At 37.3% G+C, this 72,089-nt stretch overlaps 6 protein-coding genes and 1 long non-coding RNA gene across 7 annotated transcripts in view; 5 read left to right on the plus strand and 2 right to left on the minus strand.

Moving 5' to 3' along the window:
- The window catches only part of LOC113323546, a 2,640-nt gene extending 1,356 nt beyond the window's left edge, over window positions 1-1,284 (minus strand). Inside the window, exons 1-2 of the long non-coding RNA XR_003347686.1 lie at window positions 997-1,284; window positions 1-827 (exon numbers count right to left, since the gene is read on the minus strand). The exon at window positions 1-827 is cut by the window's left edge and continues 1,356 nt beyond it. This is a non-coding gene — a long non-coding RNA (uncharacterized LOC113323546). The remainder of the gene's footprint in view (window positions 828-996) is intronic.
- A 2,303-nt stretch (window positions 1,285-3,587) lies between these two features.
- Window positions 3,588-5,085, plus strand: LOC113324165. Its single transcript, XM_026572493.1, has 4 exons — window positions 3,588-3,782; window positions 3,861-4,118; window positions 4,221-4,547; window positions 4,618-5,085. The coding sequence occupies exons 1-4, from the start codon at window positions 3,588-3,590 to the stop codon at window positions 4,957-4,959; spliced, it is 1,122 nt and encodes a 373-aa protein (XP_026428278.1). The 3' UTR covers window positions 4,960-5,085.
- A 481-nt stretch (window positions 5,086-5,566) lies between these two features.
- Window positions 5,567-6,736, plus strand: LOC113324166. Its single transcript, XM_026572494.1, has 2 exons — window positions 5,567-5,963; window positions 6,069-6,736. The coding sequence occupies exons 1-2, from the start codon at window positions 5,567-5,569 to the stop codon at window positions 6,734-6,736; spliced, it is 1,065 nt and encodes a 354-aa protein (XP_026428279.1).
- Window positions 6,737-6,779: 43 nt separating this feature from the next.
- LOC113320403 lies at window positions 6,780-8,672 on the minus strand. The gene is made up of 3 exons (XM_026568318.1): window positions 8,648-8,672; window positions 7,619-7,915; window positions 6,780-7,539 (listed from the first exon to the last, which is right to left on the minus strand). The coding sequence occupies exons 2-3, from the start codon at window positions 7,901-7,903 to the stop codon at window positions 6,907-6,909; spliced, it is 918 nt and encodes a 305-aa protein (XP_026424103.1). The 5' UTR covers window positions 7,904-7,915; window positions 8,648-8,672; the 3' UTR covers window positions 6,780-6,906.
- Window positions 8,673-22,068: 13,396 nt separating this feature from the next.
- Window positions 22,069-23,650, plus strand: LOC113321022 (peroxidase P7-like). Its single transcript, XM_026568902.1, has 3 exons — window positions 22,069-22,334; window positions 22,583-22,777; window positions 22,880-23,650. The coding sequence occupies exons 1-3, from the start codon at window positions 22,119-22,121 to the stop codon at window positions 23,426-23,428; spliced, it is 960 nt and encodes a 319-aa protein (XP_026424687.1). The 5' UTR covers window positions 22,069-22,118; the 3' UTR covers window positions 23,429-23,650.
- A 1,318-nt stretch (window positions 23,651-24,968) lies between these two features.
- On the plus strand, window positions 24,969-26,423 carry LOC113321023 (cationic peroxidase 1-like). The gene is made up of 3 exons (XM_026568903.1): window positions 24,969-25,281; window positions 25,401-25,595; window positions 25,700-26,423. The coding sequence occupies exons 1-3, from the start codon at window positions 25,066-25,068 to the stop codon at window positions 26,246-26,248; spliced, it is 960 nt and encodes a 319-aa protein (XP_026424688.1). The 5' UTR covers window positions 24,969-25,065; the 3' UTR covers window positions 26,249-26,423.
- A 34,678-nt stretch (window positions 26,424-61,101) lies between these two features.
- The window catches only part of LOC113320663 (cationic peroxidase 1-like), a 13,799-nt gene continuing 2,811 nt past the window's right edge, over window positions 61,102-72,089 (plus strand). Inside the window, exons 1-3 of the mRNA XM_026568556.1 lie at window positions 61,102-61,383; window positions 61,522-61,716; window positions 61,826-61,908. Of these exons, the coding sequence (XP_026424341.1) occupies window positions 61,168-61,383; window positions 61,522-61,716; window positions 61,826-61,908 (494 nt within the window). The 5' untranslated portion in view covers window positions 61,102-61,167. The remainder of the gene's footprint in view (window positions 61,384-61,521; window positions 61,717-61,825; window positions 61,909-72,089) is intronic.

Consider the following 72,089-nt stretch of genomic DNA (forward strand, 5'->3'; position numbering starts at 1 on the left):
ACTCCTACAACAACATCATTCCATCACTGCAATGAATTGCAGGTTCAATATTATCTCATCTCAGCACGCAGATCTGTGCTCATCTCCATACAATCACCTACATATTCCTAAAGCAGCAACCCACAATATCCACTACTTCAACTCCATCACTACCTATTCTTCCGCAATTCAAGCACACAACCAGTGAAGCCAAACCAATTTCTTCTTCTCTGAAATCCCATCTCAATTGTTGCTCTTGGATTCTTCTCTATTCAACCACAAACTCTAAATTTATCTCAATTCCAGCTTCAGATCCATGCTTCAGTTGTTTCAGTTCTAACATCTACCATCAACCCTGAGTCTGCAACCCCCCCATCTACACAGTTCATCATAACCAGTTTGCACCACACAACCATCATCAGCACTTCCCTGTTCATCTCACAACCAACACAAATAAACATCATCCAAAATCTCCGACTCCACCTTAATCTTCAATTGCCTGCACCAATTACCAGATCACATAACCTAGGAATACATCAATTAGTTCCTTCAGTCACAGCAAAATCTGTAGCTCCATGAATTTCATCTCTACACAACCATTGAAAATTCAAACACCACCAGATTTAAGAACCTGTACAGCACCACCATCTTCTCTGTAATCTTCATCTGCATTACCATAGAATCCAAACAAAACCCATCAAGACCATCTTCAATTCCCAACTCAAAATCGAATCTAAGACCAATCCTTTTTCTGATTCTCCTCATAAACACTAACAAAATCATTCCTGTCTTGATTCAAGACTCAGCACCCCAGAAATCTCTTACAGCTGCTTCATGTCAAGCAAACCCTAATTCAACACACAGACAAATCTCTTTCAAATCCTCACTAAAGCTTAAAACCAACTAGTAATCCCTCTTTATCATCTTTATCACTGAAAACCCATCTTGTATTCTTCAGTAACATGATTAATTTGACATAAATTCAAAAGATAAACCACAAACCCTAAATTGTGTTACCTGATTTACGTTTCCCTGAGTTCGAGTTCATTATATGAATCAATAACACCATCACGATCTATTCCCTAAACTTCCGCCACCCCTTTCTCTCGATCTTATACTCTCAAAATCACTCTCAGAATCACAGGAGCAAAGAACAGGGGTGAAGAAGAATAAGAAGAAACAGAAGAGAAGAGGAAGAGTGTCGGCTAACTTTCTCTTACTCAATCAACCCAGAATCATCTAACAAATATAACTATCCTATCGATTCAATTGAATCGCAAAATTTTTCGCTTCTGAAGCAGAGGAGAAGGAAGAGAGAGTGTCGGTGAAAACGATGTGTCTCACCGTATTTAGGATAACCGTTGGGTTTATGGTAATTTTACCCGGTTTTTGACTAGGTAAACGACATGTGACTCAATTATGCGAGCCCAAGGTGTGAAAGTAAACGGTAAGAGCAACCACAGTCATGAAACGGACCAAATACCAAAAGCCAGACTAAAAACCAAAAAATTTTGGTATTTTGGGTGACCCAAGCGCAGTGGGATAACACCAAATTTGGTGAAGCGTAACTTACACTAACGCCCGATGCCAGACGTAACTTATACTCACGTCTGTTGATGAAGCGGATTTTTATTATGCGTTTGAATGAAACGGAGGTATAATGCCCGCTTGATTGAGGCGCAAGTATAACTAACGCCGGATATGGGACGGCGATGGAAAGTGCGTCTACTGGGACGGAGATGAAAAGTGCGTATCACTCGTACGGAGATATAAAGTGCGTATGTTTCGGGCGTTAATGGATTATGCGTATGTTTCGGGCGTTAATGGATTATGCGTCTGGGTGAGACGTTTATAGAAGAAGCGTCTGAGTGGAACGTTTGTAATACCTGCGTCTATGTGGGACGTTTGTAATACGTTCGTGTGAGAGGGACGGTTGTAATACGAGCGTCTGAGTGGGACGTCTGTAATACATGCGTCTGAATCAAGCGTTTGTAATACGTGCGTCTGAGTGAGGCGTGCACGGAAAATCCGTCTGGATATAGACGTCATTATCTCTTCTTCTCCTCCTCCTTTTACATAAACAGTTTTTACAGAAGAAAAAAAAAAGACGAAAACAGACGAAAAATCTAGGGCAAAACCTAAATCGAATGTGACGGAAATTTGATTGGGTGCGGGGGAAACGAGTTCTTGCGAAAGAAACGAGTAATCTTATTCGTTAATTGGGTGCGGGGAATTTGATTGAAGATTAAAGGTATGATTTGTTTTTGGGTAATTTGTTTTTGGTTGGATTGAAGATTAAAGGTATGATTAATTAGGCTGTTTTGGGTGGAATGAGTGGATTGCATGTTGATTTCATTAAGCATAACCGTGTTTGTTTGATTTCATTAACCATATAACATGAGGTTACTGTTACTGTTCTTTGTTTGATTATGTTTGATTATGTATAGAATTTTGAGTGATAGAATATGAATAATTTGTTTGTTTGATTATGTATGAATAATTTTACTGATAGAATACAAAGGGGAGATAAAATGTTGTTGTTGATCTTCACTGATAGAATAATTTTACTGATAGACTAAGTTCACTGAAATCCATTAAACATGAATTGTTGTTGCTCACAAAGGGGAGATACAAAATGTTAAACAGTTGTATTATAAAGACGGTGTCTAGATTTTTTCTGTAAATTTTTTTGATCTTCTATACTGTAAGTAAATAAATATAATCTTGGGGTTTATTTACTGTAAATTTTTTGGATTTTCTATACTGTAAATTTTGATCTTCTATAATATAGAAAGAACTTTTATGGATGCTTGTAAACTCAGAAAAAACAATTACTAACTTGTATTTATATCGTGCTCAGATGTTGAGCAGAATAACGTCGAGATTTGCACAAGGAAAAAAGATGAATAATAAGAAACGCAAAGGTAAGGTAATGGAGCCTGAAATAGACCCTAATGTTGGAGATTTGGAAGTTCCAGATACGGGTTCGATGAAGATAGCGAAGATGAAACAACACCGTCCGTGGTATCCCTAGATAACTACAATTGCCTGGAAGATAGTGACAAACACGCTTCTACAGATATTACATATTCAAGCGATCCAATTAGTACCAACATCGTGGTTCACTCTTTTCGGTCATTGTTTATTATAAGGAGATAACAAACATAGTCCAAAAATTAAATTACATTATCGACAAGGCAGGTGGGGACGTTTATTAGCCATGGAAATAGGAGAAGCCATCACACCCAGGATTGATTATCTTGTTGAACGTTGGTGGGATACAACGCATACTTTTCACTTCCTTTGGGTGAAATGGGATTCACGCGCTTGATTGGGTAGTGTTGCAGGATTGAGTATTGGAATTGGGGATGATGTTCGATTATAACCCAGTCAAGTACAAATTTGATTATGTCCGTGAGCATGTTTTTCCAGAAATAGAAGAACCCTTAGATTATGAAGATCCCCATCTCTGGAAAAAAACGCCCCCCGGCACAGTGGATTTCAGATGCAATCACAATTAAATTTTTGACTACGTATTTCAAAGAAGATATCTTGGTTGCAGCTAATTTGGATGACAAACTAGCAGAAAAAGTGGCGAGGGCCTTTTTATGTATGTTTTGGGAAATTTTTTCTTTTCCAATGCAAAGAACTACATTGATGCGGCTTGGTTAGCTGCTTTTGAGGATCTAAATGCAGTTGATATGTATGACTGGGGTGGTCCTGCTTTTGCAAAATTGTATGTGGCACTCAACGCATCTGGTAGGGGACAGAAGTCATTATCTGGGCCGTTCCAAATATTAGAGGTAAATTATTATTTATTTTTATTTCATTTAAATGTATTTTTTGGCAGTTGATTTATTTGGTTGGTTATGATGGAGTAGTTTTGGGGATATGAATATCTGGGCATATGTAGACCGTGCGACCCAACTAGTGAAGAAAAATGGCCAAGAACTTCCCGGTGGAAAGCGAAGAAAAAGACTATCGATATTGTTCACTGTAGGAATGCGCTTAATCAGTTGACTGCAGACATCGTGACATGGAGACCGTGGGAATCCGCCATTGGTGTTCTTGACTCTGATGTTGGTCGCAGGGCTGTGGAGCTTTCAAACAAAAGGGTTATATTTACTTGGATTGGCAAGGTCAGTTAGTACTTTGTTTTTATATGAACATTATTACTTCAAAGTTATCATTTTATCCTCAGTTGAAGAACTTATTTTCTCTGATTACTGGTAATTTGACAGAATATGTGGTACCTAGGAGAACGATCTTGGAGGCAAAATCATCCTTTTGGAATTCCTAGAAATCCACCATTTAAAATTGGCGAGGTCAGTCATGAGAAAGCAAAACTTGTGAAAGAAGCTGGATGGGTAGATGCAAATATGTTTGTGAAAGCTGTTTCATATAATATGTATCTGCGATATTGGCGACATGTAACTAACTTCCATCAATTCGTGACCAAAGTCGATTGGGTAGTTGAATTACACGGGGTTGATGGTGACCGTGTTAAACACCTTATTCAACGACCTGCTCAGCATGTACCTATTCCACCACCACAACAATTATCATACGTAAGTACATCCCGTCATATATTAAAATATATGGTAATCTCATTTCTTAATTATTTTTTTTAAACGACAGCCTGAAGCTTATAATCTAGTTCAAGAACATGCCGATTTTAATCGTGCGTTTCGCGAGTTTGTATTATATGAAACGGAAGACAGGATGATACGTTTAAAGGCAAAAGATGAAGTAATACGAGGCCTTGCAGCTCGTAACAATTACCTGGAGGATCAGATGCAATTCCGTATGCAACAAACGCCGCGTCCCCCTATTGGATTCGGCAGTTTTTCTGAAACTATCCCACCAGCGGTGTGGGCTCCAGTGAGTCAAGCATCAACAATGTCGTCTGTTAACCCCCATCCGAGAATGACGTTTATCCCACCACGGCAAACACCATCGCATACTCCTACTGATGAATAAGTAACTTTTTAGCCTCCACTTTGGATATGTACTTTTTAGCCTCCACTTTGGATATGTACTTTTTAGCCTCCACTTTGGATACTCCTACAAAGTGCGTATGTTATCTCTATATAGGGTTACTTTTTAGCCTCCATTTTCAGACTCCATTTTCATTCTGACATGTTGATTTCTTTTCAGCCTCGTTTCGGTACTTGTAGTTTAATTAGTGTTATTTCTTTTTAAGCCTTCATTTTCAATCGGTCAGTGTCGCTTCTTTTTAGCTATAGTCTTAGTCTTTGCAGTGTCAATTCTTTTCACTCGCATTTTCAATCTGCAATGCCATAAGTGTCTATCATGTGTCTATAAAACCAATACTACATATCTCGGTGAATACAAACCAACACTGCAAATATTCTTCTTCTTCGAACTCTCCCAATCACTTCTCAAACTATACATTCCAATGGAATACTGTGACAATAACGCTGAATCTTCTTCTTCTTCGGACTCCGAATTTTCTTCTACTTCTTCTTCTGCGATCTCTGATAACAGCTTTTACTCATCAGATGAAGATGCGGTTGCATTGAGCCGAAATAATCTAGCAGTTAGTTTGGGAACTGCCATTACAAGTATGACATGGTCTCATACTCGTATAAAAATACCAAGAAATCGTGAAGCCGGAGATATACTTCTCTGGAATGACTACTTTTCTGACAACCCCACCTACCCAGCTAACATATTTCGTAGGAGATTCAGAATGCGGCGAGAATTGTTCAACCGAATATTGGCAGATGTGGTGTCTAGAAATCCTTATTTTGCTCAAAAAAGAGATGCTTGTGGCATTCTTGGATTATCCCCTCATCAGAAAGTAACTGCAGCAATCCGAATGTTAGCTTATGGATGTGCAGCAGATGCAATAGATGAGTATTTACGCATTGGAGAAACCACCGTTTTAGAAGCAACCCGTCGGTTTTGCAAGACGATTGTGGTATTATATGGGAAAGAATATTTACGCTCACCAACTGCGGGTGATGTTGAACTGTTGCTGAAAGAAAACAAAGACAGGGGATTTCCTGGGATGCTGGGGAGCGTGGATTGTATGCATTGGAAATGGGATAGATGTCCGTCAGCAGAATCAGGAGTATACACCGCGTATAAAGGGAGTGAAAGTATTGTGCTAGAGGCAGTGGTGTCACATGATCTCTGGTTTTGGCATGCGTTTTTTGGTATGCCCGGCTCCTGCAATGATATTAATGTAATGAATCGTTCTTATATTTTTCGAAAACTTATCAACGGGAAAACACCACCGGTGAACTTTGAAGTAAACGGGCATGCATATGATATGGGATATTATCTCGGTGATGGCATTTATCCACAGATTGCTACTATTGTGATGGCCATTAAACAACCAGATACACCGAAAAAATATAAATTTTCATCAATGCAAGAGGGAGCACGGAAAGATGTAGAGCGTGGATTTGGTGTACTGCAACAACAATTTGCCATTGTCAAACAACCTGCACGAATGTGGAACCCGGATGTGCTTGCCTATATAATGAAAACGGTTATTATTTTACATAATATGATAGTGGAGGATGAGCGTCTTCCCGGTGATTGGCCACATGAATATGACTCACGTAGCAGGTCGGCACCGGTGAATATATCGAGGGTAGGTACTGAGGAACTTTCCAGAATGAGAGCTGCACATCGGCGTCATGCTATACACAATAAAGAAACACATTTTCGCTTGCGTCAAGATTTAATCGAACACATATGGTCAAATTTTGGAGATAATTATTAAGTTGGGATGGAAATATGTTGTATCGTATTTCTTCATCGGAAAATATGTTGTAACGTTGCTTACTAATGTACTATTTATCATATAAAAATTAAAATTCACTAAAATTGACTAAAACTCACTAATTTTTTTATTAATGATAAATATTAAGGTTCAACTAATTCGGTCATGCTTTAAGATTGGTTTCTTTTGCGTTGTAGTATTTCCATCTTTCGAAGTTCGAAGTACTCTCTTGTTACAGTGTCCAATGTAGAGACATCCTTCAACATTATGGCCAAGTCATCGTCCGCTTCTTTCTTTAAATCGAGTTTTTCTTGCCTAGCTTGTTTCGCCGCAAACTTTGCCGCAGACTTAGCTTGTATCGCCGCAAACTTTGCCGCAGACTTAGCTTGTATTGCTTCAAACTCAGCTTTTCTCTGTCCCATCTTCATTAGTGATTGTGCTTTGTAATGTTCATTGAAACTTTGCTGCTCCTTAATTATATCCTCTAGCATTTCCTCCTGGGCATTGGATTTTGCTCTCCCTGTTTTCTTTAGTTGTTTCGATGCTTTCTTCCCCAACTGACGCTTACGTGTGTTCTCTATATCTCCAATATCTAGATCATCACTGGACTCGCCTGGAATTGTTTCCTCAATATCAGCGTTTTCCTCACCACTCTGAGAATCTTCCATTTCTTGGCCTGAATCAAACACAAACGTCGACCGTCCTGAATATTTGATACTATCTTTTAGAATTTCGTAGCACTCTTCGTGCTTAAATTTTTGGTTACCATTACTTTCTTTGAATCGCTTTCTTATCTCTTCAACCTGTTATTATTTTCAATACTCATCAGTTCCAATTACATGTATATAATTATTAAGGGTGCAAAAATTGACGATTACTTACCCTCGAGACTTCATTCCATCCGCTATGATATTCACCATCAACTTCCAACACTTTTGCAGAATAAAGTGAAACCTGTCTACTGATTCCCTGAAATCGACTCTGGATAGAAGTCCAAGTACGTTTTGGTTTACAAGGCAGGGCTTCTTCCAACTTATCTTTGATCCGACTCCATAATACTCTTTCTGGTTGATCGGTTCCGGTAGCAGAATCTTGAGATATGGCTAAATGGATTCTACATATCATTGTATCTTCTTCTGTTGTAAAATTGGGACCTCGTGGTGCCATATTTCTATATTTCTTGAAATAGAAATTATAAATGATAAGATTATGCAGAAATAAGTTTGTCAAATGCTATATATAGATATACGAAAGAGCCGTTGCAATCTATCAAACGGTCGGAAAATCAGAAAACCAAAATCAGAATTCCAAAATATAACCGTTGGCGCACGTAATACATGCGCCTGGTAACGGACGCTCGTAACACATGCGCTCCGAACAAACGCTCATAATACGAGCGTCCGTCCCAGACGCTCGTAAAACATGCGCCCACTCCAGACGGTCCTAATATATGCGCCCATCCCAGACGCTTCTAAAACATGCGCCCACTCCATACGGTCGTAATATATGCGCCTCACTCATACGCCCATAAAACATGCGTCTCACTCATACGCCCATAAAACATGCGTCTCACACAGACGTTAATAGTACGTCCGTCTCCTGCATACGGTCATAATAACTGCGTCCAAACCAGGCGTTTTTAATAACTGCGTCTGCTATGGGGCGTAGGTTTTATCTACGTATGGCCCGGCGGTGTTTATAATAACGCCTAACTCAAACGCTCTATATACATCCGCCCCATTATCATACGTTATTTATAAGTACGCCCGATGTGGAGCGTCCACTATACTTCCGTCTGAAATCATACGCCCACTATACTTCCGTCCCACTATAATCATTTTAGTCTCGGTTGGCGACCACATTTGGTCGCAAACCCTAATTAACTGGACTAAATATGGTTTTATTCAGTACCACTGCGGCTGAATTTGGGACCAAATTTGGGTATAGTCCCCAAATTTGGTCATGACTGTGGTTGCTCTAAGGGCACTTTAACAATTTTGAAAAAAACGGGAGCATTTATTTTATGGATATAAAAAAACGGGGGTACTTTATCAAAATTCTTTTATCTAAATTTGGGATTAATTTGGGATAAAAGGAGTATATCTTTTGTTGGAGAAAATGAGTTATTTAACAAATGGATTTTTGGTCTTGGTGTGGTTTGATCTCATGATGTAAGGGCGATACTCACTCATTTTTGAGTGAATGAAATGGAACCTTTAGTCCCACATATTGGAAAACTAAAGAGGTGCTCCATTATATAACCATGTGGTCATGGATATGTTGTAAAACAATGTGGTGGAGCGGGTTGGGCGAAAAATACATGTTTCGACTCATGCCCATGCGCGTACACCATGTACCAAGTTCCTCTTCTACTCGTATTTATTTTTGGCGAATTTTTCTTTAGGAAATTAATTCCAAAAATATTTTCTTAAGAGTTTTATTTGTGGGAAATTCCTTTTACGAGTTTTACTTGGTTTTGAAGAAAAACCAAAACCTAACTTGATTTGCAAGTATCTCATCTTATAAATATGACTCGAAATTTTGTTTTCAAAACACACAAGCAGCGACTATCTCTAGGTCTACTTTTCTTCTTCTTCTTGTTTTTTGTGCGGCGTTTTACTTCCATCCCTGTTGCTGAGTTTAAGAATGGGTAACTTGCGTTGTGCTAACTCAAGTTATATCGGGCAGTCTTATCCTGGACACATATTTGCACGTTGGGGTTTAGCATTACTTCAGAATATACCCGTGAATTAATGTGTTAAGGACAGTTTGTTGAACCTGTGATTCTGCCCTCATCAATTTGTTCGTGGTAGAGTTGTTTGATACATCTGACGCTTCTTCTATTGTTGCAAGATTCCAACATCTTTTACCCAGTAAAAATAACAAATATGTCACTTCGGACTTTAAGTCCATCTTGGCTAACGAAAAGCAACATAAAACCAACCTATATATGTTGCATATTGAACTTCATACAGCTGACAACTTCACAATCAGAATGTTCGTAATGGAACGATTAGTATACGTAAGTAGCAACGGATCAAAAAAAAAATGTAAATTTACTAATCGAGGGCGTATTATATTGGAATTTTAATTTGATTGGGGTTGGTTGTATGATTATGCATTGCAACGAAGAATTTCAACCTTAAACAATGTGTTCGATTAACTAGCAAACAAAATTAATAGGATACTGTAGTAGTTAAATCAAGAGCTTTGTCAGCCAATAGTATTTTACTTCACTTTTTATTTCCAAGTAGCCAACCAAGTAGGTAGGTTGATCATATCCGGGACAGGGCTTCAACAACAAGTTCTAACCAATAGCAGCCAAATCATTTATTTTACAAATGAAACAAGAAAATTAATTCATAGAACAAGGAAGAAAAACAAATAAACACATGGACTAAAAACAAGTTGCTTCTTTGTTTGATAAATCACCAAAGTTTAGTAGAAGGCTGCCAAATCATTATAACTCAATCAGCCACCTAAAATAAATTAGGTAGAACAAGAGGAGTATAATCAAAAGTAACAAGTTGCTTGATTGTGATATATTATTCTTTTTGCTGAAATTTCCTTAGGGATGTTATCTTTGTTTATGCAGTTGAATCCAAAAAAGAGCAGGTAATGTATTGGAATTAGCAGTTTGTTGTCTCGAACCTAGTTAGTAAGTTCGTGAATGATTCGCGAATCATTCGTGAATTTTTCCGTATCACGAATTTTACCGTCTTATTCACGTACGTTTGCAACTCCGAACCCAAGTCGCGTATTATGTGGCATTCCCGGATTATTCGCGAATCGTTCACGAATTTTACGTATCCCGAATGATACGTCCGTTTAATTCGCCATTAATTCTTTAGCTTTTACTTTTTAAAGACTCCACTTTTTGGGCTTTACTGCCTCCCGAACATACACGACCGAATATTAGACGTGTTGTAATTTTTATGAAACAAAAACGACTGAAAAGATTTGAAGGTGAAGGTGAGAGAGATCTCAAACTCACTAACCAAGCATCTAAACCACCATACGACGTCCTTTTGGATAACTAATGTTGTATATATTATTAATATCATCATATTGAGTTTATTTTTTCCTTAAATAACTCACACATATGCATAAAAATTGGTCTATGACCTTATAAATACAAATTATTTGTTATATATAGATACCGAATTTTCAGAGCCGAACTCACATTTATAAATCGAATTATACACGTACCTATGCCGTTCCGAATTAATGACGAATCACGTCCCGTTGACCGATTTTGGACCGAATCTGGATTTTATAAAACCGTATAATACTCGTACGTTTGCAGTTTCGTACGTTTGTCGAATCCCGAATTGCTAACTAGGGTCTTGAAAAGGGTTAGCTCGAGGATAAGAGCGAATTGGTCCTTTTCATTTTTGGCTCATTGTTTTATTATGGTGATCATGTGCGTGATCAGCTTCTTAAATTTTGGAATCAACTATACATCTTATCCATGATTGAACATAAAAGTAATTGACCATGGAGACGGTAATTTGAAAGTAATGTTATTATAATGAGATTTTAAGCTCCGTGCCTTTTTTTTTAATCCTATTATTAGGACTTAAAAAAAGAGGGGATTTTGGGGCTTATAGGGTCATGAAATAACTATTCATAGAGTCCCTTATCATGATATTTTTGTAATACTCATCCTATCCATTATATGATTAGTACTAATTATATTAATTAAGCTAACTAATCAATATTAGTGAATGAATTAGACTAGTCAAATGATTAATTTTTTGGAAATCAAAACTTGATTTTGATTTTGAAGAAGGAAAAATGCTGATTTTAGTGAAAAGTTTTCAAAAAATTTGAAGTAAAATGATGAAACCCTTCGTCACAAACTCGGGATAACCTTATAATCAACTTCCAACATCAATTTATCGATTCAAATCCGTTAAAAATCAGAGTAAAAATCTGAAATTTTTACTCGTTACGGTTGGGAAATTGTATCGAACCAGCCGTAATAACAAAGTTACGGATAGGATCTGAAGAATTCCAAGCCGTAAACACAAACTACGGCTGGGAACTTCTGGCCGTTATTCTTCCCAGAATCTCCTGAGTATGTATTACGGCTGGGATAACATACTTTTCCCGTCCCTAACTGAATATGTAAGCTGAGAAATTTTGATTTTCAACATGAATACATACCACGATTGAAAATTAGTAATATTTTCATTAAATAGACCACAATAAAATCCATTACATACTTAATAGATCCCATTACAAAGTTGGTTTTAATAACATCCCTTTTTATGTATTAAGAAGTCTTTGATGATGGCGAATTGAGCTTCCAAGTTGAAATTATAACCTTTCCATTTTCTCCATTCCTTATTAACTTGAGTTGCGACTTATCTATCAGTCTCACCTTTAAGTCGAAGTTGGTTGCACATACGACGTAAAGCCATATATTCTTCCATTTTTTTGCGTATATCTGAAAATCGATGATACAATTCAGCCCCATCGCGGTTGTTAGTGTTACCTGTTTCACTACAAAAATTATCAACAATATTACTCCAATACGATTGACTTGTTAAACCACGTTTCTTTCGTTCTTCTCACTTCTTTGGATAGCATAGTACAAAGTTTTTGCAAAGAGATAAGTCTTCTTCCAAAGTGAAGTTGAGTTTATCCTTTGAGTACATTGCATTGAGTTTTTAGGAGTTATGGTGGATATTATTGATGTAGAAGGTGTGATTTTTATTTGGAATGGGTGGTTATATGGAGGTAGAGTTATATCAAGTTTAAATAAGTGGTTGAACAACTAGAATCTTCTATAGATCAGTCTTCAAACGGATCTATTTTTCACCATTCAAAAAACTAGCCGATATGATGTGGTATTCAAAATTATAGGAACTTACGGCTAGGAAAACGCAAGGTAGAACCAGTCATAATTCTGTATAAACCTGCAGGGTTTGTGGTTTGTCAGATTTACGGCTAGGTATTTCGAGCCGTAAATAATAGTTGTTAATTTTTTTCAGAATTATGGCCTGGATATATAGCCGCAACAAGGAGCCATTTTTTTGGGGGGTTTTCAGAGTGACATACGGCTAGGAAATCCCCACTGTAAATGCATTTACGGCCAGGAACTTCAAATGTCGACCAAGCCGTAAACCATAGTCGCAAATTTATGTCAGAATTACGGTTAGGTGTTCTAACCGCAAAAAAGATATACGTCCCGGAAATGTAGCCGTAACCAAGACTCATTTATTTTTTGAGTCTCCAGTGCAATACACGGCTAGGTATTTCCTGACCGTAACAGGGCTACGGTTCCTTTTCCTAACCGTTTTCCGATAACGGCCGGGACTTTCCAACCGAAATTCTGTGCAGGTTTATTTTACAAGAATTATATACACTTTCGGCTAGGTTATGTGAAGGATCGACCTAGCCGAAAGTTCACAAAAAATTAGTAAATCTTGATTTTTTTCCTCAGTTTTCTTAGATTAGACAAATGGAAAGACTAACATTCATTCATAAATGCAAATTTATAGCAAACAAAAAAATAGTAAATAGACAAAGCCTTAGATAATAAAAGATCCATGAAGTAATATAATAAAAAGCGAGTAAATAGTCATTTCACTTTCACTTGATCCCTCCTCCGAAGAGTGCAAAAACTCATCCAAATTGTCCTCTTGCTCAGGTTCCACAACTTATTCTATAACTCTAGATTTTTTACCTCGACCGCTGCCATCTTGAATTGAAGTATTTTTACCTCCACCACGTCCACCTCGAGCACTGTTCCAGCACGGCTAACTTTTGCACTTGTTCCAGCACGGCTAACTTTTGCACCTTGACATTTTCACCTCGACCGGATTTTCCTTGCTTATTGAACTTGGTCACGAGGGGGGGGGGGGGGGGGGGGGGGGGGGGGGGGGGGAGTTTCTGAGTCGTCGCTAGAAGAAGGAGACCTCGCGCTTTTAGCTCTCCTTCATCGGTCCTCTTCATAAGCATAAAAACCTCCTTTCTCAGGGATAATTATGCCTCTAACTCGATTCCGCAGTAATCTTAGTTCAGGTACCGATAAGTCCTCACCCAATTTAATCATACGGGTGATGTCATTGGCCACCCAATTAACTCGTTCGACCTATTTTTTTCATACCAAACACACATAATCAATTATTCATAAATAATTAAAAAACAACATATACAAACATATTTAGTAGTATACGTACCATCATCTTCTCCCAATCATCTTCTCAATTCACTGATGCCTTTAAAATCTCTTTCCCTGCATTCTTGAAATGTCTCTGCGCCTCCAGATCCAAATTTTCCACATAAGGATGAGCCCACTCTTGATACAATTCCATGTAATTCGCATCCGCTTGGGAAGTCCCATGAGAAGCTTCAAGCAGTCTTCTACTCATTTGGTTTACTTCTTGGAAACGAGCATTCCAATGCTCGATCGATGGTGCATTTTCATAGTTCAATTTGACACCTTTGTCCTTAAATTGGGAGTTGGCTATGCTCAGTTTAAAAGGAGTTTCTTCAGGTACAATTTTACGGACAATACCGATTTGGCGGAGCATTCTACGAGGATCTAAAATGACGAACCCAGTTGCATGAAACAAAGGTCCCGTATAGGTCACCACATCAGAAAATACTCTATCACCAACTTCATCGTCTCCATCCTCGTCAATCTTCAAATATGGATCAAAAGCCACATCTTCGATTGTCAAAGCATCCATGTTTTCCTCATTTCGACCATTTCCGTCTCCTTAGCCTTGTGTTGGGTCCCTCCAAAGGGGTATCTTCCTCCTGTAGGTTTCCCTAGAGGCCATTTTGTATCCCGAGTAGGACTCAAGCTTTTAAAATGGTCGTAAGCCCATGACTACGTCAAAAAAAAAAATAATATTGTAAATAAGACAAACCAATATATAAAAGTAAAATAAATAAACATTTGTTATATTGAAACAAAATGATACATGGATAAGAGAAACACATCCCGTAATTTGTGTTTCGTTCCATGTAGAAGCTTTGCAAAGACAGTCCAACACATCATCAAGGAGGGTGGTGGCCCATGAGTACCTAGGTACCTAATTTGTTTCCGGATCGAGACTGAGAGTCTTCAACCACTAAAAATAACAAGCATTTACCTTATTTCCTGAGAAATCTGGGAAAAAGACGGTCCCAAGAGTATGCAAAAAGTAAGCTATAAACGTATGTCTAGCTCTTTCGGCGTCTATTACCACCAATCCACTATTAGTCTTGCGGTCAGAATCCCCAAACTTATCCTTCAGACGAACCAAATTAATCTTCCTTTCCATATTAACTGTTTCACTAAGTTTGCCCGGTGCACTAAATTTCTTTTTAGCTCTAGGAGCGGCTCCATACCCTATCTCAAACTCTTCTTCCGCTTCATCTTTTCCCCACCCAAGACAGTCCTTCGCCAAGACACAAAGTTCATCAAAAGGCATAGAATTGTTGAAACTCTCAAACACAACCTTTCCTTCCAAAGTAAGACCAGTGATTTGTTTTGCGTCATCCGAATTGATAGTCATCTCGCCGAACGGAAGATGAAAAGTCCTAGTTTCGGGCCAAAATCTTTCTTTAAAACCACAAACTGTCATAACATCATATGTCTTCTGCAACGCCTCGATTCCATACCATAACCCCGAAGATTTTACCAAAGCTATCACATATGGATGCTCATTGTCCAACGGCCAAAACCTTCCTTATCGGTGCTTTAGTTTAGGGACCGCTTTATCCGAGAACTACAAAAAAAATTGGTTGTTATAATTAATAATCCATAACCAAGGGAATATAACATATATGTAATTTGATTTATTACCTTTGTGCCACAAACCCTAGCAGCCCATGAAGACGTGTATCCAATCAAGACGGAACGATCTCTTGCCTCACCCCAAGGTCTCCCATTGCTCTTGGGAGGTAAAGGCACCATAGCATCAGTTACTTGTATTGTCGTTTCTTTTGGTGGATACTTATTCTTTCCCTCATTCTTGTCCTCCTCAACTACAAATTTACCTTTATCAATAACAGCACCACTAGAAGTTCCAACTTTAGTTCCTCGAGTAACAACAAGTACACATTCATTTCCTCCAGCAACTCCAACTTCAGTTCCTCCAGTAACTCCAAATCCATCTCCTCCACCTTCATTTTCTATAGAAGTCACAACTCCACTTGCACTCCTTGCTTTTGAACCCAATGGTTTTGCATGACGAGGTTGCGGAGTCGGGTCACTACGAGGTGTTACTTCTTGTGATCTTTTCTTCTTCTTTTCGTTTCCTCTTTTCAAAGAAAAACAAGGACAAAAATCAATAGTAGATAAGCAAAACGGCTGGAAAATTTTGATACAACCAAACCGTGACAACCAAAACGGCTAGGAAAATTGGATAATCCAAGACGCAACAAATATTACAGATGGAAAAATTAGTAATCGATCTAGTCGTAATACATAAACGTCTAGGAAATTCCAAACCGTAATATATAAATGGCTAGGAAACTAAATAAGCGATCCAGCCGAAAAACAAATAACGGATAGGAAAACCTATACGTGTAAATACAGCTGGTTTGATATTCAGCACAGTACTATAAAAGGCTAGGAAATTCCAAGCCGTAAACTATAAACGGCTAGGAAACTAAATGTCACGGTCAGGAAACAAAGTTACGGACAGAAAGACCGAGACGTAAATATTACCGCTGAAAAAAATTCGAACACAGGACAATATACGACTAGGAATAACCTAGCCGTATACAACTTGTTGCGGATAGGATTTCTCCATCTCGTACGCATCGACTATATTACGGCTGGGATTTCTAAGATATCCCAACCGTAACTCCTACAAATAGCTGGGAGTTCTAAGATATCCCAACCGTGTAACATATAAACGGCTGGGAAAATAATCAATCCTAACCGTGACACCTATTGACGGCTGGGAATACAAGAACTCCCAGCCGTAAGCATTTTCAGAAACTGTTTTTTCAGACGTAAAATTTTCGAAACCAACAGAATAATCAACAAAACGCTTAGATAAAGAGTGGGTTATGAAATTCATACTTTATTGCTGTCATATCAGGACTCCCGGCAGCTGGTTCATCTCCTTCATTCACTTCTTCTTGATCTCCAGTTTCTACTTCATTTGATGAAATTGGTTTCTCAGCTTCAGCAGGAGGTTGATTCGGCGAAGATTGACCTAGATTTTCCTTAGGTTTCATGGTTTTATAGAATGAGTTTAATTGACGAAGATTTTTTTTTGGAATAGACGATTAATCGTCTCAAACGAATGGAAGAAGAAGAAGAAAAAAAAAGGAAGAAGAAGAAGAAAGAAAAAAGTGAGTGGAGGGATAGTATTTTTTTTTTTTTTTTTTATGATTTTTAGTTTTTATTTTTATTTTATGATTTTTCAGTTTTTTTTTTATTAGATTAATCAGTTAATGGAAGAGTAGAAGGGTAATCAGCTAAAATGATTGAGGGTATTTTTGAACTTTTATTTAAGTCTAATCTCCGCCTATAACATTTGGGTTCCACTTAGTAACTTAAGCCCAAAATCCCATCCCTTTAAGCCCAATAATAGGATTTTTTTTTTCTTAACAAAATTTTAAACTTTACGTTAGGCTCAGCAAAAAAAACCAAAACAACTTTATTCTCTGATTATTATTGGGGATCAAGAAAATACTAACAAAGCGTAGTAAGTAGTAGTGTGGTACTACAAGTTAAGACCATGGTTCAATTGCTAAATCCCAAGGCTGTTCGCACGGTTTTAACCTTTTTGAGAACCCCAACTTTTGTGATCATTTCAATAAATTTTTCAAAAGACCCTGCAAACAATCTGTCATACAGAGTATGTGTTTGGAATGACTTGACACTAATATGTTTATCTCTTTCCTGACTCAATTGTCTCGTCTAATTAAATTTGACTCGTAACATATGATTACAAAATTATTAAAATAATTAAATTTTTGATAATTTTTGAAATCCAGTCAGTTATGTGCTCAAAAAATTAGAACCAAAATGATATTTCCTGGCTAAATTGGGGCGTGTAGCAGTTAATTTGGGTCTATAGATAGATGACAAAAAAGTCATTAGAAATAACCTTCACACCACCCCTTATCAAAATAATTACTCAAGTACCTATTTTATCCATGATTAATTAGTATTAATTAATCGTATTAGGGGTTAATTATGTTTTGGATGTGAGATTAACTAATGTTGGAGAGTTCTTCAAAACATCAACCATTTAGATTTTTTTTGCATAAACAACACTCAGAATCGGTTTACGTTCATGCACTTGTAAACCGATTCTGGATTGGTGTTTCCAAATTAACAGAGCACATCTATAATCGGTTCACGTTGCCATATGTATAATCTGATTATAGTAATCATGGTTTTACTTGACATATATAAACCGATTGTTGTCTTTCATAAGATTTTTTTTTCATTCGTTTCATTATTGTAGGATGCATTTAGCACATGCATCAAGTCTTTAAACCCCTAGGTGACCCTAGTGGACGAATTATAGTCTCGTGAGGGCTTACATAGAGGTCTACCCACAAAATCTATACAAAATTTTTTAAAGCCATCAATCTTCATCCGAAGACGATACACGATCCATGAAGTCCGGCTCATCCTCCGGGATTTTTTCTATCAAGAAGTGATAGCTTGCATCGAATGCGAATGCTTCCCCCTTTTTCTCCAAGTTGCACGCTTTCACGACTTCGTGCTACAAAAACACAAAAACAAACTTACATTTGTTAGTGGTGTTTCATTGGAAGATAAAACAACATGGGTTACGTAAAGTAAACCACAAAAATACTTACAAACTGTTCAATGGACAAGTTGAAGGTGCGAGTGTTAAAAATCCGAGGTTGGATAGCTAAATAAGCAAGTATCGCATTTTCGATGAGTAGGTGCCTATCGTGGACTTGTTGAACACTTCTTCCATTAGGATTTCTAAATTCTTGGCTAAATTTGTTGTGTACCCTAGCCCAAAAGATTACGGAATCCACCCTTAGGAGGACTGACGTTTAACTCGGGTTTCCGCGTACCATGCTTTGGTGATTGCCAAATCTTCGTTTGAATCAAATGATGACATTTCTTGTATGTGGAGGTATGAAATGAGTATTTGTGGAGTATATGGCGTCAGGGGGAATAAAATGATCAATTTTGGGGGAAATGAGGTCCAAGGGTGAGGTCTCTATTTATATAGAAAGTCCCTAACGACTATTTCTTTTTGAAAAACGTGAAATAATTTGGCATAATCGGTCTTCTAGAAGGTATATATAATCCGATTGTGTTTTAATGCCACCAGGAACCGGTCTTTTGTGTGACCAACATGAACCGATAAAGACATGTAAAAAAATGAATTTTCACCGAAACTAAACGGTTTATATATATTCATATGTGACCGATTCTAGCTTGAAAAACATACAGGAAAAATAGCTTGCATAATCGGTTTATTTTGACATATCGAGTAGCCCGATTGTTGGCATGCCAGGATAGAATTATTGAGCAACAACACATAATTATAATTAAAACTTCAAGTGCATTAAGTTCAACACAGAGATCATCCAAAATACAAATCTTAAAAGAGTGTTAAGAACTTAAAACAACCACTGTCCAAAATACAAACCTAAACTTTTAATATCTAAAGCTTAAACGTAAAAACTTAAAGCGCGGGAGTACCAGCATCATCAGCAGCAGCACCATCGGGAGCATTTGCAGCACCACCATCAGCAGGAGCACCAGTACAAGCATCACCAGCATCAACACCATCAGGAGCAGCAGCTTGTGCTTGAGCCATTTGTTCCCACATACCTTCCATTTCTGCATGGAGCTCCCTCTCAGCTGAAATCATATTTCTCCTCATCCTAGTGAACCTCATGACCTCATAAATCTCCTCCAGTGTAAGCTTATCAATCAATGCGAGGGCTTGTTCAAGATGGGTCTCACACCCATACGCAAACTTATAGAGGCTTATTTCTGGGACTCGTTGTGGTTTTCCTAAGAATGTCCTCCAATGTGAGTTCTCGAGAGTAAAACACTAGGTGTCTGAAGTCCATATCTATATAAAACAAAAAAAACAAAAAAAAACAACTAGTTAATAATCGGTACATAATTAAACATATGTAATCCGATTCTGACTAAAAAAACATACAGGAGTGTGAAACATTAGTAATCGGTTTATGTGGAACATATATAAAATCCGATTATGAAAAGGAATCTGAAGTGTCAAACATAATCGGTAAATTATCAGGAACATAAAACCCGATTATGGGATCGCGTAATTAAAAGAAAAAATGTATCCAGAATCGGATTATTCTAAAGCACTTATAAACCGATTCTGGTGATGTATTTTCATACTCCCTCCGTTCCCCTTTAGATGAGTGTTTAGGGTTATGTTTTTGTTCCACATTACTTGATAGTTTTCATATTTTCCCCACAAAACTACCAACAATACCCTACATTTTTCTTGGAACCATAATTTTATTTTTAAATACACTAATAACAATTAATGTTTGAAGACTTTTCTCAAGGGCATGAATAGAATTTTTTTTATATCTCTCTCCATTTCTTAATCTGCGTGAAAACTCCTAAAACATCATCTAATTTGGAACGGAGGGGGTATTTCGTTTCTAACCCTAAAATCGATTGATGTTAATCATCATATAAACCGCTTACTTTGCATGCTCTTCATGGAGGAAACCAAAACCCAGAATCGGTTTATTCGATATGTCAACATAAACCGATTCTGGATGAAATCAGAGATTTTGATTTTCGAAAATTGAAGATTTAAACATGTAAATCAATCAAGAAATGCAAATCATAGAATGGGTTGATGGAGATTTACCTTTTTCTTTGTTGGATCGAAGATCTTGGAGGAGAGGATCAAAAAAAAAAAAATTGATTAGAGTTTTGAGAATTTGGAGAGATTATGATGAAAATAGAACTTTTTCTAGGTTTAGGTTTTTATGTTTACTGAAAATGGTAAGGATTAGTATTTATATGAGATTGTTTTAGAAATTAATGTGGGGGTAAATTAGTATTTTTTAGAAGTTTGGGTACCCAGAGTAATTTGGTGGTGTGACAATGAAAATTTGATAGGCCCCAATTAAGTGGTATAAGCCCCCAATTTAGCCAGGAAATGATACCTCTGACTCAAATATATATGTATATGAACGAAGTCAAACCTTGAATCAGATATCAGAAAAATGAAAATGATCTAAAATCTATCTGGGTCCGAGTCAGACGTCTTAATGAAATTTAAATAAACAAGGTTTTAGTATCATTTAAAATATGTTTAATCTTTTTTATTTGCTAAGAAACAAAGGATACCATTACATCGTTGAAAGTACAGGTGCTGTGACAGGAAAGTCGGGACTGTACCCAACCATTCCCCTACACTCTAAAGTTGTTAGAGTGCTTAGCTGCAATGTCAACAGGATTGTTGAAATATGTTTAATCATTTGTATAGGTTGGTAGTCTTGATGGATGTCTGTTCTGTGCTTGTCTTAAGTCATGAACTCTATAGTTGATTTTCGTTCCTGTTTTTGGGCCCAGGAGGCTTCTGCTCTTCTAAATCCTTTATCAATTATTTCAATTTTTCGAAAAGAGTACCTATAATATTAGAACTAAATTCCCTCAAAATGGATTAACTATAACATTTTTATGCGGAATCTAGTCCCGACTCCCGAGCCTTAGAATAGGCGAATTAACTCTTCATGACTCAAGATCACACCACATATTACTGGGTCTTGTGTACACTATCATATACTAGTTCCAATGGCAGTAATAATGTTTGCATTTCCTTTTCCTAGTTCTTTTTTTATATCATATCCTAGTTATATTTGTTAATTCACCAATTGTGATGTTGTTGAACTCTCTGTACTAGTTTGACTAATTTTGGTCGGGATTGCTTCCTCTTCAACTTCGAGGAAATAGTTAGAGATAGATATGATAGTAATTATGATTTGCTCTTCATCGATTGGATGAGTGCAAAAATAAAATGGGGCTCTAATTCTATATTGCGAGTGGTATTTAAAATATATCCACAACATATACCGTGTGTTCTCATAGAGACGTTTCCAATTATATAAGTTGTTACTCTGTGCAATATACTGGTTGGCATAACTACCGTATAATTGCCATTGATCAAACCATGATCTTTGCTTAGGTGCATTTCACATTAAGATACCTCACTATCTTCCAAGTACACAAGTATCTTTCAGTTTTCTATTGCTGGGGTTTGTGGCGAAATTTGACTTCAAACCTACCAAACGATATTAGACTTGTGAACCCCTAACATTATTACCCTATAAATACCAAAACTACTATTGCTAAGATGCAATATACAGAGAGCAAACATTGCTCAACTAGTATATACAACTTTGATAATTTAGCAGAGTGAGTATGGCAAGTAGTAATGGCTTCGCTTACATTTTTCTCGCAATGGTTGTAGTATCATTAGCAGCAACTTCTTCAGATGCCCTCTCAACCACTTTTTACAATAGAGTGTGTCCAAATGCCCTCTCAACCATTAAGCAAGTGGTAACTGCTGCTGTGAATAGTGACCGTCGTATGGGTGCTTCCTTGCTTCGTCTTCATTTCCACGATTGTTTCGTGAACGTAAGATTTATTAGCCATTTAATTTCCCATGCAAAGTTAACTTTTATTTAACTTGATAGTGAAAGAATTTACAAGTGGCAAAAATGGTACAGGTTTGAAAGCGAGATCGTAAGATATCCAAAAAGATTACCAATAGTAATGTTACAATAATTCAAACATATCCCAGTTAACAATACACTGATTTTACCTAAGAGAAATGTAAATTGTTACCAACTAATCTGATTTTGCTATTGGTTTCATTTATATAGGGCTGCGATGGATCAGTTCTTCTTGATAGCACATCAACTATAAGTGGGGAGAAGGGTGCAGGTGGGAATTTCAACTCATTAAGAGGATTTGATGTAGTGGACAGGATCAAGGCAGCGGTGGACAGAGCCTGTGGTCGCCCAGTTGTATCTTGTGCTGACATCTTGGCCGTTGCAGCTCGAGACTCCGTTGTCCAAGTAAGAAAAAATTTCATCCAAGCTATTTTGGCACCTCATTAGAAAAGGTCAAAAGGACTGAACATTAATTCTAATATTGCTTCTACGCACATGCTTTTGTAGTTAGGAGGAAGACCATGGAATGTAGAACTAGGCCGAAGAGATGGAACCACAGCAAGTCTATCTGCCGCCAACAATGCCTTACCAGGCCCTGGCTTGAGCCTCCAAGCTCTCAAAGCTAACTTCCGAAACGTTGGGTTAAATGAACAAGATTTAGTTGTGCTATCAGGTGGACATACGATTGGGGTTTCAAAATGTAGTAACTTCAAAAGCCGAATTTACACTGAAACCAACATCGACCCCAATTTCGCCAGGAATTTAAGAGCAACATGTCCTCGTACTGGTGGTGACAACAGACTTGGTCCATTAGATACCTCAGCTACAAGATTTGATACACAATACTTTAAGGATTTGGTGAACAGAAGAGGATTACTTCATTCCGATCAGGTTTTATTCAACGGTGGATCAACTGATGCATTGGTGAGGAGATACAGTACTAACTCTGCAGCTTTTGCAGCTGATTTTGGAAAGTCTATGATTAAAATGGGAAAAATTAGAGTACTGGAAGGAAGGTCAGGACAAATTCGCAGGAACTGTAGGAGGACAAACTAAAATGTCACAGTGTCAGTGTGTTTCTTTTTATTGTTTGTGAAGAGTGTAAGAATTATTTGTGTTTCTTTTATTTTTCTTCAATTCTAGTTAAGAAGGATTGTCTCCAGAACTCAAAATTTGCAGTGTCAGTGTGTTTCTTTTTATTGTTTATCATCATCATCAAGAAGAAAACTTGGTGATAATCAATTTTAATAAGAATAAGAATTATTTGTGTTTCTTTTATTTTTCTTCAATTCTAGTTAAGAAGGATTGTCTCCAGAACTCAAAATTTGCAAAAACAGCATTTCTGTATTTCCAACGTTCCAAATGCATGCAAAACGCATCCTTACGCTGTGTTAGTGTATGTATATGTTTCTAAGGGATTCATGCGTCCATGGAAACTAGGATACATGAATGGCGCACACACAATACATGGAATTCCCTACATTTACCCTGATTTATTTAAGTAAGATTACTTCATCAAACCCAATGAATCGCGCAAGCTAGAAGTACTAACTTCCTCGATTTCTTGTTCTTCGTCGACTATTCTGTTCGAGTATGACGAAAATTTAAGAGAAAAATTGCAAATACAAACTTGATATTTTGGCTAAGCTCTCTGAAATGGTTGAAATTTTTTATGAATTAAAGTTTCCCGTCACTGAACCTTAATTACTACTGATGAAGGAAATCAATATCCGAATAGTTCAGCCACGTTCGTCATCGTTCCTACACATATCAGATATGACCTCTCAATATACAGATATTACTAATTAATCCTGAGTACTTATCTATCTTTCCCTCTCATTCAATTTGTATCATTTGTAAAAAAAACAAAAACTTATCTAACACCTCCACAAAAAATCTCAAAGAAAAGCTTAATAAAGATTAATTATGATAACAAATTAAGGCACTGGCATGGCTAATCTCTGATGAAGATATGGCGATGTTGATTATTTCTTTATGTTCAATTCTTATTTTCAAAATCCATCAAGTATCATTATTTGGTGACAAGGCGATCATTTTTTTTAAGCAGAGAGGAAGGGAAAAAGACTGATACCGGTACTACTATTTCTCAATTCATAGACATTATTGGTCTACTAATATTTTAAAAACTTAATTAGAGATCGACCAGCCGCCGGGGACAAATGTAAACTTTATTTATATTTGCCGATGGCAGCTAACTGATTATAACATGTGTATGTACAAACTACAGTAACGTTTCAAACTAGCTAGCAGCTAGGTAACTGCTGTCGAAGACTGGTTCAATAGTGGCGCGCACTTATATTTTATTTTTCATTCAATCTTTGTTCCTTGATTAGATATATGGAGCTTGGCGTTTTATCAATTATTAAGCTAATTAATCAACAATGATATGCTTATGGAATTAAATCAATAATATCTGTTATTAGTACATTCCAAGAACACAGCCATCCTTGGTTATCCTTCCCTTATTTTTTTCAGGGGGTTTGCCGCGAGGTTTTGACTATTCAAAACCTACTCTCAATATCATTATGCATGCACGTTCCAAAAATCAGTATATCCAGGCTATAAATACCGACGCCATTTTAGTTAAGAAGCAATATCCACAAAACAATAAGCATAGTTTAATTTGTTCTATAAACCTTGAGTTTGAGAATTGAAGTGATCAGACAATCAATATGGAAGATCGTAATGGTTTCTTTTATTTCCTTGTGGCGATAGTTTTAGTATCAGTGGCAATAACTTCCTCAGACGCACTTTCAACCACTTTTTATCATAAAGTTTGTCCTAAAGCCCTTCCAACTATTAAGAAATTGGTATATGATGCTGTGAACCGTGAGCACCGAATGGGCGCTTCTTTGCTGCGCCTTCATTTCCACGATTGCTTCGTTAATGTAAGTTTCAATCGATATTGGTTAGTTGTTAATTATCAAGTTAATTACCATGCAAAGTTAAGTTGTATCGGTATTATAATGGCGACTAATCTTGTGACTTTGTTATTGACGTTTTAAAGGGTTGCGATGGATCAGTTCTTCTTGATAGCACATCAACAATAGATGGGGAGAAAACTGCATTTGGCAATATCAACTCATTAAGAGGATTTGAGGTAGTTGACAGGATCAAGTCAGAGGTGAACAAAATTTGTGGTGCTCAAGTTGTCTCTTGTGCTGATATCTTAGCTGTTGCTGCTCGCGACTCTATCGTCCAGGTAAAAACTTAATAAATTACATTGATTCAGGTATATTAACTCCACCTATTTGAAGAAAACAAATAAGTTACTCATACTGTCTCCACGAACATATGCTTTTACAGTTAGGAGGACCAACATGGGAGGTAGAACTAGGTCGAAGAGACTCGACCACAGCCAGCCGAACTGATGCCAATAACGACTTACCAGCTCCTTTCATGGACCTTCCAGCTCTCAAAACAAACTTCCAAAATGCAGGGTTAGATGAAACAGACCTAGTTGCATTGTCGGGAGGACATGCCATAGGGTTTTCTCAGTGTAACAACTTCAAGAACCGAATTTACAACGAATCCAACATCGACCCGTTATTTGCCCAGAATCGCAAAAAAACGTGTCCTCCCTCTGGTGGTGACACCAGAATTGCTCCATTCGATCCCACAGATGACAAATTCGATACATTGTATTTCAAAAATTTGGTGAAGAAAAGAGGTTTACTTCATTCAGATCAGGCTTTGTTTAACGGGGTATCAACTGATGCATTAGTGAGGTTTTACAGTACTCATGCTAGTGCTTTTGCTGCTGATTTTGGAAAGTCTATGATTAAAATGGGAAGAAATAAGCCATTGGAAGGAAATTCGGGACAAATTCGTGTGAACTGCAGGAGGATTAATTAAAAAATCACAAATGGCTTTTGTAATTTGTTAAGTTTGTTGTGTGTATCTATTTTATATGTTGTTTGTTTGTTTATTTTCTTTTTACTGTCATGACAAGTGTAAGTACAAAATCTTTTTTGGTTTATCATCAGAATATATACTGGTGATACACACTTTAATATAATAAAGATGTTTATGAAATTTATTAAAAAGTTCTGGAAATAAATTTCTGGTCTGTTTTCACCATTTATCTCCGTGTATTTTTCATTAATGGAAATTCGAGGTTATAATGAATTTAAGATCGAAAATAAGATAATACAAATTAACAAAAATATACAAGTACAATACCGAAAAATCCGACAAGAGAAAAAGGGAAGGATTACCAGAGTAAGATAAATACAAGTATGAATAAGATTCGATTAAATCGAAGGAAGAATGTGTTTTCTCGGATCAAATTTCAGCCATTTAGTTTGTTTTTCTTCTCTAGAAAGTTGTGCTGCCAAAATAGGAATCATTTTTCAAATCTCTTGCAACAGTGATGAAGTTTTGATCGTCAAAGATTTCAGCGATGAAGATTTCGTCGTCGGATAAGTTGATGATGAAGATGCCATCGCCGGTGACAACAAAGATGAAGATTTCGTCGTTGGAGAGCATCACTATTGATCTTAAAACCCAACCTAGTAACCAAAATGGACCACATCGAGCAGAGAAGGGTTTTTGTTGATGGTTTATCGAAGAAGAAGGGTTGAGACAGAGAGGAGATAGGGGATCAGTGATTATTATATATGTTTACTCAAGGGCCTTGCCAACTTTGAGGACGCAGAAATCATGTTTCTTTGAAGTGTTGGTATCGTTTTGAAAAGGATTTTGTACCGCAACAGCGATCACCTGCTGCATATATAACACTACAACAAGGACAGACAGACAACAACTGGGTCACAGATACATGTGCTACACATCACCTTACTGCTGGCATCAAAATCTGAGCATCTCGCATGACTAAGATGGGACAAATCAAGTGCAAGTTGGTAATGGTAGTGCCCTTCGAATTGCGAATATTGGTAATGCCACCTTTACTCATAGCACAAGAGTATTTCGGTTAAATAACATTTACATATTTCAAAAATAAAAATAAATTTTCCATCAGTCTATCAGTTCTGCAAGGATAACAATTTCTATTTTGAGTTTCACACCAATTTCTTTGTTGTGAAGGACAAAAGCACGGGGACAACACTAAAACAGCGGGAATATAAATGGGTTATACATATTTGATGGTGTAGGTAACAATAACTCTCAGATTCAACCCAAAACCTTCGTCACAAATACTGTACCAGTTTGGCACCAACGTCTCAACCACCTGATGATGTTTATATGTACTTTCGTTTAAATCATAAATCAGTTTTCCCTTCCAGTAGCAAATAAATAATTTGATTTCTGTCACTCTTGCTATATAAGTAAGACCAAGAAACTTCCTTTTCCAATTAGTAGTACAATTTATGATGAACCTTTGAGTTTAATAGTTTAAGATATTTGGGTTTCACCGCATAAGTCTACAAATGGTTTACGTTATTATGTGTTTTTAATGGATGTCTTTTCTTTTTCCTTTAGTTCAAAATCTGATGCTTTACCAATCTTCATTCAGTTCAAAAACCAAATCGAAAAGTTAACAAAGTACAAAATCAAATTTTCCAGTATTATAATGCAAGGAATATAAAAAGTTTACTTCTTTTCTCAATAACTCTGGCATTATCCACCGATTTTCATGTCTGCATACTTCCCCACAGAATGGTCTTGCAGAACGAAGAATATAACACATTAATGAGTCAGGTTTAGCTATTCTTTTCCATGTGCATATCCAAAATCTTTTTGGTCACGCGCATATTCTCAACATCGTGCTATCTTATAAACAGGATTCCAAAATCAAAGTTTGAGTCAAAAAATCCTCTTGAAATGTTATTCAACAAAACTCCATATTACCGTTTCTTAAAGGTGTTTGGTTGTCTATCATATCCTTGTGTAAGGTCATACAACAAAAATAAGTTAGAACCCAGGTCCATACCTTGTGTATTTATAGGCTATTGAAGTACTCATAAAGGGTACCAGTGTCTCCATAGAAAAAAAATGGGAAACATATCTCGCCATGTCAAATTTCAAGAGAGCACATTCTCATTTTCCCCAACGCAACAGGATGGTCCGGTGCTATGTCAACAAAATCAGTTACCTAACTCAAAGCTGATAGCTTCATCAATTTTCAGATCATATACTTCTGCAACAAACGTAATTCCACCTATAGAGATTCAACTTCCACGACAACTGGCATTACCAACTGCGTCTGAAACATCTAATGCATCTGTATCCTCAACTGAAAAAGCAACTGCAAGTCCTGGACTTATTCATTCCATTTTCAGACCCCAAAAAGCATCAACAAGTTTACAACCACACTCAGAACTACATGAAACTCAGCACATGCCTTCACCTACTATATCTGAAACAAATTTTATGAGCATCCCGGGGCTTCCATATGCACTACCAACAGTTACACAAATTGTTCAACTGTCTGTTGCATACTCAGACAGTATTATCAATGATCATATACAGGTACAACAACATCCAATAGTGACAAGGGCTAAGTCTGGCATCACTACTGTAACTAATTTATTTTTTACAAGATTAGGAGTTCATGGAGCCAACATGCTACTCAAAAGCATGGGTAAAACCAAAATGGAGGACTGCTATGGATGACCAGATTAATGCTTTGGTCAGAAATCACACTTGGTCCCTAGTAAAGCATGAAAATGGAATGAATTTTGTTGGGTCAAAGTGGATTTTCAGTATTAAAAGAAATCTAGATGGGACTATAGTACGACACAAAGCTCGTTTAGTCGCCAAGGGATTACACCAGCAAGAGGGAATCGATTACGGGGAAACTTTCAGTCCGTTAAGTAAGCCTTGCACAATCAGGCTCGTGTTATCTATTAAAGTAATGAATCAATGGCAGCTGCGGCAACAAGATATGGAGAATGCGCTTTAACATGGAGAATTGGAAGAAGAGGTTTATATGAAACAACCAACGGGATATGTTGATCCAAATTATCCCAATCATGTGTGCATATTGTTAGAGCACTGCTCGGTCGAACTCGCAAGTGTTGATATCTCAATCTTGTTTGTCAAGTTTAGTTGATCAAAACTATATACCTGATTTCTAATCTACTTATGGATTAGGATAGAAAGTGTAGTTGAGCTTTAGACTTCACGACGTTCACCAATTGAAGGAGAAGATCTACTGAGGATCTTGGAGGAACTTCATCAACAAAAGGTATATGGAGACTAAAACTTATCTATCACTCAGAAGTCTATTCTATTCTATCTTGTAATGAGACTAAGTCGTATAGCTATACAGACTTTTACAGTATACACATTTGATATTTCGAGACGAGTTTATCTCGCTTATCCATTTCTCGAAATATATGTTGGAAGTTTTTTGCTTTAGCTATGTTCATCATATTCTTGACGAGTTTAGTTGGAAACAATCTATTTGTTGGAAATTAAATATTAAGTCAAAATATGATCATATGAAATTACCTTGAACATCTTATATGATTTGTATGAGACAGTCATTTGATGTTAGCTCGGTAAGTTTCGTATTGATCATTCGATCACTTGAAAATTACTTGAAGCTAATGGTATGTGTGAGATTACCATTGTCGTCTTCCAAGGATGTTTCAATGATTGAAATGAGAGTTTAGAACAATTACACATGTCTGGATACAACATGGTATGCATACCTAGTATGCGAACTGTATTGTGATGATTCAGGTCAGAACCTCTTGTGTTGCATACCTAGTATGCGAACGAATTTACCTGAGAAGGTCCGGAACTCTTGTTTACGTACCTAGTTTGCGAAAGGGTTTATCTGAGTTGGGTCCGGAACATCTGTTCGCGAACCGGGTTTGCGAACGGCTTTACTAGGGCAAGGTCCGGAGCTGCTGTTCGCGTAACTGATTTGTGAACACAGTGGTGAAGTTCTAAAATCGGTTATGTATGATTCTCATACTCATGAACTAAAACATTTATGATTTAAGGAATGCAATCTTTGCAAACTGTGGCTTAATGTTCATAAACTGATTCTTGTATAAGTACTTTGTACGATTACGAATCAAACCGATTTCGATTCAATTTGTTCATATATATTTCTATGAGATAGTGAAAAATTGAACAACTCTATTTGAAACACAGTTAAATTCATTTGATTATCTTTCATGGTTGATTGATCTTCATATTTGATCTAGAAGTGTTAGACGAATACGGCTAAAACAAAAGTGTTCATATGGTTAACTTCGGTTAACTTTTATTGAGCCAACCCAATGTACATTGTAGGAGTAAAATATCGCAAAAACATTTGTTAATGGTGCGAGATGCGTTTACTTCCTTATCATGCGAGAACGTAGCACAAGTGCGAGAGAACTTAGCACAGGTATAAGGCATAAGTTAGCACGAGAATGAGACCATATGAGTTGTCATCCACTATGTATATACATATATAAAGAGAAAGGCAGGAGAGAGAAAGGGGACATACTTTAGACACAATGGTAGAGAGAGAAAACGATACCTGGTATTATTATTATCTCCTTCTTCTTCTTTCATTCTAGAGCTCCAAACACTCATTAATGGAGTCTCCATGTGATCCATATGTAATTTTAATAATCATAGTGAACCCTAACCCCGTGAATGTAGATCACATTGATCGAACCACGTAAATCTTGTGTCTATTTATGTTTCTTGCACTTATATTGATAATTAGAAGACTTATATGATTAGATCTAGAAATTAGTATTGGGGTGTTAGTTGTGGGATTTTCTGCGACTACATTTTTGGCGCTAGAAACACTACCTGCTCCTGATTAGATCGAAAAAGAACAAAAGAAATTAGAGAAGTCAAAGAAAAAGAGATAAAGATTTTAATCTGGAGGGGACAACAGTAGCAGTGAAACCAAACATGACGACATCAGAAATCAAATTCAAAAGGATGAACTCCTCTTGTACTTTATTGTTTCGATTCCCAGATCTAGAAGCATCAACAGGGGGAGAAAAGAATAAACATAGAACAAGGGGATGAAAACAGCGCGAACATGAAAAAGAAAGATGAAAAGAAAGGATGGATAGGAGAAGATCCAATTCACATAAACTATATGAGGAAAAGAAAGAATTGCTCTGTGCGAAGACAAATAGCAAAATTCCAGCTAGTAGAAACAAGGAAAGGGAGTTAAAATACTATTTTCTTATGCGAAGAGGACACACCTTGAAGAGCAGGGAAACAACGATACTACTAATAAAAAAGGAAAGGTACCAGCTCGCGCAACACAATCTAAAAATTTGAGGAGACAAAAAGCTAGGGTGTCAGAATAAATCCACCAGTTTCGTGCGAAGTACATATGAAGAAAAGAGACTATGCGAAGAAATAAATGGACATCTACAAATGCGAAAGGAACGCACCTGAAATAAAGAAACTAACTCAAACCAATAGCACCATTTTAGCTAAAGCTAGAAATTTCAACAGGGGAGAAAGAACAAAGAGATCGATTCCAACTCTTCCTCAGTTAAGTCAGGATGCACAACTCGAAAGAGACACGAAGAGAGGAGAGTGTGGAAATAAAACATTCATAACAACCCAAAAGATTTAAAGTTTGTCTCCTTAACCATTCTTGTCAGCGAACATCCCAACACTTCATTCCATGATAAACCAATTCAAAACTGGATGAAGACTTGTCTCGTCTATGATAAACCAGTTCAAATGATCACGATGTTGGAAGCAGAATTGATCAACTCATTGTAGAAAGCACCAGCCAGTTCCACCCGAAAATATATTTCATGAAAAGCATCATCAATGATGAGATATGGCATCTAAGAAAAACTCGCACATTAAAGGCAACCTCGTCAGTAGACAATAAGGAAGAGGAGTAAAAATGAAAGGAAGAAAAAAGAAAGAAAGGAGATAGATTGTATCGCATACAATCTTTGGGAAAATGAATACACGCGAAGATAGTGAATAAAATGGCGCAAAATCCGTTGTTCACCACAAACAAGAGCCAATATAGATGGTCCATAGAAAGGAGTACGATATTGAGGTCAAGAGATCGATTCTCATCACCTCACTAATATTTTTTACACATTGTGCACAAATGTCGGGAAGAAAAATGAGAATAGGTGTGCGGCTACGACTTTCTTTCCCAAACAGGAGAGAGCAGATGGTGAAGGAAGAAGAGAGTAATAACAAGGCGTCATGCGATCCGTTCGCATACACTCATATTTTTAAGAAAAAATTTTCTACAAAAACAAAGAGCGAATATCAAGTTTCAACACTGTGCTTTAATTTCGCACAAAAGATGTAGCACAGATAGTTAGAAGGGAAGACTATGAGCCAAAGGTCATGCGTTCAAATTCATACTCACGCACATTTTTCACGATATTTTTGAACTAAGAGCGAAGATGTGGATCAAGATACAATATTGTTTCATAATTTCTCACAAAGGATGATGCACAGATGGTCAAGGAAAGACGGTTCAAGCCACAGATCCAGAGTTCAATTCCTACCTCCTATACACATTTTTGCAGAATTTTTCTAAAAAGAGATTGAGAGACTAAGGTGAGAAAGTCTCTCCCAAGGAGTGCAGAAACTCGATCAGGGCGCCGAGGTACACGGTTGAGTCAAGCGTGCCGGGTACGTCTGGAGCGTATTCCGCCATTCTTGACAAGTCCTGACTATGATGCACTCGGTCCGAAGATACCCCACTTAGGGTGCAGTCTCGTAACCATAAACCCTATAGGTAAAGGGAAAAGAGACTGCGAAATAAACTGGTTGTTGAAATGCCAAATGGAAAGAGACATAATCTTAACCAGATAGAGGTAAGCTTCCTTAAAGAGGTAACCAGAGGGGAAGATAAGGACGACACCCTCCATTAGGAAGATGAATTTTGTCCAAAGACGTAAATGTCATGAGGCTTTTTATTCGCAAGAATATTAAGACTTGTCATATTTATGCACGAGAAAACCTGCAGAGGCAAAAATACAAGAGATGATAAGGCAAGATCAATGGGTCATTACTTGAAAGGGTAAAAACCGCCTGCGATTTTTCAGCCCGACCAAATAGAGGCAAACATAAGACCGCTACATAGGGAGGCAAAATAAGACCACACTAGAAACACATAGACCTATATATTGTGATTATATTATTATGCGATTCTAATAGTGCAGGAATAAATAAGAGAGGTAATAATACAATGCGATACGATGAACTAAAGATGGACAAAGAACAAAGGTAAGTAACTCAACATTATTTATAGATTACATGAAAGCATCGCATAAGCATCACATGGCATAAGCAATGCATACGCATTACATGGCATAAGCATCGGATACACATTTCATCGCATACACATTTCATCGCATAAATATTTCACTCAGTTATTTCGCATAAGCAATTTAAAGACATTATACTCAAAGAAGAAAGACGTGAAGATTAATTCGCTCATCCAACACTTTCTCAAGAATTCTTCCCTCATAGATAAATAACAGAGACTACTATGAATTATCAAGAAAATATTTTTTGTTCTTTATCTTCTCGGTCAAAATCATTTCCAAAGAAGACATTCATTCATGAATAACAAGAATACTCACCAACAATGGAGTAAGAGAAATAGAAGACATGTAATAGAAATCACACACAACAGTTTTGCATGATTGACAACAACATCAAATCACATGAAAGCTAGCATAGCATGAGACAAAGAACATGGAGCAATAATTTCTCATGATTAGTTCACAGTACTTCTTATATCTCGAGGATTAGTACTTCTTATACTTCTTCAATGATACTTCATACTTCACATACTTCAAGAATTGATACTTCATATATACTTCTTAATGCTTCAGAACTTCACAAAAGAATAGAGGCAAGTACGTACTTTTCAAGAAAAGTATTCTTTTGCGTAGTTCCTTCATCCACAAAGATCAAAGACTACTCCAACATCATGCATCTCGCACCAACAACTACAACAAGGTGGATTTTTCCTTAAAAATCACTCTTCAAGCGATATTCAAGAAAAAAGAGGAAAAATGTAGGAGTAAAACATCGCACAACACATTTGTTAGTGGTGAGAGATGCATTTACTTCCTTATCATGCGAGAACGTAGCACAAGTGCGAGAAAACTTAGCACAGGTATAAGGCAGAAGTTAGCACGAGAATGAGACCATATGAGCTGTCATCCACTATGTATACACATATATAAAGAGAAAGGCAGAAGAGAGAAAGGGGACACACTTTAGACACAATGGTAGAGAGAGAAAACGGTACTTGGTATTATTATTATCTCCTTCTTCGTCTTTCATCAACCTAGATCTCCAAACACCCATTAATGGAGTCTCCATGTAATCCGTATGTAATTTTAATAATCATAGTGAACCCTAACCCCGTGGATGTAGATCACATTGATCGAACCACGTAAATCTCTTGTCTATATATGTTTCTTTCACTTATATTGATAATTAGAAAACTTATATGATTAGATCTAGAAATTAGTATTGGGGTGTTAGTTGTTGGATTTCCTACAACTACATACACGTTTAGGTACGGTAACACATATCTAAATATAAGTATATTTCATTTGTGTGTAACAAGCTAAGACCATATAACATTGGAGATTGATTGCTTTATTTCTAAGCAGACTTATCTTGAATCTTAAATCAGGAGTTCATCTAATGGTGAATATTGAATGCTTTGTTACTAATCTATGTTAGCTTTGATTGTAAGCAACCATGATTAGAAAGACTATATAAGGGAAAACTCTAGCAACTGGAAAACCTAATCCCGACACTTTCGTGTGTCCTAGTTGCAAATTAGAGTCGATTCCCATTTAACCTAGGCTTTTCCAAAACCATTATTAGGTTAACGACTTTAAGACTTTATTTGGGATTCCTGAAGCCAAATCCAATTATTTTCTCTGTAGTTGTGTATTCAGATCTTACTTGTACTATCTTCTTGAGTTTTATCTTCTCTAAGATTTACTCGAGATTTATCTCCGATAGGTATGATATAAAAATTAATCACAACAGTTCTTCGTCTCAGACTTTTGTGATTCCGCAATAACTTTTTCTGTTAATCAGTTAGGTTATTGTGAGGTGACTAATATTTCTAGGCTGCTCTTCGAGAGTATAAGACCGGATTATTAGTTGGTTCATGTTCACCTTGATTTTCGTATCAAAAGACGGAACAAACAGAATAAAGGATAGACATGTCTGTGGTAGACAAATTTGTTTATAAGTCTTCAACTTTGGGTCGTAGCAAATGTTAGTTATGACTGAGATCATATAAGGGAATTAAGTGCGCATAATCCTACATGGTTCTAGTGGTGTAAGGAACGCGACGATACCTTAATAGGTGTGAGACTTGGTTAGGGATCAACTACATTCCAGTCCGAAGTTAACTTGTAGAAGGCTAGAGTCTGTAGCGGATTAATACAGTGTGGTGTTCAAATATGGACTAGGTCCCGGGGTTTTTCTGCATTTGTGGTTTCCTCGTTAACAAAATTTCTGGTATCGGTGTTATTTCTTTTCCACATTATATTCGTTTATATAATTGAAATATCACAAGTTATGCGCAGTTCAATCAGTTGATAAATCCGACCTTGTTTGTTGAATAGAACTTGATTGACACTTGGTATTGTTCTTTGGTACCGACGAAGTTATTTCTTATATCAATCAGGCTCGCGGATTTCTATCTGTTTGATTTGCTGATTATATTGAGCAATAGAGATAAAGATCTTTAATATCTTCCTTGATTGATCTCGCTTTTAACTTGGTGCTCTCGGAATTATATTGGAGGTTAGTCCATACAGATTATCGAACGAATTATTAGGTGTGGTTGTTATACCCCTGCTTTTCACATAATGCAAAGTTGTTCTACGGTCTTAAACAAACACCACGGGCTTGGTTCTCACGTTTGATTGTTTATCTCGACAAGCTAGGCCTCATGGGTTCTATAGCGACAGTTCACTGTTTTTTCAACAGAAATCAGACTTTATTACTTATGTTCTGATCTATGTTAAAGACATAATAGTCACTGATTCCTACACAATCTCTCATTGATAAGGTAATTCCTTACTTGGGTGATGCTTTGGCAGTAAAATATATGGGAATTTTGTCGTTCTTCCTAGGTTTTGAAGTCATCAGAAAAGGAAAAAATCTTGTGCTTGCACAACGCAAATATGTAGCCGACTTACTCTGGAACCAAATTGGATGAAATAAAACCAGTGTGTACATTACTTGCTGCTCAATCCAAATTGCAGAAGCAAGGCGATGAAAATTTTGAAGATCCAACATTTATCACAGTGTTGTAAGTGCTCTTAAATACTTGCATTTAACTCATCCAGATATCTCAGTAGCTGTAAACAAGGATTTCCAGTTTATGCATGATCCATATATTGAATATTGGGACTTAATCAAACGTATTTTGCGGTATTTGAAGCATACACTTGATTATGGATTTCTTTTAAAAGAAAACATTGGCAACACTCTACATACATATTTAGATGCAGACTGGGCAGGAAATTTGGATGATCGCCGCTCCATCAGTGGTTATTGTATCTATTTTGGTGGAAACTTAATATCATAGAGTGCACGTAAGCAAAAAACGGTGTCAAAATCCAGCATTAAAGCCGAGTATAGAGGTGTGGTGACAGTTACATCAGATTCATTTGGATATAGTCATTGTTGAAAGAATTTCGGGTACCAATATCACCACCTACATTCTGGTGTGAAAATTTGGAGCAACATACCTCCCAACAAACCATGTCTTTGATGCATGGATCAAACACATCGAAATTGATTACCACTTTGTCCGTGAAAGGTTTCCAGTAAAGAAATTCAAGTCAAGTTTATCTCCTTAAAAGACCAACTTGCTGATATATTCACTAAGGGCTTAGCTACACCACGGTTCAATTCATTCGGGACAAGTTGAACATTACAAACTCCATCTCAACTTGAGGGTGAGTGGCAATGATAGTTACACCAGAACTTCTATAATATTTATACTGACTGATTTAGAAGAAGGATAGTCTTCCATAATATTCTGTTACGTAATGTACGATTAATTTTTGTATTATAGAAACCATACACCTACTTGTAATCTATAAAACCAATATAAATTGAGAGTTTAGTGTGGAAGATTTTACCAATATCATATACTTGAATAGGCATACTTTAAATTTATGTCTCTTATACCTGATCTCTATCATTCTTATTTTGGTGTGGTCGATCTCTCTCAATCCTTATCTCACTCTGTCTGAAAATATCCAGCGTCAAACTCCTTTACTCAGTTTGTCGTGAGTCGGTTTATTTGTTTTCTGTTTGATTTGAACTAAATAATATGAAATTTATCTATTGATTAAATGGAATATTCTCTATTTTGATTCCGATTTGTTGGATTTTTCTTTCATTTTCTTATAGAAAGGGGGAAGTGAATGTTAAAGTTCTCAAAGCTCCTGAAATTCAACAGAAAGTTAGAAATTAATTCCCCATTGTCCATTGAGATTTTTTATTTTTCCTATTAGTTTTCTGAGATTTGTTTGGTAAATTTGTTTCGTACATATGAACTTATGAACATTTTTCCCTAGATTCTTCTTGTTTCTGTAAATGGTTAGATTCCTTTAAAACCGTAAGTTATCTTTACTTCTTAAGTTCTAATTATGGTTGGATTCAAGTTATTCATCCTTTTATAATGTTTATTTTCAGTACTTCGAAATTGATTTGGAAGAAATATCAATTTAATGTTTTCTTAGAAATTTCTCAACATTGTCTCTAGATATTTGGAGATAGGTGTAGATGTTAGTCGGCAAATATAGCGCTTCTGGTTGAACGTGGTTCACTCAAGGTCCTTTTGAACCCAAAAAATATGTACTAAAGAGAGCACATGTCTCATCGATACTTGATATATCTTTTTCAGAAAAGATAATTGATTAATTTCATTCTCCTTAATATATTGTGTTCCAGAAGCTTTCTTTTATTCAACAAGCAATATTGAGGCTGCTGTGCTTTAAGATTTATAATCTATCAACTCTTGATATCTCATACAAGTAAATTCAACTACTTTATGTACTTAGAGTGCTGAGTGGAGCCATGTATGTGTTCCATTTTTTTCTTGGTTGTTATAACCTTGTTGTTGTTCAAGATGTGATTTATATTTATTTCATTAAGGTCTTTAAGTAGATATATTGTGTTGTTCCTAAAATACAATGATTCTAGTAATTCATATACAGTCTAACCTCGATAAATGAATGCCCTTGGGACCAGAAAAAAAATAAATTTTTTTACGGAATCGAATCCGTGAACCTAACTACAAAGAGAGTTCTTAGACGATACCAAAGACCAATGTCCAAGGATCAATCAAGTCTTATCCAACTAACAAGTTACTGTGATTGATCAACAAACAATCTGTGATATTTCAATTATAACGATAAACAATATAATGATGAAAAATAAATTACACATACACCAGAAATTTTGTTAACGAGAAAACTGCAAATGCAGAAAAACCCCGGGACCTAGTCCAGATTGAACACCAAATTGTATGTATTAAGCCACTACAGTAGCCTATTACAAATTAACTTTGGTCTGGAATGTAGTTGATCCCGAACTTAGTCTCCCACTGACTCAGGTACAGTCGCGCTCCTTACGCCTCTTGAATCCCAGCAGGACTCCACGCAACTGATTCCCTTAGACGGTCTCACACCAACTAAGAGTTGCTTCAACTCAATTGAAGACTTTAAGTCAAATCTGCCTCCCACAAATTAAGCTTATAATTGATTTCCTGATTTACTATCTAAACGGATGATCAGATCAAAAGATAGATCCAGGTGATGGAAATCAATATCAACTTAGACAAAAGTATGGTTATCCTCAAAATCCGGACTTATGCAACCCGAAGTGCATCCTAGGTTATTATTTACCTCACAAGAATAAAACTTGTGGAATCAACAAAGTATGAGACGAAAAGACTTTGTTGATTATTATCTATCTTTATTGATGGAGCAAGACTCTACAAACAATCAAGATCAAGATACTCAAGTTATCAAGATAAAATATAACTGGACCAGGCTTCACGAATCCCATTGAAGTCTTTGTAGTCGCTAAACCCTGAAAGAGTTTCTGGACAGGACGAATCTAGATACAACTAAGACATACCAAAAAGTAGTGGCAGGATTCAAAGATCCCAGTTGCGAAGAGTTCCCTTTATATAAATTTCAAAGCCTAGGTTGCTTTAGGTTTAAGGTAAGATAGCTTTGGAACCAAGCAATCAATATCCACCGTTAGATGAAAGATTGAATCTTATTTACATATACAAGATATACACTATATATGGTTAGGTAAACCATAATCGAACCGTGTATAAAGAATGTGTTCAACATGGTTAGCCGAAACTAGCCTATTTGACTTAAAAACTTAACACTCATTTTCATGTTCACAAAGACATTAATATTGAGTCAAAATAATGTGATCAAATGATTCTTATGTTAATTAGAGAATTGATCAAATGCAAATCACTTCATAGAAATAATTTGATTACACTTGAGTCAAAATCGACATTGTTTGTAAATTTATAAAGTACAATTACATGGATCGTTTGTGAATCAGCTGAGTCACAGTACGTGGACCAGTTTGCAAACTTATATGCAATTATTGAGTTACGGAGTCAATGGAACTTCTCAGTTCATAAACCGGTTTGCAAACTTATGCAATTACCGAGTTCGGGACTCTTACAAAACTTTTTAGTTCACGTACCGGTTTGCAAACTTTGAACCAACTCAAAGTTATGGAGTCTACATAACTTTTTAGTTCACGTACCGGTTTGAAAACTTAAGACCGTTGCCGGTTCCGGAGTTCACAGAACATTCAGTTTGCTTACCGGTTTGGGTACTAAACTGGTTCTAGAACATAAAACTCTATTGGCTTGCATACCGGTTTGATTACTTAATCCGGTTCCCTTACCACAGTTCCAAAATGGTTTGTATACGAATATACATTCTATCCAGATCATGAAAAAAACACTACAAGAAACTAAGGATTTAGTGACATCAATTGTTTAAATTTGCCACCAAAAGTCATTATTTGCAACAGAAAAAAAGTTTGCCACTATAAAAATCTATTTGCGTTGAACTCTTATAATTATCGCTAAACTTGTCACTGAAAGTAAAATCAGGGACTAAATAATTTTTTCTCACTGATAATGCTTTTTAGTGAATATTTATGTTCGCCAAGAAAAACAAAATTAGCGATGACCATAAATATTCATCGTAGAACCTTATTTTGATGAAAAACTAAATTGTTTGTCGTTATTCTTTTAATGACATCAATTATTTCTCGCAAATTCAATTTTGGGTGACGAAGTCAAGTTTTGTAGTTGGTCTTTTTTCGCTATACAAAATAAGTTGTCTCTGGAAACATATTTTGGGACTAAAATATTTTCTGTCACCAATAACGTTTTTTAGTGATTATTTTTGTTTGACACCAAAAAGTGCGATTAGTGATGACAACAAATGTCCGTCATAAAAACTGTTGATGTGAGAAACTAGATCATTTATCGCTAAATAACCTTTTAATGACATCACTTACTTGTCGCAGATTTGATTTTGAGTGACGAAATAAATTTTTGTTCACGATTAAAAAATATAGATAAATTTTGAAATACCTCTAGAATATTGGTAAATAAATTACGAAATATCTATAGAATGGGACCTTGCCATCCTTCTTGCACTGCTTGGATAAATCAGTCAGATCGTATAGGTACGTGTTTTATAAGAAAGAAGATTTTTAGGAGTTGCCTGTTGTTACCTATCTAGCTAACACTTCCACACTTTTCTCAATTGAATTGCTAGGGGAGTGTCGATCCTTTTTTGATTGGTAGCTCAACTGCACCTACCAAAATCTAGTCTAATACTTATAAAGGTGCTAAGAGATACAAAAGACAACGTGTTTCTTCGGCTTCATCTTCTGATGGAGTTGTTAATGAGTTCGTGATTTAATTGAAACATTGAATGAAAAGATCAAAAGCCAAGAGGACTAGATTTTTAAATATCAAGATGAAATCAAGGAAATGAAAGATGAAAATCAGAAAATGAAGGATGACAATGCTGCTTTTAAGGAAGATATGCTTAGTCGACTAGGGTTTTGCTCCCACTATGTTTAATAACCTTTACATTCGACCATAGGAGCTCAATTAATGTAAGGTCCATATGAAGTTTGTTTTAGGTTGAAAGTTTATCTATGTAAGTAATGCAGAACGGAAGCGTGAATAAAGAATTTTGGTAGTAAAGTAGAAGAATAGTTGAGAAATCTCAATATTGATTGATAATAATAATGTATGTTAATAAAAAGGACTTGTCCCCTATTTATATAACTCTAAGCCTCAAACTTGGAAAATAAGAAATACCTAAAATAAGTAACGTTCTAGAATTAAATAACTTCTAAAAATAACTAATTCTTAAAATATGAAATACTACTCTAAATTATTAAACTCTAGAAATAATAAGAAAAATCATAATCCTAAATCTAACGGATGTCCTACATCAGTAAGGTAGTTTGTTTATGTAAGGCAGGGTTTGTTCGAATTTTATTACTCCTCTGTTTCAAAAAGATTGTCCTCTATTCCATTTTGGTTTGTTTCAAAATTATGTCCAACTTTTGTTTATAGTCATATTTTTCAAGTGAACTCTCTAGTATAACCTTAAGTTTTTATATTTATAAAATCTTTTTTAATGGGACCCAATCTAAAATATTAAAGAAATAAGTGTAATTAAGGAAACAAAATTATATCCTTCATTCCTTTTTGTATTTCCTATTTACAATCCCATAATAATTTTTGATAGTTTTTATTACTAACAGTTTTATTGAAATTAATTAGGCAAGTAATTAAGGGTAGGCATGTAAACTACTATGGTCTCCGTAATATCTTGACAAAGTCAAAGCGTATGGTCTTTTTGAAATGGAGGGAGTACGTTATTTTAGGTTTGCAAGTCTATTTTATGTAAGTTTGTCTTATGGAGTTTGTCTTATGGTCAAGTTGTCTATGTATGTCTATCGTGTTAAGTTTGTGTATATACGTGTTAAGTTTGTTTGTCTGCTGTGTAACTTTTAATTTATAATATAATTATAAGTTTTTATTATTTACTTGTCTTATTATTTTTATTTATTTTCTGAAGCATGTTTTATCACATGTTCTTAGATATATTGTATTTATTTTTATGAATTATTGCCAATAACCGGATTTTTTAAAAATAATTATTATGGTTTTTTAATTATCTTTGGTGAGAAATTTTCACCACTTAATATTATTTTTAAAAAGAAAGTATCCATCATTAAAATTTTTTTAGGTAATAAAATATTTTCTCATTAAAGATAGTTTAGGTAAGAAAATATTTTCCTTATTAAAAATAGAATTTGTGATAATATACTTGGTCACTATATTTCTCAATAAATGATTATTTAGGTAACAAAATATTTTTCTTATTAAAATTAGATTCTGTGATTTATTTTTTTTCTCATTAAAGATTGTTTAGGTAGCAAAATATTTTTTCTTACTAAAGGTAGATTCTGTGATTATTTTTTTGGTCACAATATTTTCTCATTAAAGATAGTTTAGGTAATAAAATATTTTTCTTATTAAAAGTAGATTATGTGATAATTTTCTTGGTCACTGTAAATTTCTTTTCCAGACAAATATATTTGTTGTTGAAACGATATTCTGCGATAACCCTTATACTCGTTAAAAACTGTTTTTATGATAAATTAGTTTGTTGGTAAACTAATTTTTAACGAGAATTTAATTCAGTCACTATAGTATATTTTCGGTGATAAAAGAATATTTATCGTTAAAATTGCTTACTGTGATGGGATGACTTTTTCATCGGCGAATGCTTTTCCTGATGGGGATTTACCGACCACAAGGGGACAAATTTTTTTCCATCACAAAAGTTTTTTAAGGACAAAAAAAAAGCTTTCGTAACAATATAATTTCTCACTAAACATGTTTTTTTTTGTAGTGAAACAGATTTTCCCATGATGTACATATGAATATGTATATCACACAAATCCGAAAGTCGATATATAGCTACTCCCCTACGTGTACGAATACAAGTAATACGGCTTCAGACATATAATAATTTTCTCAGTTTGTAAGACTGATAACACTGTCTTGTATTCCAAATATAGTAGTTCTATATTTCTCTAAATCAATTCGAAACATTCCTGAATAACATCAATGATACATATTGTTCCAGACTATTTTTGAATGATAAACTTTAATCATGATTTGGTTCCGAACAATGAATTTTTCTCCACCGAATTTGATCAAGTATGAACAAATGTTCATTAAGCTTAGTCATTATATTTTGATAAATTCGTAAACTAAATAAATAGTTCTCGACTCGAAATTCTTGTCTATGCAAGCTAGTCTAATTAGTTATACGACAATCGTCTCAAAGATAGAAAGGTGAATATAACTTGAGAAATAGGTGGTTCAGTCTTCACTTACCTTTTGTTGATGAAGTTCTCCAAAAGCTTCGGTTGATCTTTGCCTTCAAACAGTAGAACGCAAATGATGACTGGTTCATTTCTCAACTTCACTATCCTAGAACGAGACTTAACTAATTGTAGACTAAAAATAAAGATATAGTTTTGACAACTAAATTTGACAACAAGCTTGATATAACAACACTTGTGAGTTTGACTGAGCAATGCTCTAACACAGATGATAGTAGCGATATACAAAATGTGTCATCAAAAGAGATATTTCAAGTAGTAATCACCATAAAAAATGACTGGGTACAATACGAGCAAAATATTCCAGAAGTTTTTCATGCATTACAGAAAATTAAGAACGATGTATATTTTGGTTAAGGTGGAAGAAGGAAACAAAAAAATTTAGATGCATATTTTGAGAAGAAATGAATTTTTATATGAATATTGTTGATTGGATAAAGTATTTTGGTTTATTTTTAGTGTATTTTTTGTATGAAATTTAGTGACTATTCGTTTATATTTTCGTTGGGCATTTAAGGATTCAGTTTATTTTATTCATTAATGCATTTAGCGAGGTTATTCATTTATCCATTTTGTGTTAGATAATTGTCGGTGTTTTGGAAGGTTCCGGAAAGTTCTGTAATATACTAGAAATCCTTTGTGTAGAGAAACACAGGGTTTCCTAGTTTAGGTTGATTTCCATATTTAGATTAGGTTACCTAAATAACATTAGGTTTCCTAGTTGGTTACGGTTTCCTTTTCCAAGGAGACTAATACTTGGGAATCAAGGTTGTGACTCCTACATAAGGAGGTCTAGGCTATGTGTTTAGAAATGGAATTCAGTGGTTTTCTAGAGAGTTAGAGAATACACAATGTAGTTCTCTAAAGTCTTTAGGGATTCCATCCTACCTCTTGGGGTAGAATTTTAGTGAAGAGAAGATTGTCTTGTTCGTTGACGGTGAAAGATCATCGTTGGTGTTGGAAGATACATTGTTTAGAAGGAGATAATCTCGGCTATGTGAGATAAGTATTATCTTGTTTGGTTAGACATTATTCGGCGATATTGGAGCGTTTTGTTCATGAGAATTATTTTAGGGTTTATGATCAACACAATGTTGGATCATAGTTATTGATTGATTCATCGATCGTTAAATGTGTAATTCTCTATTTAGTGGTTCCATAATAATGAAGAAGTCGTAACTGTTTTGGTGGATGTAGGCATATTTCCGAACCACATTAAGTCTTGTGTGATTTACTTATTGCTTCTAGTATGTGTTTGCATGGTTTATCTTTTATTATACGTCGATCCAAAGATTTAGTGTCTTGTGGGTTAATTCTATTTGAGTCTCCCACAACAAGTGGTGCGGTGAGCATGGAGAGGATCGAAGTTAGAAGTGGAGATGTCGTTTTCTGCGGGTAGCAAAATTTGTGATTTCGAAGGATTTGATGTTTTCAAGTATTCAAGTACGAAGGATTTGAAGTTTTCAAATATTTGAAGATGCATAGGTTGATGTTATCAAGCATTCGGATTTGAAGGGTTTGATGTTATCAATTTTGGGTATGAAGCAAGTTAAAATGTTTCAAAAGAATGTGATACTTTGATATTCCACATTCGTTTTTTGCTAGTGCTCTACATCGAAGGATTTGATGTTATACTTATTGAAGCATATAACCCTATGCATTCCGCATAGCTCCAAGTAAGTATTTTTGTAACCATAATTTGGATAGTTGATTGTATTCTTTTATTTCGTTTCGTATGAGGCTCTTGTGGACTATTTTGGAATACCAAGTTTTATTCGTTTGGGTGTGTTTGCTTCGCAAATCACATTTTGAGAAAGAAAGAGAATTGTGATTGAGATACAAGTTTTGGACTATATGTTTGTTGAAGTAAAGGCGACAATTTTTAATGTGTCAAATTCTTATCATTATTTCGGAACGAAGGGTGCAAGTTTGATATCGATTGTCATCAGTTTGATCCTGTTACTAATTTTTTGACCTAAGAAGTCGAAGGATGTTAAGAGGAAGTTAGACTCGAAGATGTTATGGATTCAATTAAATAAGGAAGTGAAGTTTTGGTGAGATCTTTTTGAAGATTTCGTTTTGGGAATTGTTGACCGTTATCAAGGATCAACATGTTTCATTTTCGAAGAGTTTAATTTCGTTTGGAGTACTTGTTGCGCGTTGGTTACAAGTAAGTTGAAGTGTGATGATCATTTGATGAGACTTGGTATGTTTTGGACTTCGCATACGAGGATTTCAGTTGTGGTGGAGCTATAGTTTCTTGATATTTAATGAGAAACAATTTTGTTAACACACGTTATGGAATATGCATCTTAGGCATATGATTGAATAAAGGGTTATTTAGTTGTGTTTCTGTGAACGTTGTAGCTTCGAAGGGCGTGTACCTTTGGAGAGTGACGTGGCTACAGGTTTGGGTATCATTATGCTTCGTATACGTGATACGTTTGGTGACATCCATTTAGGTGTTTAGGGCATCTTTCTTATTGTTTCTGAGAGAGATGCTAAGTAGATTGTGACCTTTGCTTCGATGATGTTTTGGTGGAGGATTTTTGTAGCGCCCCCAAATCTAGTAGCTGACTAATCCAAGAGATTAACTAAATAAAGAGGCACTAAGAATTTAAATCCTTTACTTAAGCAATCAATTAAGAAAACTGGTGCAAAACTTAACCCAAATACTAGCCCCACTCTGGAAAATATATACAAGAACTTCTCTCAAATGATACATATTCAATAGTGAGTTGATTTTCAAATGGAATACAAACAAACATAGCGGAAGCTAACTAACAAACTAACATAAATAATTCTTCGAAGCTTTCATCGTCACATGTACATCTTGTTCTGTCTCTGAAACTGAAAGTGGGAATGGGTGAGCATATCATCCCTAAAAGGAGTGCCCCGTAGGAATAACAACTAGCTTTCAAGTAATCATTAACATGGTTTGAAGACAATGCAGGTTTAATTGAAAGACAATAAAACAAGGAAAGAAAATAAAACATAATGTAGAAACTTCTTCAAAGGCATCCATAAATAACAGTAAACATCCATGTATGAGATGTATGTTGCCGCACATAAGGAAAGAGTAATATAGATGCCAATTCCATACCGAATAGGTAATATTGCAGTGTATCCCCCTAGACATAGAATACTGATATATATAAAGGAAGAATAATATTGCGTTGTATCGCCCTAGCCGTGTAATATTGCGGTGTATCGCCATATCCATAGAATACTGATATTGTGTCGGCACACATCTCATACCACACAAAGCATACAAATATATGCATGAATTTCACAACACCAAGATTGATTTTTAAAAACATAATGAATACAAGAGAGGTCGTTATCGATTCCCACCTATTTTGATGACAAGCCTCGCATACCTTGAGATCCATAATCCACTGATTCGTCATTTGATTCGATCGTTGTTAATAAAGACTAACTGTTAATCATACAACCACTCTAAATATTAGCCAAAAGGCTCATACAAGGTTCATAATATAATATCATACAAATCCCTATTTATAGGCTAAGGCAAATATTTAATGGTTCTAAGCCCATCATTAGTTCTATAATCTTGTATTAAGTAATTTTGGGATAAAATAATATCTACTTATCCAAATAGGATCAAATTGGGATCATCGAAAAGCCCTCGAAAAACCCTACAACTTTACAGAAGGAACCGAAAGCTAATTCGGATCAGAAATGGTCCAAAACTCAAAATAAGATATTTGGCCCTAAACTCACGCCCATTTTCCTAAACCGGCACGGTTCACTGAACTGGGCCGCTAGCCATTTACTGATCCATCAGGTCAACTCACGACCCGACCCGTTTACCCGGTCCACAACCATATTAGGTCTGACTCACTACGAGTCATACGAGTCAACTGAGTCAGAATCTGATAGAACTCTGAAAATAATTCGTGTTAGAACACTAAAGTCAGTGCTTGGGGTCACCTTCCAAGGTACACACAGAATTCACTACCACTTCAAAAGGATAAATTTTTGGTTTTTTAGAATGACATGGTAATTCTCTACAAGTTTGGCGTAGTGATTATTTTCCAGTTTTATATCTAACCCATCTTAAAAGTCTCCAACTTATTGGTACTCGCGACTGATTATCCTGTTTTCAGCTGCGACGACTCAATTTCAAACGATGATAACTAATTCTCTGATTAACCGATTTGGACAGTATTTATATGTACATAAACTACATATGGTTCATTACAAATCACGTTTATAAAGCTAAGTCTAATTATGACTCCAAGGTAGCGAGAAAAATGTCTACATATAAGCCAGCGACATAAAAACCATACATAAACTCATAGTTTTTCATAAAACAAGAACATGATTGATCTCTAACAATTTCCATATCTTAGAGTTACCCAATTAAATTAAACATACTAGAAATCAATTAAAGGGTTTACCTTGGATGGTTTAGCTAGTTTGCAACATCAACACAAAACCATCAATCATCAACATGATTAACTATTATTATCATCTTTTCAACATGAACATATGGTTCCAAGTTTCCTCTTCCACACACCATGGCCTAGTATTAACATCTCCTCTACTGATTACTATATGAACTTTATATCTCACCTCTGAAGTTCACCATACAATTTATCTCAAGATCATCTAAATTACTAACTCATATATATCCTCTCTAAATATTATCTTTCTCACTTTTTCTTCAAATCATATATCCAACGACCATTCTCTCTTACTCAGTAGCTCCTTGTCGAACACTCATCTCTTCTTATCCAAGACTAAACCAGCAGCAACTTATATCAAACAAAAAGAAGAAAAGATAACTTCTAGTACTACGAATCTTAATTAATTACCTAATACTAATTAGTTCCTATAGTTTAACCTAATTAATTTAGAATAAGTTTTACTACTTGAATCCAACTAGATATGCTAAGGGATAACCACACAACATACCAGACTCAAAGTCAAAGTCGCGGTCAACGGTTAAGGCCCGGTCAACGATATAGTCAACGTCGGTTAACTTTAGTCAACTTCAACATCCGAATTTCGGATTGCGGTATCTTTCTAATCCAATGTTCGTATGACGCTTTTTTATACTCCATTTCGCATGATTTTTCGAGATCTATCCAATGGTACTAGTTTCATATATAGATCGTTGTTAGATTACTTTATATTAATTAACGTTCATGTTAAATTAATCGAGTTATTATCGGCTAATTCGTCACTGGACTGGTATAATAGCGTTGACGAGCTTGAGGGTCCTTATATTCTCCCCACCTTATTCAATTTCGTCCTCGAAAATCAAACCATCCTTGTGGTCTTCAAAAACACCCCACCTTATAGAATAATTATATCTCTTGTTTAAGAACAAACCATATTAAATCAAACACAAACCTAAATTGCTTTCTATAATTAAAATTTGTGGCTATAGGTTCAAAATAATAATATCCATTTCAATAAGTTATTGGTTCTAATTACGAGAGAAGATACTTTATAATAAGGTTTCTAAGTAAAAATTTGGGATCTATCAGTCCACTAATAGAAGCAAGCTCTCCTTTTACGAATGATAATTCATGCATGTAGTTGCCATGTCTAGGATGATCAGACATGACAATGCTTTCCTACGGCGAAAAGACAACACAAACATATCGGAATTACAAACCTCACTATTCCCCAGTGCTGGATTAACTAAGTAATAATAACTGAGACTAACTAATATCTAGTTCTATAATAAATTTCTAAACTATACTATAATTGGTTTCAACCTACAATTTTTACTTCATAATTAACTATACACACAAAACAAGGAGAAAGCAATCAACATGTTATTCAAATCAATCATATCAATATATAAATCTTTTTGTTATTGATTGTTTTTAGTGAATTAAGATTTATCTCACAAACCCAACCCAGTTCTAAACTAATCTAGTTCACTATCTGTCACTGGGTAATCCTATTGTCTCCCATGTAATATATAATAATAAGCTATGATACCAACACTGTAGCGCACCCAAAGCTAGCAGCTGACTAATCCAAGAGATTAACTAAATAAAGAGGCACTAAGAATTTAAATTCTTTACTTAAATAATCAATTAAGAAAACTGCAGCAAAACTTAACCTAAATACTATCCCCACTCTGGAAAATATATACAAGAACTTCTCTCAAATGATACATATTCAATAGTGAGTTGATTTACAAATGGAATACAAACACATAATAAACATAGCGGAAGCTAACTAACTAACATAAATAATTCTTCGAAGATTTCATCGTCACATGTACATCTTGTTCTGTCTTTGAAACTGAAAGTCGGAATGGGTGAGCACATCATCCCTAAAAGGAGTGCCCCGTAGGAATAACAACTAGCTTTCAAGTAATCATTAATATGGTTTGAAGACAATGCAGGTTTAATTGAAAGACGATAAAACAAGGAAATAAAATAAAACATAATGTAGAAACTTCTTCAAAGACATCCATAAATAACAGTAAACATACATGTATGAGATGTGTGTTGCCGCACATAAGGGAAGAGTAATATTGATGCCAATTCCACACCGAATAGATAATATTGCAGTGTATCGCCCTAGCCATAGAATAATAATATATATAAAAGAAGAATAATATTGCGGTGTATCGCCCTAGCCGTGTAATATTGCGGTGTATCGCCATAGCCATAAAATACTGATATTGTGTCGGCAAACATCTCATACCACACAAAGCATACAAAGATATGCATGAATTTCACAATACCAAGATTGAATTGTAAAACAATAATGAATACAAGAGAGTTCGTTATCGATTCCCACCTCTTTTGATGACAAGCCTCGCATACCTTGAGATCCATAATCCACTGATTCGTCATTTGATTTGATCGTTGTTAATAAAGGCTAACTGTTAATCACACAAGCACTCTATATATTATTAAAAAGGCTCATACAAGGTTCATAACATAATCTCATACAAATCCCTATTTATAGGCTAAGGTAAATATCTAATGGTTCTAAGCCCATCATCTATAATCTCGTATTAAGTAATTTTGGGATAAAATAATATCTACTTATTCAAATAGGATCAAATTAGGGATTATCGGAAATCCCTCGAAAAATCCTACAGCTTTGCAGAAGGAACTGAAAGCTAATTCGGACCAGAAATGGTCCAAAATTCAAAATAAGATATTTGGCCCTAAACTCAAGCCCATGTGCCTAAACCGGCCCACTACCCATTTACTGATCCATCGGGTCAACTCACGACCTGACGCATTTAGCCGACCCACAACCGTATTAGGTCTGACTCACTACGAGTCAGACGAGTCAACTGAGTCAGAATCTGACAGAACTCTGAAAATAATCCGTTGGAACACTAAAATCAGTGATTGGGGTCAACTTCCAAGGTCCACACAGAATTCAATACCACTTCGAAAGGATAAAATATTGGTTTTTTAGAATTACATGGTAATTCTCTACAAGTTTGGCGTAGTGATTATTTTCCATTTTTATATCTAACCCATCTTAAAAGTCTCCAACTTATTGGTACTCGCGACTGATTATCCTGTTTTCAGCTGCGACGACCCAATTTCAAACGATGATAACTAATTCTCTGCTTAACCGATTTGGACAGTATTTATATGTACATAAACTACATATGGTTCATTACAAATCACGTTTATAAGGCTAAGTCTAATTATGACTCCAAGGTACCGAGAAAAATGTCTACATATAAGCCAGCGACATAAAAACCATACATAAACTCATAGTTTTTCATAAAACAAGAACATGATTTATCTCTAAAAATTTCCATATCTAAGAGTTACCCAATTAAATTAAATATACTAGAAATCAATTAAAGGGTTTACCTTGGTTGGTTTAGCTAGTTTGCAACATCAACACAAAACCATCAATCATCAACATGATTAACTATTATTATCATCTTTTCAACAAGAACATATGGTTCCAAGTTTCCTCTTCCACACACCATGGCCTAGTATTAACATCTCATCTACTGATTACTGTATGAACTCTATATCTCACCTCTGAAGTTCACCATACTATTTATCTCAAGATCATCTAAATTACTAACTCATATATATCCTCTCTAAATATTATCTTTCTCACTTTTTCTTCAAATCATATCTCCAACGACCACTCTCTCTTACTCAGTAGCTCACTGTCAAACACTCATCTCTTCTTATCCAAGACTAAACCAGCAAATAACCTATATCAAACAAAAAGAAGAAAAGATAACTTCTAGTACTTCGAATCTTAATTAATTACCTAATACTAATTAGTTCCTATAGTTTAACCTAATTAATTTAGAATAAGTTTTACTACTTGAATCCAACTAGATATGCTAAGGGATAACCACACAACATACCAGACTCAAAGTCAAAGTCACGGTCAATGATAGAGTCAACGTCGGTTGACTTTAGTCAACTTCAACATCCGAATTTCGGATTGCGATATCTTTCTAATCCAATGTTCGTATGACGCTTTCTTATTCTCCATTTCGCATAATTTTTAGAGATCTATTCAATGGTACTAGTTTCATATATAGATTGTTGTTAGATTAATTTCTATTAATTAACGTTCGTGTTAAACTAATCGAGTTATTATCGGCTAATTCGTCACTTGACTAGTCTAATAGCGTTGACGAGTTTGAGGGTCCTTATATTCTCCCCAACTTATTCATTTTCGTCCTCGAAAATCAAACCATCCTTTTGGTCTCAAAAACTCCCCACCTTATAGAATAATTTTATCTCTTGTCTAAGCACAAACCACATAAAATCAAACACAAACCTAAATGGCATTCTATAATTAAAATTTGTGGCTCTAGGTTCAAAATAATAATATCCATTTCAATAAGTTACTGGTTCTAATTACGATAGAAGATACTCTATAATAAGGTTTCTAAGTAAAAATTTGGGATCTATCATTCCACTAATAGAAGCAAGCTCTCCTTTTACGAATGATAATCCATGCATGTAGTTGCCTTGTCTAGGCTGATCAGATCTGAAAATGCTTTCCTACGGCCAAAAGACAACACAAACTTATCGGAATTACAAACCTCACTATTCCCCAGTGCTGTATTAACTAAGTAATAATAACTGAGACTAACTAATCTTTAGTTCTGTAATAAAATTTCTAAACTATACTATAATTGCTTTCAACCTACAATTTTTACTTCATAATTAACTATACACACAAAACAAGGAGAAAGTAATCAACATGTTATTCAAATCAATCATATCAATATATAAATCTTTTAGTTATTGAATGTTTTTAGTGAATTAAGATTTATCTCACAAACCCAACCCAGTTCTAAACTAATCTAGTTCACTATCTGTCACTGGGTAATCCTATTGTCGCCCATGTAAGATCTAAAATTGAGCTATGATACCAACACTGTAGCGCCCCCAAAGCTAGCAGATGACTAATCCAAGAGATTAACTAAATAAAGAGGCACTAAGAATTTAAATCCTTTATTTAAACAATCAATTAAGAAAACTGCTGCAAAACTTAACCCAAATACTAGCCCCACTCTGGAAAATATATACAAGAACTTCTCTCAAATGATACATATTCAATAATGAGTTGATATACAAATGGAATACAAACACAGAATAAACATAGCGGAAGCTAACTAACTAATGTAAATAATTCTACGAAGCTTTCATCGTCACATGTACATCTTGTTTTGTCTCTGAAACTTAAAGTGGGAATGGGTGAGCACATCATCCCTAAAAGGGGTGCCCCATAGGAATAACAACTAGATTTCAAGTAATCATTAATATGGTTTGAAGACAATGCATGTTTAATTGAAAGACGATAAAACAAGGAAAGAAAATAAAACATAATGTAGAAACTTCTTCAAAGACATCCATAAATAACAGTAAACATACATGTATGAGATGTGTATTGCCGCACATAAGGGAAGAGTAATATTGATGCCATTTCCACACCGAATAGGTAATATTGCAGTGTATCACCCTAGCCATAGAATACTGATATATATAAAGGAAGAATAATATTGCGGTGTATCGCCCTAGCCGTGTAATATTGCGGTGTATTGCCATAGCCATAGAATACTGATATTGTGTCGGCACACATATCATACCAGACAAAGTATACAAAGATATGCATGAATTTCAGAATACCAAGATTGATTTGTAAAACAATAATGAATACAAGAGAGTTCGTTATCGATTCCCACCTCTTTTGATGACAAGCCTCGCATACCTTGAGATCCATAATCCACTGATTCGTCATTTGATTCGATCGTTGTTAATAAAGACTAACTGTTAATCACACAAGCACTCTATATATTATCCAAAAGGCTCATACAAGGTTCATAACATAATCTCGTACAAATCCCTATTTATAGGCTAAGGCAAATATTTAATGTTTCTAAGCCCATCATTAGTTCTATAATCTGGTATTAAGTAATTTTGGATAAAATAATATCTACATATCCAAATAGGATCAAATTGGGTATCATCGGAAAGCCCTCGAAAAACCCTACAACTTTGCACAGGAACCAAAAGCTAATTCGGATCAGAAATGGTCCAAAACTCATAATAAGATATATGCCCCTAAACTCAAGCCCATGTGCCTAAACCGACACGGTTCACTGAACTGGACCGCTACCCATTCACCGAAACATCGGGTAAACTCACGACCCGACCCGTTTAACCGGTCCACAACCATATTAGGTCTGACTCACTACGAGTCAGACGAGTCAACTGAGTCAGAATCTGACAGAACTCTGAAAATAATCCAAGTGTTGGAACACTAAAATCAGTGCTTTGGGTCAACTTCCAAGGTCCACACAGAATTAATTACAACTTCAAAAGGATCGATTATTGGTTCTTTAGAATGACAGGGTAATTCTATTTCTAACCCATCTTAAAAGTCTCCAACTTGTTGGTACTCGCGAGTGATTATCCTGTTTTCGGCTGCGACGACTATATTTCAAACGATGATAAGTAATACTCTGCTTAACCGATTTGGAAAATATTTATATGTACATAAACTACATCCGGTGCATTAAAAATCACGTTTATAAGGCTAAGTCTAATTATAACTCCAAGGTACCGAGAAAAATGCCTACATATAAGTCAGCGACATAAAAACCATACATAAACTCATAGTTTTTCATAAAACAAGAACATGATTGATATCTAACAATTTTCATATCTAAGAGTTACCCAATTAAATTAAATATACTAGAAATCAATTAAAGGGTTTACCTTGGTTGGTTTAGCTAGTTTGCAACATCAACACAAAACCATCAATCATCAACATGATTAACTATTATTATCATCTTTTCAACAAGAACATATGGTTCCAAGTTTCCTCTTCCACACACCATGGCCTAGTATTAACATCTCCTCTACTGATTAATATATAAATTCTATATCTCACCTCTGAAGTTCATCCTTCTATTTATCTCAAGATCATCTAAATTACTAACTCATATATATCCTCTCTAAATATTATCTTTCTCACTTTTTATTCAAATCATATCTCCAATGACCACTCTCTCTTACTCAGTAGCTCCCTGTCGAACACTCATCTCTTCTTATCCAAGACTAAACCAGCAAACAACTTATATCAAACAAAAAGAAGAAAACATAACATCTAGTACTACGAATCTTAATTAATCACCTAATACTAATTAGTTCCTATAGTTTAACCTAATTAATTTAGAATAAGTTTTATTACTTGAATCCAACTAGATATTCTAAGGGATAACCACACAACATACCAGACTCAAAGTCAAAGTCGCGGTCAACGGTTAAGGCCCGGTCAACGATAGAGTCAACGCCGATTGACATTAGTCAACTTCAACATCCGAATTTCGGATTGCGATATCTTTCTCATCCAATGTTCGTACACTTTCTCCATTTCGCATAATTTTTCGAGATCTATCCATGGTACTAGTTTCATATATGGATCGTTGTTAGATTAACTTTTATTAATTGACGTTCGTGTTAAACTAATCGAGTTATTATCGGCTAATTCGTCACTTGATTGGTCTAATAGCGTTGACGAGCTTGAGGGTCCTTACAATTTTGGCATTTTATCAGGGATCATCGAAGTGGTTTGAAGTGCAAGACCGTTTTAAATAACAGGTTGGTCTTTTAGTGTTGATACGCTCCAATTTGGAGGTGAAGACCTGTTTGAGAGGAACAATGTATCGTTTGGGCACTTTGTATGTTTTGGTACAATCTACTGCTTGGTGTAGATAGTGATTTTATCGCATACTACTTGGAGAAAGCACAGTGCATGTTGTTCAAGATTCTTGGACAAGTTTTGGGCTAACTTTTCGGTGTGTTATCTCGTGAACCTTTTATCATCTACTGTTATATGGTTAGGTACTTCTGGATAGTGATCAAGTTTTGGTTTCCAAGTTTATTTCTCGCAAGAGGAAATAGTTTTGGTGTTAGTGTTGAAGAAGGTATTCTTTCTTTAGTATTCCAGAATATGATTGTAATTCTTGATCAGTTTGGAATTCTCGGTGAAGAGAGTAATGTTATAATAGTGATGGTAATTTGAGAGGTTTTGATTTGGGTGGAGTGGTGTGTTACTTTGCTCATCTACTACAAATATTGAGGTTTCGGTTTCAATAATTACAGAGGCGGTATAAGATGAGATCAAAGATTTCTTTTGAGAAATCTATTCAGCAACAATTTAGTTTTATCATCCTTTGCTTCTCAGCTTAGCGTGAGAAGTTAGAACTATTGTCTTGGATAGTTACTTAAGAACTTATTACGGTTATTTAAGAGTAAGAAAACAATGGGTGAGCACAACAACGTTTTGGATAGTTGCTTGGGAGCTGGTGGAGTTTCCTAAGGTTAAGAAGACGGCTGGGTGTGTTTGGGTCTTTACATTTTTTGAAGGATGATTACCAGATCTTGTTTGGAACAGTTACGTACTGGTACACGTTTTGGGGTAAGGTTGACCAAAGGATATGCACAAAACAGAATGTGATTGTTATGAAGTTTTTCCTCAGTGATTTCACATTTCTATCTGAATCCTGTTAGTTTTAGTGTGGCAGTTTGACTTAGTCGACGAAGTCGAAACTGCAATCTTGCTTGGAGATATGATGGAGGACATTAGGTTGTCATAACCCATTTGGTTTAAGGTTGATGGTTTGGTTTGGTATGTCAGCTTTTAGAGTCTCTGGTCCATTTGTTCACTAATTAAGTTAGTGATTTGTGAAGCTTTGACATGTTTGGTTTCTTCTTATCTCGTTACTCGTTTCGAGGATATGCTCATGGCAAAGAGCAAGTTCAGTTTTATTGCTTGAAGAAGAAATTGAGTTTGGAGTTTTGAGATGAATGAGTTTTTTTATGCTGAGAAGACACTTGCGCAGAAGTTTGGACGGGATTTGTTGACTTCGGTCGTTTGGGGGTTGAGTTGATACTTGATCAAGTTTGCTCGTCGTTGAGGTGCTGAGGCAATTGTCGTGGTTTGAAGATTGGCTCAGATTAGTGAAATCTTTAACAAGGTGGAGATTTATTGAAACATCGACAAGTTGGAGATTGTTAGATAATTGTCGGTGTTTTGGAAGGTTCCGGAAAGTTCTGTAACATACTAGAAATCCTCTGTGTAGAGAAACACAAGGTTTCCTAGTTTAGGTTGATTTCCATATTTAGATAGGTTACCTAAATAATATTAGGTTTCCTAGTTGGTTATGGTTTCCTTTTCCAAGGAGACTAATACTTGGGAATCAAGTTTGTGACTCCTATATAAGGAGGTCTAGGCTATGTGTTTAGAAATGGAATTTAGTGGTTTTCTAGAGAGTTAGAGAATACACAATGTGGTTCTCTAAAGTCTTTAGGGATTCCATCCTACCTCTTGGGGTGGAATTTTAGTGAAGATATGATCATCTTGTTCGTAGATGGTGGAAGATCATCGTTGGTGTTAGAAGATACATCGTTTAGAAGGAGATCATCTCGGCTATGTGAGATAAGTATTACCTCGATTGCTTAGACATTATTCGGCGATATTGGAGCGTTTTTTTCATGATAATTATTTTAGGGTTTATGATCAACACAATGTTGGATCATAGAATCGTTAAATGTGTAACTCTCTATTTAGTGGTTCCATAATAATGAAGAGTCGTAACTGTTTTGGTGGATATAGGCATATTGCCGAACCACGTTAAGTCTTGTGTGCCTTAGTTATTTTGTAAGTTGAAGAGTCGTAACTGTAGTGAAAGGTTATGATGACAAAGTTTGTAAGTTGAATTTTTTTTTGTATGGTTTATAAAATAAGCACGTAAACAATGACATGGAAAATTTGATCATGTGATAATGTGTAGTGGATTTAAGTTAATGAATCTGACAAGTATATTTACAAGTAATTTGTTAAGGATGCCTGTGTGATTATATGCTTGTATGTTGATGATATGCTTATACTTGATACAAACATAGATGTGATTAATTCCACTAAAAACATGGGGCCAAATGAGAACGTTGACTTGAAAGACTTAGGCCCTATTGATGTAATCTTAGGGATGAGGATTAGAAAATAATCTAAAATATGTAGTATTAGTCATTCTCATTATGTTGAATTTGTGCTTAAGAGATACAATCAGTATGATTGTAAGCCTGCTTATACTTCGTATGATTATTCTCGTAGACTCAAGAAAAAAGGGTAATAGAGTATCTTAACTTGAATACTCAAGAGTTATAGGATGTCTGATGAATTTAATGAACTGTAAGAGTCCATACATTGCCTATATTGTGAGTAAGTTAAGTAGATATAATTGTAGTCCATAGCAATAGCATTCAGATGCATTGAGTAGAGTATTATGGTACCTAAAATACTTTATTACCTTTTATTTTATTTATGAAAGGTATCTTGCTGTCCTTGAGGGACTTTGTGATGTAAACTAGATAGTTGACTCAGATGTGTCTAAGTCTACGAGTGGATATGTTTCACTCTAGCATGAGGGTTTGTTTTTGGAATATTTACAAACAAACATATATTGCTCAATTCATTATGGAATCTGAGAGTATTGAGTTAGATAAAGCACGAGAGGGGGCCGAGTGTCTAAGATGCTTTTTAGAAAACATTCCTCTCTGGCATAGGCTTGTGCCAGCTATATCTATACATTGTGTTAGCCAAGCTATAATAGCTAAAGCTGAAAATAACTAATCTCAATCGGCGTTATTTCCATTGATTGGATAAAGTCCAACGAGAATATCGCGCAACCTTTGACGAAAGGTTTATCCCAAGAGATAGTTAGAAATGCATCGAGGGGGAAGGGTCTTAAGCTCATAAATTAAACTTGCCATGAAGGATACTCAACCTTGCTGACTGGAGATCCCAAGATCAAGGTTTCGAATGAGACAACTAATTTGTGGTGGGTAAAGGTAAACACTATCAGAGAATTTTATTCTCTGTCCCTTTCCTATGGTGTAGACGTGATAGTGTGATTGCATGCGAAGGATGACTTTTAAGAAGTCTTAATGAGTTCTATAGTTTCAATTTAAGATTGAAGTGGGGTGTAGCAGTAACACTCTTTATGGAAACTCACCTATCTGAATGAGAAAGTGGGGCCGCTTCCTATGAGAATATGAGCTTTGATTCTCTAGAGCATTCTGAGAAACAGGATATGTCTAGGGTCAAATTGGACAAAACGGCACGATCTTGGCAACAACCTTGGAGATATCACCCGTGGCTGTTATCGCGAATTAGATCAAATGCTAGCAGTTCAAGACATAGTTCACTGTCTCTAGCAAGTAATTCCGGTAATATCCCACTAAGCAAAGGTTCAAGACCTCATGGACACCTCTGCCTAAAAGGTATTTCCTGCGCTTTTTATGTGATTTTCGTTTTGATAGTTTTGGTATTACTGGAACTTAGGACCTAAAGGTCACTAAGGGTTCACTAGTTCATGCTTTTTCACTTTGGTGAAAGATACCTATAATCTCACCATGTGAGAACTAAAGATGAAAGCTCTCAATACTATTATGATTTGTGCAATCCATAGTATGACCCTGGTGTCAACACACTTTTGTGTGAGGGAGAGGACGTAGAAATGGCTAGTATGATTTCAACACTTGCATGATCAGTCTGTTTGGATCGTGAGATTGGGATGTTGATTTACCAAGATCTATCTGTGTTTTCATGTTTTATTGAGTTTTCATTCATGTGGGGGATTGTTGGAAAACGATTAATAAAAAATAATTTTTTAAAGTTTTAATAAAAATTATAATTTATTGTTTTCTTTTGTGAATGAAACTTATTAGTCCCACATTGTGGAGTTTCCAATTTTTAGTAGTTTTAAGAAACTATATAAACCTTTTAGTCCCACATCGGAGAGTTTTTCTTCTTAAGTTGTATTTGTCAATTATATAAACAAATTCACTACTTTTGTAAAATCTATGGGAAAGGGGTTGCTCTATATTTAGAGGGACCCCTAAGGGAAAAAACATTTTATATTGTTTTCTCAAGTGTTCGAGATTTTCCTTTATGGTTTTTTCGGAGTTGTCAAGCTCAAGTTGAGCATCTACTATATATGCTAGTAGTAGGTGTAGTAGGGTGATTTATCCTGGAGATATCCGTCCTGTGAGGGCTATAGCATCACTCTTGAGTGTAGCCGGGCGCTAATGTCTTAAGGGAAACGTGTTGAACACGTGGCTCACTCTGTTTTTCAAAGTTTTTTCTTGTTGTTGTTGCGGAAATATGAGGAGCTCGTCCGTTTCATCAAATCGATCACTTCCATTATAAAGGAGATAAGTATCAATAACTTTTGCTTATTTGATTTTTCCTTGTTTTTGATTATTGCACCCAGCAGAATATTCAAAACTTAATTAGAGATCGAGCAGCCACGGGCTCCATCAGTTTGAGATGAGTACAAATGTAAGCACAGTAAGCTGATCATAACATGTCTACGTACAGTAATGTTACTAAGTAGCTTCTGTGTGGAATACTGGTCCAGCAGTGGCAGTCACACCTATCTTATATTTCTTCGTTCAATCTTTGTTAGTTTCTTGGTTGGATGGGATTGGCGATTTATCAATTATTGCGCTCATTAATCAACAATGATTTGCCTACGGGAATTGAATCAATAATATTCGTTACTAGTTACTACAATCCAAGAACAAAGCCATCCTTGATTACTCTCCCTTATACTTTTAGGGGGGGGGGGGGGGGGGGGTTTGATGCAATGTTTTGACTATTCAAAACCTACTCTCGTATCGTTATTATGCATGCACGATCCTAAATTCAGTATCCAAGCTATAAATACCGGTGCCACTTTAGCTAAGAAGTAATATCCACACAAAAATAAGCATAGGTTTATTTGTACTATAAACCTAGACTTTGAGAATTAAGCACACAGTGAGATAATCAATATGGCAGATCGTAATGGTTTCTTTTACTTCCTTCTTGTGAGTGTTTTAGTATCGATGGCAATAATATCCTCAGATGCACTCTCAACCTCTTTTTATCAAAAAGTTTGTCCAGAAGCCCTTCCAACTATTAAGAAAGTGGTCACCGATGCTGTAAACCGTGAGCGCCGAATGGGCGCTTCTTTACTTCGCCTCCATTTCCACGATTGTTTCATTAATGTAAGTTTAAACATATTGGTTAGCTGTTAATTATCAAGTTAATTGTCATACCAAGTTAAGTTGTATCTTAGTGGAAGGTTGATAAAAATCTAAAACTCTAATGACAACTAGTCTGACTTTATTTTCTGGTGTTTATAGGGTTGTGATGGATCAGTTCTTCTTGATAAAACATCAACAATCGATGGGGAGAAGGGTGCAGCAGGCAATATCAACTCAGCAAGAGGATTTGAAGTAGTCGACAGGATAAAGTCCGAAGTGAACAAAGTCTGTGGTGCTCAAGTTGTCTCTTGTGCTGATATCTTGGCTGTTGCTGCTCGCGACTCTGTCGTACAGGTAAACACAAAGTTAATTATATTTGATTCAGGATAATTAATTCAACACCCAACTAATTAAAGAAAACAAATGAGTTATTGATAGTGTGTTCATGCACATGCTTTTACAGTTAGGAGGAAAAACATGGAAGGTAGAACTAAGTCGAAGAGACTCGACCACAGCAAGCGAAGATGATGCCAACAATTCCTTACCATCACTGTGTACACATATATCTCACTATCGGACACGTGTATACAGAAAGGTACGTGGAAAGCATGCAAGCCAAAACATCAAAACATGATGCGTCACGAAGCACCAAATAAACCCCTAGGAGTTGCTTTATCTCATCCCCAGAAGAGGGGCCAAGATCAACGGTGGAGAGAAAGTTAGCTGACACGGACTGACAGGGTATATCCGTCTGATTTACTATGGTTTTTTTTATACTAAGGATCGCATGTCCCCTATTTTATAGCCTGCGGGTATTAATTTCCTCTTGAAAAATTGTATTTCGCCAACTAACCCGCTTCACGCGGATATTCCCGTTTCTGTTTGAAATAATTTATACAGAGAGAACGTGTTGTGAGTAAAGAAGGCAAGTTTACGCGAGACTTCGTCATCAACAAAAGGGCACGTGATGGAGAAGACGCAGGAAGCAGGAAAGTCCAAAGCTTTGTCAAAAGAAACACCCCGGACAACCCCGATCATCACCCGAAGCAAACAGAAAGGAGATAAAACTAAAATGACCAATCGAAGGCAGGATACCGCAGAAATCACTTCACCCATGAACGCTAATTCTGTTGCAGTGGCGGCTCTCAGAGCAGCAACGATAAAATACGGGGAAGCTGTGGTAGTCCCGAAGGCTGCGGAGGCTAGCAATACCTTCGCCATGAGTCAACTTAACCAACCAAGGGAAAGGGTGGATGAATCCAGAACATTCCAACCCGCGCATCTGCTAACCTTTGGAATGCCGCTAACAAATAACCAGAATCAAACCATACCGGCGGCTCTGGCACCGCAGAGGGGCGCTCACTCCAATTTGGAAACACCAGCAATAGAAGCTGAACCCCTGCCACCTTTAGTACAGACCATGGAGGAGGGCGGCGCCACGGCTGTAGCGGCACGCGCGGGGACTCCCAATCAGGGGTCCAACCAATCACACCAACTAATGGCTGAGCTCGAGGAACTGAGGAGGAACCAACAGGTTTACGCAGAAGCTGTAGCTCTGTTGGCCAGAGAAAATCAAGATTTAAAGGAGCGGATTGCTCTAAGCACAAAGACCAGCCAACAACTTGATGAAGCAAGCTCCAAAGCACCAGAGCCAAACCAAGACTGTAGAGTCGTCCTAGCGACTAATGAAGACGCGACAAGGAGACGTAGCGTATCCGACCCGGATTATGACGATGGAGAGTCAGACGGAAATGAGCTGAAGAATTTAGAGCACCAACGCGCAATGGAGGAACTACGGGATGAGATGATGGCAGAGATCAGGCAATTGAAAAATAAACAAGGTGGGGGAAGGTTAGAAGAGGTCATGAGAGAAGCTAACTCCACGCCCCTAACGCATCGCTTGGCCAACACCCCTATTCCCCTGAAATGACCTGTCCCGACGTTCGAATGCTATGATGGGTCCAGCGACCCTGCTGCACATGTTCGGTACTACAACCGTGTCTTAGCTAGATGGGGACAGAACGACGCCGTACTCTGTAGATACTTCCCGTCAAGCTTGAAGGGATCGGCGTTATCATGGTTTGATAATCTGCCACCAAACTCCATTCACTCATACGACCAACTTGCAGAGAAATTCTTAAGAACATACATGTACAACAAGACTGTAAACACCGCGATGGATAAGCTCTTTTCACTAGCAATCGGCTACAAGGAAACCACGAGGGAATACACAAACAGATGGCATAGGATCTGCCAAGCCATAGGAAGTGTGGACCCAGTGGTAAGCATCAATTGCTATAAATGGGGCTTAGACCGAATGAGTCCCCTATTTGTTGAAATTCACGGAAGCGTGCCCAAGACAGAAGGCGATCTCCGAATAATTATCGAGAAACACGCTCGACTTGAAGAAATTCAACGGGAAAACCCGAGGGCATATCCGCAGAGGTCTCATCGCACCAATTCAGCAGAACAAACCAATGGGGCCAAAAGGGGTTGCTCAGATGAGAGACCTCACGAAGATAGAAAGGAACGGAGGGATGAACGAAGAACAGGCGACCGAAAATTCGAAGATCAAGTTTACACGAAACTCAACGCTAGCTATGCTCGTATCCTACGAGAGATCAAAGGGAGGGAAAACTTAGAATGGCCATGGTCTAAGGGAAAGCAACCCCCGAGATCCGAGAAGTCTAAAGATTACTGTGAGTATCACTGTTTCAACGGACACCAGACCGAAAAATGCAAGAACCTTAAAATAATGATCCAAAAATTAATTGATGCGGGAGAGCTCAAACATTACATACGGAAGGAGGTTACCGAGGACAGATCCAAACGAACCAAACCAGTCCAACTTCCGGAAGAAAACCGAACAATCAACACCATCTCGTGTTCCGAAGCCACAAGACCCTCACTCACAGCACAGATTGGAAAAAGGTTACGGAAGCAATTCGAAGATCGCTGCGAGTTATATAAGGTCGATGGGATAACAGTGGACGAACATGAAAAATGGATGGAATTTCCTGTCATCTTCGATGCCGAGGATATCGAAGAAGATATGGAAGACCATAATGATCCCTGGGTCCTAACATTACCAATAGCTGGATGTAACCTCAAAAAGATCCTCATAGACGGGGGAAGCTCTGTGAATGTCCTATTCTATGATGCATTCAAGCGGATGAAGCTCCATGATGAACAATTGATGACCTCTTATCACACCATCTACGGATTCAATGGAGCGGCCACGAAGCCCTTGGGAGACATTGTGTTACAGGTTAACGCAGGGCCCATGAAGCTGGATACCCGATTCAGTGTGGTGGATACCCCTTCCCCCTACAATGCCATTATTGGACGACAATGGGTACACAAGCTCAAAGGAGTAGCGGCAACATACCACCAGTACCTCAGATTTCCAACACCTGAGGGAATCATGGAGATCAAGGGAGATCGAATCGCTACACAAGAATGCCAGGCCACTCAGGATCATATCAACAATGAGCAAGAAGAACAGCGAAAAATCCGAAGAGTAAGAAATCAAGAAACCACGAAAGAGAAAGCCGTAGACCTATTCCTTAAGGAAACTACAGGAAAAGGCTTGACGAAAGAGGATAATGTCCGAGGCTCGGAAAAAAGTACCTCAACAATCAACAAAGAACAGAAACACGCCAAATAGCAATTAAAGAGCGCCCCAGTCCTCGGAAACCCGAAGCCTATGTTCACACCAGTGGAACCCACAAAGGAAATCAACATAGGAACGGAAGAAGACCCGAAGATGGTCAAAATTGGGACCATCATGGGCGAAGGGAGAGAACATTCCTTAACCAAATTACTTAAGGAATATGCGGATGTGTTCGCCTGGAAGTTAGGAGATATGCCGGGGATTGACCCAAAAGTAATCCAACATGAACTACGCATCAAACAGGGCACGCCCCCGTTCAGGCAGAAAATACGAAAAGTGGCTCCAGAATATCATGAGGCGGTAGAAACGGAACTTCGGAAGCTACTAGATGCAGGATTTATCAAGGAAGTCAACTACCCTACCTGGATATCCAACATGGTCATTGTTCCTAAGAAAAATAGAGGGGTTAGAATATGCATCGACTTTACTAATCTCAACAAGGCATGTCCAAAGGACAGTTATCCCCTGCCGAGCATAGATCAACTGGTTAAAGCAGTTGAAGGATACGAGGAGCTGTCGTTTATGGACGGATACTCTGGTTACAACCAAGTAGCCCTGGCAGAAGAAGATCAGCCACACACAGCATTCTATACACCACATGGCCTTTATTGCTATACCAGAATGCCTTTCGGGCTCCGAAACGCAGGGGCAACATACCAAAGGATGGTCGATGCTATCTTCAAACCATGGATCGGAGGAACCCTAGAAGTCTACGTGGACGACATGCTCGTCAAAAGCAAGCTGCGTAAAAATCACCACCAGGACCTGAGGAATATCTTCAATGCAATGAGACAGCATCACATGAAAGTAAATCCGGAGAAATGTACTTTCGGTGTCACCTCGGGGAAGTTCCTCGGTTATCTGGTGACGAAAAGGGGCATCGAGGTAGACCCAGCTAAGATTCAAGCCATAGTAGAGATGCCGTCACCAAAGAATCTGAAGGAAGTGCAGAAGCTCAATGGGTCCATAGCAGCGTTGGGAAGATTTATTGCACGGTCTTCGGACAAGTGCAAACATTTCTTCAATATTCTTAAAAAATGGAGCAGGTTCGAATGGACCGCCGAATGCGAGGAAGCATTCCAAAGGATCAAAGAACATCTAGCTTCAATCCCCATCCTGCAGAAGCCAGACCCTGACGAAGTTTTGGCACTGTACATAGCAGCGACGGAGGACGCAGTCAGCGCGGTATTAGTCAAAACCAATACAAAGATAGAACAGCCTATCTATTACGTCAGCAAGACACTCAATTCCGCGGAAAGAAATTACACTAAGATTGAACAACTCATCCTCGCACTGGTATGGGCTACCAAAAAACTGAGAACCTACTTCCTAACTCACTTCGTCAGGGTACCATGCAAAGCACCATTGGAAGCAGTCCTCAAAAGCACGGGAAAAGTGGGCCGAATAGCCAAATGGAACACCCATCTGGACCAATTCAACATCATTCATGAAATTCAACATTCTCAGAAGTCCCAAGTTCTGGCAGATTTCTTAGCAGACCTCCCTCTAGACAACGACGAAGAGATTAAGGGAATACCGGACGCCGAGGAAGCAATCAAGGATCCAATGGATATCCTCGAACCTGCGAGTCATAGACAATGGGAAGTCTTCGTCGACGGATCTAAAAATAAGGAAGGAGCAGGAATAGGTATTGTCATTATCACCCCAACTGGAGAAAGGATCATACAGGCACTTAGATTGGAATTCAAAGAGCATACCAATAACATTGTTGAATACGAAGCTGTCGTACATGCCCTACGTATAATAATAGAGATGGGGGTAACCGATGTAAGGCTGACAAGTGATTCGCAACTGGTCATACGGCAAATTGGGATCGAATATAATGTGTACGATGACACCCTTTCAGCTTACATGGCATTGGTCCAAACATTGGCATCACAAATCCCGAACATTAAGTTCCAGCACTTATGCAGAAGGGACCTCAGGCACACGGATGCCCTAGCATACATATCATCCATGCTGAGGGATAAAAATGCCGAAGGTATTAAAATAGCAAGGGTATACGAGCCTTCGATTGCATCTCAATTCTCCTTCGCTACCAATCAAGATACGATGGAAGAATATATCGAAGACCTGGTAGGAGAAGACATCCATAACGACTTTGATGAAGAAGACATCTTGTCAAAAGCAAATCAAGACGAAGATTTCAGCAACGAAGATGACTGGAGGGTGACAATACATGCCTTCCTCGACAAAGGAAGCCTACCTGCGGATCGGAAGCAAGCTAGGAAGATGCTCTCCAAAGTGGGAAGTTACGATCTTCGGGAGGGGGTCCTGTATAGAAAATCCTTCCTCGGACCATTACTACGCTGCTTGTCCCGGAAAGAAGGGCATCGAATTCTAAATGATATCCATTATGGTGACGCAGGGAATCATAGCGGTATGAGATCACTAGCTGACAAGGCAAAAACGCAAGGATATTACTGGCCGACCATGATACAAGATGCTGCGAGGATGTCCCGACGATGCGAAGAATGTCAGCGCTTCGCGAGAAAAATCCACGCGCCGGCAACAATGTTAAACTCTGTCGATAGCCCGTGGCCATTTGCAAAATGGGGAGTAGACATCGTCGGGCCTTTCATCGAAGGATCAAGGAAGAGACGATTTTTGATAGTAGCCACGGACTACTTCAGTAAATGGGTGGAGGCTAAGGCCTTGGCCAGGATCAGAGACGCGGATGTGTTCACTTTCATATTCCAGAACATCATTTGCAGATTTGGTATACCTGCTGAAATTGTATCTGACAACGGCAAGCAATTACAGGGAAAAAATATAGACATGCTCTTCGACACCTTCAAAATAAGAAAGAACAAGTCCACCCCCTTATACCCTCAAAGCAACGGACAAGCGGAAGCTACCAACAAGACCCTCGCCCTTATACTCATAAAACAATTAGACGAGCATAAGGGAAGATGGTGCGAACAACTGCACAATGTCTTATGGGCATACAGGACAACACGAAGATCCGCTACCGGTAAATCCCCATTTCTTCTTACTTATGGAGCTGAAGCAGTCATACCTACGGAAATCCTCATGCCAACCACGAAGACCGAAGCCTGGGAGAAAAACCTCACAACAGATATGATGTTAGAAAGGTTGGACGACTTGGAAGGAAGAAGGGAAGTAGCATTGCAAAAGATGGAAAATTATCAACGAAGACTAGCAAGGGAGTACAACAAAAAGGTAAAGCTACGAAATTTTGTAGAGGGACAGTATGTGTTGAGAACAATCCCACGATATCAGCAAGAAAAGAAATGGGGAAAGTTAGCACCTACATGGGGAGGACCGTTGATGATCCACGACATTGCGGGTAATGGTTCCTACTACCTTCGTAATCTAAAAGGTGAGGTCCTCCGGCATCCTTGGAATGCTAAATGGCTCAAACCATACTTCCCATAGAAGCAACGCAGATTTGAATCTGCTGGGAGTGTACCAGAAGAAGAAATGAGCCTAACCGCCCCACATGTTTCTATCTCTGGAAGAGGAATTGCAGACCTCAACTTATCAATCAAACAAGCTTTCAAATTATCAAGTCAGTGGAATCTACCTACAATATTGGGGAAAGTAGTTAATCTACAATCTCTCAGGGCTCCCCCATCAGTGTCCATAAGTGTAGGACCAGGGGGAAGGCACCCAGCAGAAAGAGATACCCAACCAATCTTAAGGCAACGGGTCGACGGAATGGGGGGCGTACATATTTTACACCCTATATCCTAGAACGTTGCCCCGGCCCCCACCGTCTGGGAATCCTCTGGCCCAGGATTTGCCAGCGGGGTGACAGGTCTCAAGACGATCACGAAGGTACCTTCCTTCAGTATCGCACTCAAAAACACTTAACAACTTTTGTTTTGATTTTTCACAAACTTAAAATACAAACACTTAAAACAACATTGTAGGTATATCAAGAAGAGGATTCATTTCATAAAGGGTGATTACAAGAAGTGAACGGCCAAAGTCAAGGATACACAATCAAAAAACATCCTTGTTACATGGTTACAAAAAATATAATTATGCCGCGGACCCTACAGAACGCTGCGATCTCAACCTAGTTGGCGGTCCCGTCGTCAGGATTATTCCGAAGACTTGATGGGACGCTCCCACCAGAAGAGGGGCCCGAGGAGCTGGGCAATGCAGCAGGAACGGGACGACGAGGATAGTTCTTCACGAGACCATGTTCATTCCTTAGGCCAAGTTCTATCCTCTCCAGCATCTTGTTCGTCTCCTCAGCCAATTGACAACGAGCCTTATGTTTAATAACTGTTGTCCGCTGTTGGGCTTGGGATAATAACGAAGATAGCCGATTCACTTCTCTGGAAGCAGCACCAACGGCCTCCTCGCGGGTGGCTGCTAAATTCTTGAAGTGATTGGTTTGTTCCTCTTGCTGTGCTAAGGAAGATTGAGCCTTTTCAAGTTCTTCATTTGTGACGCGAAGGCGTCCCTCGAGCTCTGAAAAAGACAACACCACGGAGTTAGCGTAGAAAAAAAACAAGATCACACTCGATGAATTGGGATTATACCTTCGACACAAGCCGAAGCCTCTTCATACTCATTAACAACCGCATCTCGCGCTTCATCAAGATGATCATATTCCGCGGATAATTTCTTATAGTCTACTTGAAGGTTGGTGAGAGTAAATTGACAGGCATCTAATTCTACCTGCTTCATCGAGTCCATATGACGAAGGTGGTCGACCTCTTTATTTATCTCTGAGACCCCTTTGCTGAGTCTGTACATGCACACTTCAAAATTCCTCTCAGACTCAGCAAGACGAGCTACATCGGCACGTGACGCGGAAAGAGCATTGCTGAGAGCGTAGACTTCAGCACGAGCATTATCTCGTTCCCTGGCAAGACCGAGCATATTATCTTGAACCCCTGAAAGAGACATGGATTGCGCCGTCTGTAATTCTTCTTCCAATAGCTGAATCCTAGATTCCAACAAGGAAGTACGCTCACGGGCTTCCCGCAGATTATCACTGGTCCACAGCAGTGTGCCATTAAATAAAGCACGATCATGGTTGTACAGATTTTGCATGTCGACCATCTGAACATGCCGCGCGCGCCATACCTCAGCCCGAGCATCCCATTTCTTAGCCTCACTCTTAATCTTCTCAACCAAATCTCTAATACGAGATTTTTGCCGAGCTCTTTCGTTTCGAAGCCATATCAGCTCGGGGATCCTACCCACTGGACATAGGGTGGGGAGACTCAGACAGAACAACTAAGAGATAAAAGAATGACGACATACGGCGAGGGAAAAGAACCAAACCTGTGAAAGTGGAAACTTGGCTACGAGTTTGCTCTAACTCAGCGCGCACTGCAATAAGTTCTGAACGAAGATCAGCCTCTGCTTCACCCAGCTTTTCTTTCTCCTTAAGGCTTTTCTTCAGCTCTTCTATCTCCACCTCAGCCGCAGATAATTCCTTTTCCCGGTGACGAAGCTTAGCCTCGAGCTTCAGAGATTTCGCTTTAAAGAACTGATACAGCACGTGGTTGCAATGCTCGCTCCTCATCATCTACACATCAAGATGACAAAACATTATTCAACCGAAGCGTCCGATTCTCACGTACAAGCATGTACGAAAATTTACCTCCAGCACACACTACTGCGGGAAGCCATATTGATACCCGTCGGCAATAGCCATCATATCGGCAACAGAAGTAGGAGGCTCCGGTACGAGGGTAGCTTCGGGAACAGTCAACCTTTTTCCCCAGGCTTCAGACACCTGCGCCTTCGAAGACATCTCCATCATGCGACGGGTATACGCGGTTGATTCCTTTTCCCCAACAACCACAGGAGCGGGATGAGAGACAAACAGAAGATTCTTCTCCTTCAACCAACTCATGATGGCGTCCTCAACCTCAGACATCGGCGACTGGGGAAGACTATCGGCGGGCGCGTCAACAACAGATTTTCCTTTCTCTGACTCGACCCCCTCAGCATGAATGTTGGCATGCTCCTCCGCGCCTACATGCACAGCAGGCTCCTCCGCACCAACACCTCCTACAGTAGCATCCCCATTACCATCACCACCAAGAACATCCCAATTATCATTAGGGGAAAGCAAAGAGAAGTCCTCGGGAAAATCGAGGGCTTCGTCAAAGAACTCCCCCGTGGAATACATCCGATCGAAAGAAAATTCTTGAGAAGTGGGAAGGGTATCCGCGACATCACCAGCAGGGACGGAAACATCCCCGATGACAACACCATCCGCCACCACATCTTTGTTCCTTCCTTCATCACCAGCGTGACCAGCGAAGACCTCTTATTCGACATTGATAGGGGAGGTACCAGTACGTTCCTCCCCATCTGTAATCTCGTCCTCAGCAAACTCTTCGTTCACTGGACTGGTAACTTCTTCTTGGGCCTCAACCTCGCCCGTCACCGTAGTAGAAGACTGCTTCGGCCTAATCTTTTTCTTCTTCAATACCTGAAACCGACACCACAAAAGGAATTATTTTTCCCGTCTGATGGAAGTTATAAAAACGAAGCGCAGCTAGAATCTGCGTACCTGAGCAGCTGAAATATTCTTCGGTGGGGGTATAGCACCGGAACCATCCTCCTCGTCTCCCTCTACGACATCCAGGGCATAAGGAAAATTCATACCCGCAAAGTTCAGACGCCAGGGGAAGAAATCTCCATAGCGAACAGGAGGAGATTCGCGCAGCTTACTATTCTCGGTGGGCCGCCATCCGCGGGGACCGGGAATCCAACCGTAAGCCCACGGACCAACTATCTCAATAACAGTGGCGTGCCACTCGTAGTCATGATCGCGCTTGATCCTTTCTCGCGCGGGGAAGAGTTTCCGACGACTGGACGCCTCCGTGCCAGGAACATACTTCAGCTTGGCATCGCTGACCTCATTTAACAGACGAATCTCGCCTCGAGGAGCAGGGAGATTCCGAAGGCTGACACTCCACGGCTTGCGATTCCTACTATTGACGTAATCACCGAAGGAGTTATTGAAATTCTCAGGAGTATACCATTCCTTCTCCAAGGGATTGGGGACGTAGCAAGTCATCGACGTCTCCCC

Source organism: Papaver somniferum, chromosome 11 (genome assembly GCF_003573695.1).
Source record: "Papaver somniferum cultivar HN1 chromosome 11, ASM357369v1, whole genome shotgun sequence".
Classification (NCBI taxonomy): domain Eukaryota; kingdom Viridiplantae; phylum Streptophyta; class Magnoliopsida; order Ranunculales; family Papaveraceae; genus Papaver; species Papaver somniferum.

Coding starts and splice junctions, on each gene's coding strand:
- LOC113324165 (XM_026572493.1), top strand. CDS start 3,588: ATGTATGTTTTGGGAAATTTTTTCTTTTCCAATGCAAAGAACTACATT. Junction 3,783..3,860: donor GGCCGTTCCAAATATTAGAG/GTAAATTATTAT, acceptor ATGATGGAGTAG/TTTTGGGGATATGAATATCT. Junction 4,119..4,220: donor TATTTACTTGGATTGGCAAG/GTCAGTTAGTAC, acceptor GTAATTTGACAG/AATATGTGGTACCTAGGAGA.
- LOC113324166 (XM_026572494.1), top strand. CDS start 5,567: ATGACATGGTCTCATACTCGTATAAAAATACCAAGAAATCGTGAAGCC. Junction 5,964..6,068: donor TTTACGCTCACCAACTGCGG/GTGATGTTGAAC, acceptor GTCCGTCAGCAG/AATCAGGAGTATACACCGCG.
- LOC113320403 (XM_026568318.1), bottom strand. CDS start 7,903: ATGGCACCACGAGGTCCCAATTTTACAACAGAAGAAGATACAATGATA. Junction 7,540..7,618: donor GATGGAATGAAGTCTCGAGG/GTAAGTAATCGT, acceptor AAATAATAACAG/GTTGAAGAGATAAGAAAGCG.
- LOC113321022 (XM_026568902.1), top strand. CDS start 22,119: ATGGCAAGTAGTAATGGCTTCGCTTACATTTTTCTCGCAATGGTTGTA. Junction 22,335..22,582: donor TCCACGATTGTTTCGTGAAC/GTAAGATTTATT, acceptor TCATTTATATAG/GGCTGCGATGGATCAGTTCT. Junction 22,778..22,879: donor CTCGAGACTCCGTTGTCCAA/GTAAGAAAAAAT, acceptor ATGCTTTTGTAG/TTAGGAGGAAGACCATGGAA.
- LOC113321023 (XM_026568903.1), top strand. CDS start 25,066: ATGGAAGATCGTAATGGTTTCTTTTATTTCCTTGTGGCGATAGTTTTA. Junction 25,282..25,400: donor TCCACGATTGCTTCGTTAAT/GTAAGTTTCAAT, acceptor GACGTTTTAAAG/GGTTGCGATGGATCAGTTCT. Junction 25,596..25,699: donor CTCGCGACTCTATCGTCCAG/GTAAAAACTTAA, acceptor ATGCTTTTACAG/TTAGGAGGACCAACATGGGA.